Raw genomic sequence first — 71,332 nt, 5'->3', positions numbered from 1 at the left:
AAGTCCTTGGATTTTGTTTAGCCTTTGGGTATTTTTTTAGGTGATAGTAATTGTTACATTGATGGACTAAATATCACCATACCTAGTGACTTTGTTCAAAATTTTCTGGTCATCACTCTCTCTTCTAACGTGTTAAGGTTTCGTTTAAATTTGCAGTGAGGGGAGCAGTATTTGGTGTTTTGTATATTCTTCTGGGTAAGCGCATGTGGTTTTTCCCCAATATTCTCGCGGAGGAAGCAACTTTGCGAGAATTATTCCGGTTTTGGCCGAACAAAGATGAAGAAGAGAAACCAAAATGGACAACAAGACTTTTCTATGCAATGGTGGCTGTACTGATCATATTACTCATGAGGCATCATGCTCCTGATGAGGCTGCCAGAGCAAGGTTAGTGCACGCCTTTCTAAACTCGCATACCACTAAAGATATGTCTGAGAAGTCTAGAAATTTGTGGATTATGTTTGAGATCTCATTAGATCTAATTCTTCTTTATGGGGATCGGTCACTAAGGCCAGACATCATTATTTTGGATTGGAGTCTTTTTCTTTAGGGGTTCTTTCTTGTTGGGCGTTTTTGTATGCCCTTCCTGTTTTTGTATCAAGTGTTTTTTCTTATAAAAAAAAAAAAGATATGTCTGAGAAGTCTATGTATGATAATTCACTGCTGCTCTTTTTGAAGCACCCAAATTTGAAGAGCAGTTTAGAATGGGACAAGTTACACTTTGGTGTAGCTGAAAAAATACGACGAGCAGTTTAGAATGGGACAAGTTACACTTTGGTGTAGCTGAAAAAATACGACCTTACTTGTACCTAATCTATTTCCAATAGGCGGGACAACTGTGTCCTTGAGTTGAGGAAATATTCAGTACAAAAGTAATTTGAAAATTGTTGTGTAGCGCGTTTATCATATGATACGAATAATCGGCATTGTCCAACCTTGAATGTCGAAGAAAGTCGTGATACCATGTTCAATTACCTACTGTTAACTGACTTGAATTTTTATTTCTTAGGGGCATCTGTCCCATTTCCCACCTGAGAAGATGTAAATATATGAACAAATACTATCTTTCTGGTTTTGGTCATGAACTGATTTTGCTCTTGCAGATATCAAAAGCGTGTGTCGAATATCATCGACGATGTTCTCGAATGGTCTCCAAGACTTGCTCTTTCTGGGATGATGGAGAAGCAGCAAACAGTGGTGAATGCCACAAATCCAGACCCCGAAATGGCAGAGAACCAAACAGTTGACAGTACAGGTTCGGATTCTATCCCAGAACAACCTGAGCCAGAAATTGTAGACGATGTAGTGGACTCTGATCAATATAATCGCGACAGTGACCATACACATCAGTAGAGGTCTGTTTCAATGTTTTGTGGAAGAGGAGAACCATGATAAATGTGTTCTTATATCAGCTTTGTTTTTTGTTTTTTCTATTTTTGTTAAAACAGTTGGTTTTTGTTACCTATAACCTTTTTAGGAGTCACTGAAGTTGGTTTATATCCAAACTAAAGTGAGCTTTTTTACTGAGTTCTTTATGATTCACACCACAAATCATCTGTGACATGTACATGTAAACTCTCTCTCTTTAAAATGTTGCAAATACTCGTTGATTGATTTTGCTGACATTTGAAGTTGCTTTAATCTCCTGTTTCTATTGTCGAATCGTCATCCATTGCCCGAGTCTCTCTTCTGTGAACCTGTCTCTCCAATTTGCTTTAGTAGTAACTTTAGAGGGAAGAAGCTTTCAACAATCTGGTAGATGAAGCTGGTTGAAGTAATTTCCCTGCTATGAACTTACTTCTTTTGTTTTTCTTTCCCAATAATTGAACTGATTAAAGTTGACTGTTTGAAAAAGGTTGATTGAACTACTCATTGACCAAACCAACCAAAACTTGTGTTTTGGATGGTCTTGGAAGAAGGTTTTATTAACTAAAACCTGTTCAGAACTTTGTGAAACAAAATTTCAGTCAATGGGGTGGGTTTTAACGAGTACTCGATTTAGTTTACGCAGTTCGTTTTGACAACGATTTTATTTTTAAAAACTATGTTTTTCATAACTTTTTTTGTGAATCGAGTAAGCTCTCCTTGCATGCAACAATGCGGTGCTTAACAAATATGGAGCTCCAATTTGTTCTCGAGCCTTGTACTCAATTGCTTCTCGACTCCTATCCAATTCCACTCGGGTTAACGAAATATGTAGGGCACTAGAAAATCTCTCCCTCGTCTAATGGTTTAGATACTATAGGAAGATTATTCCAGGAATTCTTTTTTAATACACTTTAAAAGTAGTTTTTAAATTTTAGAAAAAAAATATGTTTTTTTCCAAAGAAGAAAAAGTAAATGTTATTAATAATAAAGAGAGACTTTCAATTTCTCCATGTTTCAACCAAATAAATGATTTATGACGGTGATACAATGCATATGAACATAGTTAAAATAATTATCAAGGATTAATAAAAAAAAATATTTGCAATGATCTCTGTAAAACTCAAAAGGGCTTCAAGCATTCTCACGTACGCAAGAAGAATCTTTCAGATTGCTCCTACCATTTCTACTTTACACTCATTATTACTCTTACAAGATAAACACTTTATAACTTTTTTCCTCATGATTTAAATTGTTCTATTCCACAATATCATAGATCAAAATATTATAAACTAAATACAGATATACAATGGCCATCAAAGCTGAAGCAAAACTTGTAAACTCCACCCAGTTTTTTATCTGAAAATTATAATTTGAACCAGTAATCTGTCCACCTTAGATTAAAAAATCTAAAAACATTTCAAGAGTAAGCTTTGTGAATCACAAACCATATCCATCCTAAGCCTTATGATCCATTTAGTTTCACTCTGCTATATAATACATGAGGTCAAACTCCCCACTCCCTTCAGTCCCCAGTCATCATAATAAACTCTGTACAAAAAGCCACAAAAAAACAGGAGAATGGAATGAAGGAGAGATCCCAAAGACTTATAAAGAAGCCTTTCAAGCCATGAGATCCTGCAAGTCATATGTCATTCCACATTCGATCTTTTTTCAGAACAGAACAAAGCCAAGAATGATTTGCCGCCTAGCGTGCTCGCCGGGAATGCAGTACCACTTACTTTAACAGCCAAGCAATCGATCCCCCCTAACCGAATTGGGTCGTCGTCGTCTTGGTATTCGCCACTGGTGGTTGGTGCAAGTTGCTACTGAGAGGCCTTGTTCATCGATGAACTTCCATTTCGCTGTTCGGAACCGTCGTTTAGGCAGTAACCACTCTCGTTTGCTTTGTCAGAATGCATCTCGTTTTCATTAGCTTCGTCTTTCTTGGCAAAACGCCCTCCACTACCCCTCGTCCTTCTTATGGCATGCTGGTGTCTAGATTCATGGAGGTATGGCTGTTGAATGAGAAAAGTGAGCAACATAGCCAAAAAGGGAATTCATTTGTATATAGTAAGAGAGTGAGAGTAAATATAATTAATAAGCAAAAGTATTTTGTTGAAATAACTCATTGGTATCAGTACTTAGAATTCAAGGATACAGTTGTACAACCTATAGAGCAGATCCTGTTCAAGAAAAGTCGTTTAATTATACTACTAACCAAAAACATTGTCTATCAGAGAATATAAATCTTGATTAGATGGGTGTTATTATTAAACAGCTTTAGATTGTTCAGTTGTTTCTTTACCCTTTTTCTTTTCTAACCTGCTTTAAGTTCTAAATCGCCAGACCATAAGAAACATTTTGTTATGAAGAATATATTTTCAAACTTCAAGGCACTACCAGATTCTAAGATTTGAAGATGATAACAGAGTACATGAAAGGTTACTCATCAAAATTCAGAAAGTAACCCCCCTAAAACAAAAAAAGAGAGAAAAAACAAAATCCAGTCCACCAAAACTATACAAAATCCACCTTTCTGGCTTTTATCAACTTCTTCTCAGCCTCAGCTTTTGCACGTGCTTGCCTTCGCCTCAAAATTCCTTGGTACTGCTTAGCATTCACAAAAACGGGGTCTTGTGCTATCTCAATGGGCAATGGCATTCTAGCATGCGGTGCTCCAACCATAGGATATCCCTGTCCATTACAAACATTTACAAAAAGAAGCATGAAAAATATTTCCCACTGGAGATTTGTGCAATGAAAACATCAGCTCTCTTTGCATTAGAAAATAATTACAAAATACAACAAATTATGGTAGTCTAACAAACAACTTTGAGAAAATATAAATATCATAAGCATTTTTCTCTGAGTTAAACATGGTACGAAGAGTTTTTTTTTGGAAATGACAAAAGACTGACTCAAAAGAGTGTTACGTGTTAAAAAATATTGGTCCTAGTCCAGATCCATCAGCATTGATCTCCCAACAGTCACATTATTTCATGAAACATCAACGGAATGGACCCGAAAGTAAAAGCAAAATTTTAATTGATATATGATCAACAAACGAATTGAATTCCACAGATTTGGAAGCACAATCCCCATTTTTCATGAACTTGGACCAAGAGCCTTCTGCACTGGAAGCTGAACTTCCATTCTTTACAACAGTCAAAAACCCTATTGGTGTCCTTTGGAGGTGTCATTTGACTTCTGATTTCAACAATTATGGTATTGAGCACAGGCTACTAAAGAAAAAAAAGATGAAAGTGACACCACTCTCTCATTTCTATGAGGTTGAGATAATAACATACCAAGGGCTGGTGACCATAAAAAGCCATCATTCCTCCATAATATGGGTCCTGATATGGATTTGATGCACATGCCTGGCAAGAAACACAGGAAGTTATTCAGTTATAAATTGTACAATCATAACTTTGGCCCACTTCGTAATGGAATCTAGAATCTGGAAATATAAGCACAGCCAAAGAAATAAACAAGATAAATCATTCTCGACTGAAAAGGAACGGAACTTACAATAGAGTGGCCAACAAGTTCGAGTTGTGTAGACTGCGTCGGACATTCACCGTGCATAGCTGGCAGAGTGGATGAAACATGCTGCATCTTTTGAGCATCCAGTCTGTAGCTTCCAGCTGAAATCATGAGAAGCTATTGTTATAAAGTCAGATATAGTTTAGAAAAATTATTTCTCATTGCTAGTGTCATGAGTTTAAACAACTAAACGAAATTTTCAATGTTGCACATTTTCTCTATTGCTTTTCTTTTTAGGAATTTAAATCACTATGTAGTATAGTAAAACTGTACAACTAATTTTCATCATCATGAATTAATGGTTACTTAAGAAACAAGAACATTTGAAGACAACACAAATTTGGTCTATTGCTAATTTTGGTCTTCTTAAGATAGTTTTCAGAAATTATCCTACCAGATTTAACTTTTGACTCAGAAAGTTGTTCTCTACTTATTACTTACTTTTTTATTTTTTTGTTATGACAAGCCTCTCATTACAATAAGCTTCAAATAAGATAAGATTCTATATTGTCAAGCACAAATAGAAAATCCAAAGATGTGAAGAGCTTATTTGAGAGGAAACTTGCTGTAAGAACTAGAAATCAATTAAAGACATACCAGAATGTGGGGATCCAGTAGCTTGCACTTCTTTGGTAACATCATCTTCTTCATCGTTTAAATCATTATTAGACACAGACTGACCATCATTTGACTCTGAACCACCATTAGGGAATTCAAGAGAAGTTGAACTGGAAACATTTCCCCCTACCACAGGCAAGGGAATAGGATTGTACCCAATACCACGCCACCAGGGTTCGTAATAGAGACTTGTGGACGGCGCACCATTTGGATCAGATTCGAGCTGATTATTGGTTTCAGACTTTGACTGCATACCTTCAAACCCTTTGAAACAAACAAAAGAGCCGTGAGTTCTCAATTGCCACTAAAGTAAAGACTTTAATAGTCAGTAATTCCAAAAAGTATCCTTTCCTATTTCCAGTTAGAAAGTATCATTTAATGTCAATAGTAATGGTAATGGATTCCCCTATTATCTGTTATTTAAGGAGTTTTAATTTATGATCATAGTAAGTTGAAAGCTACACAGATCCTTGTAATGGTCCAAATTAGTAGTCCTATCTGACCTAATTACACAGACAGTTAAGGAACTCTTAGACTATTCAGTCTCTTTTTTTATGGAAAATCTTTCTTCTCCCTCTACTTTAGCCAGGGTGAGGAGTAAAGAATAACTGCAGCAGACAAAAAGCATATCAAATAAATGTTTTCATGATTCAATCCTGTACTATTCCATCTTTTTGGTACCTTTTGCCTAAATTGTTATCTCCATTTCTTTTTCTTTATGTAATATGTGTGACTAAATTTAGTTTTCCTGGATGGCTACACTTCCACTTTTTTTTTCTTCTATAGTAATGAGTTTATGGAACCCTCACATCACTCTATAAGTTTAGGGTTAAATTCTATGCATAACACCTTAATCTAAGAAGACAAAAAGGCACGACAAATATGAAAAAATGCGGCTCAACAAAATACTATCAACCGGTTCATATCAAACTCTAACAAGAATTTGCACCAAACGCCAATGCTCCACAAATAAAGGCAAACCAAACTAAGCTAAACTAAAAACAATTCCAAGTTAAAGCCTAAATTAACCAACAAAACCAACGAGACTGATATTGATCCTATTCTTGCAATCAGTTGATACCAAATAAACTAACAACTAAACCTGAAAACTATATACCCCTAGAAAATCACTATAGCTTTGTTTCTCTTTTAACCAATTGGAGAGATTTCTTGTAACTCCCTTGGTTTGGGATCTTCCCCTTTTGTATTCCTTTTCCATTTCATTACATTAATGAAATCTGTTTCTTTTCCAAAAAAATATATATATATACCCCTAGAAAATTAATAAAGTCTCACCTTGAAATTAATAAAAACTATATCCCCAAAACAGTTTCTTTCCACCACCCTAGCTTCCTTTCAAGATCCAACAGAGCATAGTACCAGGTCATACACACTTGGTGCATGATTAAATTTAACATAAGGAGTTACCCAAAGCAGAAGAAGAACTAATCTTAGGTAATTACACTTCAGTTCTAGACCCCTTCCCCATCCCCTTTAAGCTAAAAAATGTAGAAATTAAGTAGAAAAACATTCATCCACTGGTTTCCATAAAGTTGCATCCACTAAATTCCTATCAACAGAAAATCAAGTTTGATAAGTTAACCTCCGAATTCACCCACAAGCTACGTGTTTCTTGGCACCCAAATGATCACAAAAGTAGACTGGCAATAATTTATCCAGTTTCAAAGCTGTGATCATGTGACACACAAACCATCAAGTAACCTCCGACAAGCATAAAAAATCCCCAATCCGAGAAAAGCAAAAAAACGGAGCACGAACAGGAATTCTCTGCCAACACATCACCCAATTACTCAAACTCTCCCAACAACCAATCGCAGAAAGAACCCAAAAGCGAACAAGGGCACAGAAATTCCCAAAAGAAAAAGTGAATTGGGGGAATACCCTAGAAGCCAAACACCAGATACCCAGCAATAGAAATAAAAAAACCCAACAAAAATCGCTTACCGGCGGAAGAAACAATCGTCCAGACTCCAAAGGGAGAAAGGGGAAAGCAAAGACGAGAGAGAAGGGGAAAAAAAAGGAAAAAAAAAAAAGGGGAAATCGAAACGGTGGAGAGAATTGAGAAGATTGAAGGAATTAAAAAAATCCCTCCCGAATTCAGAATACGATTATGAGAAAGAATTGTGTTCTCTCTCAGTAGGAATTGGAAGACTCTTTTTTTTTTTCAGGTTTCAACTTTTGGGGCATTTAAATCTCAAAGCTATGGATATGATAATCTCACCTACTGTGGGACCCACCAGAGCTTTTTTCACTTTCCACTCACCCACGTGGCAGCTTCCCCTCTGTCTCTCCATTGCTTCATTTCATTTCCTCCTTTCTTATTATTATTATTATTTAACTTTAGGGAGAGAAAAAAACTTTTCTCCCCGGTGCTTAATTTAATTATGTATTTTTAAATTGATAATAATATAGGTTGTATTTGGTCGGTGATTAGATAATAGAAATTTGAAAATAATACAATAAAAAATAGAATTATATTTATCAAAGTTTCTATTGAATGTAATTTTGGATTTTAAATTTTAAATTTTAAATCTGAAAGCGTTAAAAACATATAAAAATGTTTTATGTTTGGATCACATGATGTGAAAATAGTTTTCAAAAACAAATATGTCAAACGCATAATCCAGATTGTCAATTAAATAGACTTTTGGTCTCTCAACTTCGATGAGTAACAACATATTCCAAGTAGTTAAAATTTGTAATGATATAATACTTATCGTAAAAAATTTCATCATGATTTTTATTATGTAATGATTTACTCTTTTTAAAAACTCTCATTAAATTTTAATGTAATTTTTTACGACAATGACTAAATTATTTTAAACTCTAAATTACATGGGACTAAATTGTTAAATACTAAAACACAGTGAGTAATTTGTTATAAAATTTAAAAATACATGGACTAAATCGTTACAAACTAAAATTATTTACTAAATTGTTACTCAAAGTATAAAGTCCATGATAATTCTTTTTTTTTTTTAACTTTTAAATTGTATTTGATAGAGATTTTAAGTCATACTTTTAAATCCAATACTAGCTAGACTTACCTATAGGACTCTAAAACACAAATTTATGGAATATTCTTACTCAAATCTAGCAACTATCACAATTAATTAATAAATATCAAATTCGAATGAATGAATAAGATATTTATTGCTATTTTGAAAGTAAATGCTCCGATATCTAGCTATCTAAGATATTTATTGCTATTTTGAAAGTAAATGCTCCGATATCTAGCTATCTATATAATCGTTAAACTACAAAAGAAAAAAAAAAGGTCATGCAGGAACGATTGAAAGTATAATAAATATGAAAAATCATAAGATTCAATCCCAATAGTTCTTTTCATGAATATAGAAATCCTAAGATTTACGTTTTTTTTTTCCTCAAAGGACTAAGATATTGGGTCATTTAAATTTCGGTGTAATGGATGTTTTTTAAAATATAAAATACGAAATATAATAGTTATGAATTGAGACTTCAAAAATTTGAATTTATAAACAATATTTTCATCAAATGTGTTATTTATTTTGTAATCTAATTTAAAATTTTAAAACTAAACAAAATAAGTTGGTTAAATATTTTGTTTTTGGTTTTCTGTTTTTTTAAATTAAGCTTATAAAAAATATTACTTCTAAATTTTATATGTAATTATTTTACACTTTACGTAATTATTTGTTTTGCTATCTATTTTTTTTAAAATATTTTCATAATCTAGTAAAACTTTGAAAAATAAAAGAAATAATTTTAAAATATTTCCAATCTAATTCTTATGGTCAAAAATATTGTTAAGATTTAAGAATGATTATTTAAGAATGTTAGATCAATCAATTAACGAGATACCAAATGTGTTTATAAAAGATTAGGAGGACCTAAATTATTATAGGGTTTATATTAGTAGGACCCTAAATTATTATAAAATTTACATTTTGGAGACTACATCGTTAAATACTAAATTTGAAAAACTAAATTGTTAGGTATTTAAAAATACTAAGAGAAAAAACGAAACAAAATAAAGGATTGTGAGGTGGGTGAGGGTGATTATATCAGTCCCACTTTGGAGAAAAATCGAGAGATTGGAAGCCACGTAATGCGGTGTTGACTTGACTGTACCAATTCTCCCAACACGTGGCGCCAAAGCCTGGACCACTTCAGCAAACAACTCACGCCACTGATCGCCACGTGTCCCTACTTTATTTTCTTTTCTTATTAAATTCAATTATGCTCCAACCTTTTTTCTTTCTCGTTTTTCCCCTTTTGATAAAACTATGCTTTCACACGACCAACAATTTATAATTTAAAGTCTAAAATATTGATTTTTATTATGAATATTATCCAAAATCAGATGTCCAGGTATCAAAATATGAATGTCTAAATAACCCTAACCTATGTATCAATTGTATCAATTTCTTTAATTTGTTTAGTATCTTCAAGTGACGAGTTGACCCTTAACCATGTATATCTATATTAGTATCCAGATATAACACCTTATGGTTGTACAAATTATCTCTAAATATTGGCAAATCATAGTGGAAAAATTTTTGAGTGGATTTTGGTGGAAATTTATGTAGATTCTAAAACTGTGTTTTTTTAATTTTCAAAATTCCAAATTTATATTTTAATTCTATATTTTGTTTAAATCTTGTATTTGTTAGTGACTCGTGATTCATTTTGCTCCATAATTTTACAAGAGTTTTAATCCTTTTGGGGGGTTTTTCTATAATTTAATTTCTAATGTTTAAAAAGTTTTTGATTAGAGAGGTATACGTCAATTATCGCTAAGCTATCATCGCTTAGACATGTTTAAAAAGTTTGAATATTATCTATTTTTTAGTTATATTATTTCTATGGACATGAGTTGATTATAAGATTATATGACATTATACGTGATAAAGTTGGTATAGATTTCCCAACTATTTAAACATAGTTCAACTAGTTAAAGTATCTATTTTTAACTAAGTGGCAAGAGTTCGGATCCATTTTACCAAAAGTACACTAATATCTTTTAACATTAGAGATTAGAGAGACTGAATTGAAAAAAATACTCAAATATTAAGGACTAAAAGATATATTTATCATAGGTTTGAATAATTCTATAGGAAAACATGAGTTTTGTGATTCAACTCTAAATTTGATTTTTTTTTTCTCGACTGGAACTCTAAATTTGAGTCAGTGGTTGAAACTAATATAATTGGGTTTTTTTTTTCTTATTAACATTTAAAGTTTGGACGTGATATCTATATGATCTTTAAGGTTTCTAAAGTGACTTTTTTTTTTATCTTGAGATATAGAAAATAGTTGCAAATGGTCCTGAGTTTTTATTGTTAGTTGAAATTTGAAAAATCAAGTGACACTCCTGAAAATAGATATCAATTATTTCCACGTTTCTTTAATTTTAGGATTGAATACGATGAAATTGAAAGTTTATAAATATGAGAAAAGTATTTTTCTTCATTTTTCAAATAAATTAAGTTGACACAATATATTTTAATAATTAATACCAATACCTAATAAGATGACTTAGAAAGGAAGGTCTCTAACTGTCATTTTAGTTGAGTAACTTCATCGTAAGAATTGAAGTATCAACTTTTTGTTATATATATCTTATCTAAGGACACCTCGAAGTGATATCAGATCTTAGACAAGACTTTGTTAGAGACCTTAATATATTAAGATTTTCGCAGCATCAATAATTCTTATTAATACTTTATTTCAATGTTTTTTTCTTTATTAATTAATTCTTGAATACCATTGTCAATTGTTTTATTTTCTAATAATCTAATTTGTAAGTCAACTCAAGCATTCATATGAAATGTATTCATTTCTAGATTCATGACTTCTATGTCAATTATAACTCATTTTATCTCCTAATTGACTTGTATTAGATTTAATACCAAATAATTTACAACAAAAATAATAAATTTTATCAAAATCAAGATACCCGAGTATCTCAGGAATGAAGATTTGAAAATGAAGATTTGAAAAATGTCTGATGAATATTTGAAAAATGTCTCATTTTCATCTTTTTGAAAAATTGAATAACTTTGTGATCATTTTCTACCAATAAATCAATTAAATTAGAAGCGAATTTTTCCATCTTCCTTGATCATATGTGTTATAATCGGAATGCATCAGTAAACCTAAGTAAAACTTTCATACATATTACAATTTACATTCAATTTTTCTATTCTTCTTTTTTTTCTTAAGTTTTTCCTACCTAGATTCATATTTTCTTTTAGACATATTGATATTCTAAGTAAGTAAAATCTAAACAAATCTAAAATATTAAGGTATTGAACAATCAATAATATATGAAATAAAATTTTTAAAAAAAGTAAAAGAATTTGAATGAAAAAACCTGAAACTTTAAAGCTGCAATTAATAATGATTTCTACTCTAGCAATTAATAATCACAGGAGTTCCGAGATTTCGTAGAAGATAAAACATGAAGAGTTGAGATTTGAGAGAGCAAGTTAAAGTTAAAATTAGTCCAACCTACCTAATATATATTTATTGAGTTTTTTTTTCTTTTTTTTAAGAAACTTGAACGGTTTTAATGGTAAAAAATAAATAAATAGATAAGGAACCCCACTCTGAATTTGGGAGAGTCGAAGGTTTTAATGGTAAAAAATAAATAAAAAGATAAAGAAGGTAGAAGGTCTCCCATCTGAATTTGGGAGAGTTGAAGTTATATCAATGGTTTAGATTTTAAAGGAAATTTGAATGGAATTATTAAGGAAAAAAAGAAGATAAAAAGTTAACCAATTTGAAATAATATCTAATTAAAATTGAGAAAAAATTTATGAGCTCATCCTAAGATAATTATATACATTTTTAGTTTGTATTTTTAATATTATAATAAAATTTATAATTATTTTTATATTTTAATTTAGTTTAAATTGGTCCTGATCTTATCTCTTATCTACTAAGTTATGTTTGAACAAACATGTAATATATTATTAATTAACTATATATTTCAACTTAAATTATTTAGTGAGGTTAATAATATCTTATTAGTAATAAGACAATAATACTTTTATTTTTCATTTGAAAAAGAAAAAAAAAGGAAGAAAATAAAACTTCCCTTCAATTTATCTTTTCAGTATCACAACTCACAAGTGTTTTCATAAAAAGAAATTAATAATAATTTTAGCGGTCTTAATTAGTTTCTTTGATTTCCATTATTAGATATCTAATATATGAATTAAATTTACCCAATCCAATATTAACAAGCCAACCCAATCCAATTGGTCATATGGGCAATGCCTAGGTGGAATGAGGCAAGGGAATTGAGCGCATCCTTATTTTTGCTCCTACTTTGAGCACTAACGGCTGAATACTACACCGATACTAGATCTTTATGTGTAGGTTCAACTTGAGCTAGAAGACAATGACGTACATGTGGCACTCACGTGACACTCGCCAAAAATCGACATCAATAATAATATGTATTTTAAAATATCATTACTTCTTATTTTTTTCGAATATAATATAAATATGACTTTTGTTATTGACTTTTATATATATTACATCTAATTTAAGTTTGATCTGGAACTATGCTATTTTTATAAAACTTCAAAACTTTTGCTATATTTAATAATATTTATTTATTTATTTTATCTTATTCAGGTAAATATATTTTAAAATTATGATCCAACTAGTCAAAGCCATTTGATCCAACCGACTAGGTATCGAGGATGACCAAAGACATTGTAATTTTCCAAGTCTTTGGGTCAACTTTGACTCAATAAGTCAATTTTTATTCATCAAGTTTTCCATTTTTCAAAATTACTTTCTATTTTGGATACAACAAAAAAAAAGTAATAATTAATATAGCAACTTTTTCTTTTATTTGCAGATATAGCAAAAATCAGAAGCTCGACTCAAATGAAAAAAATGAAAAATTATCTATACTTTTTACAATATATATCTAATATCAAATATATTTGTGGTATATTTTATATATTAGATATTTAGCCAAATAGATTAGTATACTTTAAAATAAAATATATATATATATATATATGAATCTAACTTTAATCAACAAACCAAACATATGACTTGCCCATACGTTTAGTTTGCAGAGGTTGGATGGCCCGATCAAGACTCAAATAATCACTTTAATCTATGGTTTTGAACGAGAGAAATAAGCGAAGAATTCTATTTTCAACTCTGACTCACACTTTAGCCCTTTTTTTTTTCTATTACTTTGAAAGTAGCTGCTTAACTTCAACCACTCGAATTTTCGATATTTCTTTTTATCTTTTTCATCAAACAAATGACTGCTTTTGAAATCCTTAGTTATTCTCATGATGTTGTTTGAGCCAATGCATTTTAAATCGGCCTAATCTATGCGTGGGATTATTTACCTTAACAATGAAAATAAAAATCTACCACCAAGGGAAAAAAAAAGTGTGAGTGCAGAATTGAATGCAAGTCATGGTCTAAAGAAAGACAAAGCAATTCTTTTTCCCTATAATTGTTACTTTGTAAATCAAATCCTAAACAAAGTTAGACATATCAAAAGCCTCTTGCAACCATTTTTTCCAACCATCTAATGCCAAACTAAAGCTGACACACATACATATATTTTCTCAATTTCTCTTTTATGATCAATTTTATTTTCTTGGTCTTTTGGAATTTGAAGATAAAGCAAGGAAGATACCTTAAGCTTTGAAAAAAAAATAATAATAATAAAGAGAGAGTATTTGAGATTCATAACTTCGACGGGAAAATTATTTTCACTAATATAATGAGTCATTTTTTATTCCTGAATTTTCATCTGAAATTTTTTAAACTTGTTTTTTAAAATTTTTAGGACTAATTCGAACCTTTTAAAAATTTAGAGATCAAAGTGACCTATTAGTAAAAATGCATGTAGGGAGTAATAAAGTATTTTTATCTTTATAATTGAATCGCTCCATAAATTCTATATTAATATTAAAGATTTTGACGATAATATATTGTAATAATGTGTTGATTAGATTTATTGAAAGAATAGTCTAAATAAGTTTGAGGGGAAGTGCAACTTTGTTTTTGTAATTTTGTTAAGATTATCATAACAAAAATTTAATAAAAAAAGGTCTATTAAATAATCTTATCTTTCAGATATATTTGATTATATTGGCAATAAGAGGAGTAGTCGATGCTCATTTGAGCTTTTGGTTCTATATCATATTAATATTCATGGGTTCCATTTGAAAATCAATTGGTAATGAAATGTATCTATTATAAACCGTTATTAGGTCACATCTCTTTTTAATGTGAGATCCTTAACAATTAGCACCTGCTTCTGATAATGAAGTCACGAGTTCCAATCCTCTCGGCACACTTGTTGTACTAGAAAAGGAACCTATAGTTGTATTTTATAATTTGCGTCCCTCTTTAGTTGATAAAAAAGACTAGTTACAAATTTTTTTAGCAAGTTAGAAAATAATATATATAATATTTTGTGTTAGACGTTGCATAAATAATTTTATTAAAATCTTATAAATAATTAATTGATTGACTAATAAATGAACTAAAATTCATTGCAAAATTTTATATTTCGGTAAAAAAAAATAAAACTGCAGTATTAAAATCCTATAAATGAGAGAGATTTTACTAAATAACATAAATTTAATATTTATTTTTAAAAATTGTTACAAATATTTTTTTCTTTCAAAGTATAGTATAACTGTGACATTTTTTGTTTTTTGTCTTTTACATTTGAATAATAAAGTTTTTAATAAAATTTCTAACTTTCTACTATATTTAAAAACACATATCCTACCCCATAATATTTATGTAAATATCTCTAAAAACACTATTCAATCACAATTTCCTACCAAAAGAGTAATTCTATGAGTCCTATTTTTAAAGAATATATATACCACATAAATACAGGTACAGATAATTCAAACATGTGTCTTTTTAGAGAAGACAGGCATATTTCAACTACTAAATCATGTCTGAGAGGTACTAACAACATATGTGCCAATGTCAATAAAAATAAAAATTGAAACTTCTAATTTTTTCACATAATGACTCAATCAATTGAGTTATGTTCCAGTCTATCGTAAAGTGAATGCGGGTCGTTTACGGGCTTAAAATTCTACCTATTTTGTTGAAGAGGCCGGCCCACCACATGGAGAAGAAAGACAGGTAGGGCACAAAGACAACCTAAATTTAATATTGTATATACTTTTTTGTTTGTTTATTTTCTTCTTTAAACAAAGCTTAGGATCCTCCATTTGATTCTTTTAATACACCAAAAACTTTTTAACCACCACCACTAAAACACACTACCACCTCACCTCTCTTCTTTTTCCACTCACAAGGAAAAAAAAAGGGAACCTCCATTTTTTCTTAATTTAAAATCATTTCTATCAACCAATTAATTATCATTGAATTGGGTTTAATAAGTCATATAGTACATTCACTTTTGAATTACCACAATAATAATTTATGTATAACTCTAATTTGATATGACTTGCAATATCATTTGAAAAAGATGTGTTATTTAACATTCAAAACGCGTTTCGAACACGTAAAGAGTATTTACAATTCACAAATTAAACTTGTGTAAGTGGAATTTTATAAAGGGAGTCTAAATTTAGTATGTGATGATCCGTTTGTTTAATTATCTATAATTGTAGGACTTTTTAATTGTATATAACCATAGATTGGTGGAAGCTTACTTTTACACCGTATATATATCGAGATTTTTATAAAATAATAAACCTACGAGTTAAGGTTCAAGTTACACATTTAAAGTTTTGTAATCTATTATGATTTTTGTATAACTCAAATAAAATTCAAGGTTTTCAACTTTCCACCTTTATACCATCACAAGCGTTAATTAAAGCTATGAGTCAAACATTTTCAGTAGCGACTAGTTTTATAACTTTCAACAAACCTAAATTTTATATAAGCGTTAATTAAAACTATGAGTCAAACATTTTCAGTAGCGACTAATTTTATAACTTTCAGCCAACCTAAATTTTAGAGTTTATATGTATAAAAGAGGCTTTTTGAATTTTATTTATATATAAAGTGATTTTTGAGATTTTTTACTTTAGATTTTATATATGAAATATTGAATTTTCAATTATATACATACACATATACATACACACTGGTGGTACCTATCAATCAATTTTTAAAATTCTCTTTAAACTTGTATTCACTTTTTTTTTTTTTTGGTTCTTTAACATTTAAAATCTCAATTAAAAACTGAATTATCTGAACCACCTAAAACAAATTAGAAAGAAAAATAGTTGTATTAGGCATAATATCTTTGGCTAGAAGAAAAACAAAAACAAAGTTTGACCCAAGAGATAAAAACAAATGCATAAGATAATCATAAAACCACAAGGCAAGCAAAGCCAAAATTTTCCCAAGCAAAAGTTTGACCAAAAGGACAAAGAAGGGCTCAATATATTTGGGTTTGGGAAAACAAATTTTTGGAGGGTAATTAACCTAGGATTCTATGAAAGTTTTAATCATCCCCATGTTATGTTTATATAATGTTTTAAAAGGGCAAAGGAAAAAAAATGTACTTTATTTCAATCACCAAAGCAAAAGTTGATTGCTTTGCTCTTCATGACATGGTTTCATTGTTGGAATATTGAAAAAGGAATCTCTCTTCTCCTCCTCCTCCTCCACTTCAAGAGAGAGAACACACACACAAACTCCCATCCACATGCATATAGATAAGAGTAAATCAAAGGTTTAAATCTCGGTTACAGCCCGTTTGTTTTATTTTGATCTCTAAATTTTTAAAATTCTTATTTTAGTCTTTAAATTTTTAGAATATCTATTTTAATTTCTTTTAGTACAACATGTAGGAGTGGGGATCGAATTCAACACCTCTTGATTTGAGATATATGTCAATTACCACTATACTCGCTTTGATAGAATATCTATTTTAGTTTTTGAACTTTTAAAAAATAACTATTTTAGTCCTTGTATATTGTTTCGCCGCCTAAGATCCACGTATCTAATATTTGCCTCCTATTTATGTGACTTTTTTTAGTACAATAAATTGGGAGTGTGTAAATTTGAATCTTCGACCTCGGAAGGAGGGATAAATGCCAATTATCGGTAAACTATACTCATGTTGGCTCCAATTTATATGATTTGAATACGTATTCATATTAACACATTAAAACACAGTAAATGTAAAGATCCAAAATAGAATAATGTTAAAGCGGAAGGACCCTAAACAGAACTTAAACAATAAATAATAAATATCAATCCCCAAACCCTAAATATAGTTAAAGAACAATTCAAACCCATAGTGTCTTAGTTTTTCCTCATTCCAATGTTGTTGTCTCTCTCCTATCTCTTTCTCTCTCTAGAGTACAAAGAGACAATATGTTGTTAAATCAATTTGAAAAGGGAGGCCAAATTGTTTAATAAAAGTTGTTTCACACGGATTAACTTGGAGAGTGTTTTGAGTTTTAAACTTAGCTTAAATTGAATTTAAAAGAAAGTTTGCATCTTTAATATATTTTAATAATAATATTGCAATTATGGAAATCTCTTAGTTGTTTAGCATTCAGATTTGTTGCCTTCATGGGATCTTGTTTTTTTGTTTGATGCTCTTTCTAGGTGGGTTTTTTTTTAGGATATATAAAATAATTTTTAATTTTTTTTTTTAAATGTAGGTTTTATAGAGAGATTGGTGACTTGTTTAAAGGGATGATATAAAAATGGCTACTTCCTCATGGTCCAAAAAATCGATCATTCTTTTGTAATTATGATATTTTCACCGTCTCTAAATTTGAGTACTTTTATCTAACTAGCCTCCTAATCTGTTTGTATATTTCTCACATACCTTTTGAATGAATGGTGTGTCGTTTTTAAAAAAAAAAATTTTTTACTCAATCCTAAATCTTAATCCTAACACCTCCTTTTAAATATAGAATATTATTTCAGGAAGATGTAAGATAAAAAAAAAATGTCTCACATATATATTCAATATGGTAATAGATTGTTGTAGGGACAATTTACGAGAGGCTTGACTGCCAAAGCGTAGTAATTGACATATTTCTCCAACCAAGAGGTTGTGAGTTCGATCCCCACCTCCACATTAAGAACCAAGTCCAGAACCACATATCAAATTTAAATTAATTTCAAACCATATAGGAACGGAAAAAGTGAAACTAATAAATACAACTCATAAGAACCAAATTCAAACAAATTGATAACATTTTTTTTAGTATAACAATGTAAGGAGGGAAGATTGAACTTTTTGACTTCTAGAGAAGAAGGTCAATATTTTAACGGTTGAACAATGCTCATGTTGGCAAATGAATTAGTAACTTAATGTCAAAGATAACTCTCAAACACATATCATATGAATTCCTATGTATTTCCCGACACCAAATATTGTAACGTCAAGCGATTGTCCGTTAAATTAATCATGGATCTACCTGTATGTAATTGCCAGTGTTAGCAATTTCTTAGTATCCAAATTCAACAAAAATAGAGACAGAAAATCATCAATAGATTAAAAACCTCACTAATGAAATCAAAACCTTAATAACGACGCAAACCCAAAAAGAAAAAATGTAAAATTATAATTGAAAATTATGATGCTCATTTTGTTCTCACAAGAACCAAATTTTGATCATTGGAATCTCTCGTCCATGAAAAAAAAAGAGGAAAATGATGAGAGAATTTTAAAAATTTTGTTTGAGAGATTCCCCAAATTTGACAATGAAAATGATTCAGAAGCCGCACGAGTCGTTTCATAGGATTCTCTTGTCTTCTGATCAGACACCAACTGATCACCCAAAACCCTAAAAATCCAAACAATTATTTTTTTATGCATAAAATCAAAACCCTCTGCTCTTCCTGTCCCCTTTTTCTTCTCTTTCAAACCCTAATTCATGTCTTTTTTTCCAACTTAACTTTACACTTTTTCTCTCTCTTTTTTTTTTCTTTTCTTTTTAACTTTATTCTCAGAAATATTGAGAAAACATCCTCCAATACTATGTTGTCCGCTTTAGACATAACCCTCGTATCTCTCCTTTTGGTTTTACTCAAAAGATCTTATATCAAAGGAGATAATTGTTCTTACTTATATACTCATGATCTTCTTTTACTTTTGAGTTTTTTCTTTTTCTTAGTTCCTAAAACTTTGAAAAATGAGAAGAAAAAGTTTTTTCATCTGTAATGTTCATATACTTAAAACTCGCCTCGACCAATCTATACAACTCTTATACGAGCTCAATATTAGCATATTCATACACATTCAAAGACGCGTTATCCAAAAGAGAGAAGTAACAGTAAAAATCAAACGATTATTTTTACAAGTTTAGATACTAAATAGACAAGTTAAAAGTCTAGAGAACAAAATATAACTCATTTTAGGACCAAAATGGGTACGATTTTGAAAGCTCAGAAGACCAAAATGAAATAATCTTAAAATTTCATGGACCGAAATGAAATTTAAACCTTGTATGTAATATAATCGTTAGAGATGCAAACATAATTCCACATCGGTTAAAAGTTAGGCAAATCTTAAGTAGTATACAAGTAAGGACAACATTTTTATTGGTATAAAGTCTTTTGAGTTGAAACTAAACCAACCAAGCGGGTTAAGTGGGTAGTATCGTCATTCGAGAACCCAAAATAAGATAAATTTAAAAGAAAAAATCTCACACCAAAGAAAGCACTTCTCAAAAGTAGGATGGTGTTGTATAAGAAACCTTTTCATGGAAGTCTTTTATATACTGCAGGTTCTTGAAGCACCAAGAACAAGAACAGTTTTTTTCTTTCTTTTTTAATTCACAACCTTGATCAGTGTGAAAGGGAAGATCTTTTAATCTCAAGGACCACATAAAATGATCCAATTTTCTTTTTGCATTTTGGATTAATTTGCATTAGATCAAATAAAAAAACCCAAAGGGTGTTAACTTCATCACAAAACATTCATTAAAAACAATTAAATTAATTAAAATTTGGTCCTTTAACTATACTATTTTTTTAATACAATAAATTAGAAATATGGAGGTTCAATTATCGCTGAGCTAAGTTCATGTTGACAATGATTTAGTACATTTTTAAAGTTTTATTGTAATGTAGACACATGAAAATAAACCGTGGTTGTTAGCTTCATCTATGTAAGTTGTTTTCTAATAAATTTAAATTTTAACTCAATGACTTAGATTGTTATAAGTCTTTTTTTCTTTTTTTTTTTTTTGTTAAGTAAAATACTCGTAGGAATAGACAATCGAACTTTCAAATTTAAGAAGGGTAATGGTGTCTTATGCACTAAATTATACACTTAGATTTGCTTTCATGTTTTATTATTATTATTATTATTATTATTATTATTTTGGAATGGTAGATGAACGAGAAATGAGTCAAATATATAGAATTTATGGAGGAGAGAGCTTTTTACACAAATTCTAAAAGAGAGCCAATCAAGTCTTTGGCTCTTTAGCTTTCTCAGGTTGACTAATTATTCAAAAGCTGATATATCATAAACACAAACCCAAAACCACACACTTACATTCCACTCATTAAAACAATACCAAAAAGGGAAAAAAGAGTCAGAAATAATATTACATTAAACTAACTCGAAAAAAAAAAAAAAAAAAAAAAAAAACCCTCCATGGCCATTGCCACTTCCTATAGCCATGGCCATGAAATTACATATAGAAACCAGCCCCATGGTAAAATTCAAAGCTGAATTTTCTGATGATCAATATCCAAAAAGAAAAATTAGCTAGCAACAACTAAGAATCACTCATCAATTCTGAAACTTCTCCTTCTGTTTTCTATATACTCTCTATCAACATTTTTCTCTTTTTTTCTTTTCCTATGAATTTGATCAACAATCCAGAAGCTAAAATTTGAGCACAAGCAATAAAATTAGTGTCATTGTGAGGAGGAGAAGAAGAAGAAGAGCTCTATATCTGGAGAAGCAAAGAAGGCAATTGGAGAAGGTCTCTGTAAATTAGAACAATTGGAGAAAATCCTCTGTTTTTTTGGAGCTGGAGGGCAGATTTTGATCTCTGGGATTCTGAATCTCTCTGCTTTTGGAGTGCAGCACTCTTCCAAATCACTGCTCATGCTCTCATTTTCCGCCATGGCTGCTGAGCTTGAAGCTAATTCGACTGCGGTTTCGGTTTCGGTTTCCTGATTCTTTGGAGGAGGAGAAGGAGGAGGAGGATTTCTCTTCTTCATCCTCTGTGGGCTCTTCTTCTTGATCTTCTTGCTCATCTTCATCTTTGTTCTTGCTATTCCTCCTTTGGAAGCCATGGATTGGTGGAAAAGAAAGGATTTTGGATGGAATTTGTTCAGATACAGAGAGTTTTGGAGAGACCCATTTCAGAAAATTGGGTTTTGAGAGATGGGTTCAGTTGGGAAACGCCATTGGAGGGTGGGTTGAAGCTCTGAAGAAGGAGGAGGAGAAGGGCTGAAAGAGGGAAGGGTTTGGAATTTGGAATTTGGATTTCTATTATAGTGAAGGAGGGAAAACAAGGCACATGTCTACTTTATGTCATATTTTGAAATGTGTTATCATAGTCTTTTACTAATGTTTTTTTTTTTTTCTCCAATGAGGGGATAGTAATTGTCTTTCTTTTTTAAAAAAGGAAAAAATTGTTATCATAGTTCTAATTTTTTAAAAAAATAAATATGGGTAAAAGAGTGGCTTTTATGTAAAAAAGAAAAAGAAAAATTATACATTTTTATATTGTCCTTGTGTTAAGGTTAAGTTTGCCATATTTACCTTCGTGTCAAGGGTAAATTTGTCATATTCACTGATTAGCCAGTCTAAGTACTATCTATTTATAATTAAAAGATTATAACTTCGAATCTCCACTCTGGATATTGTACTCAATATCAGAAAATTATTTTTTCCTCTAATGTTCTAATAGGCTAACTCATAGTGGTTAAGTATTTCTCGTGGTCCAACTCTATTATTAGAATTGTGTCAGTTTATATTTATGAACTTTAGAAAATGAACTTTAGAAAGTTTTAATATCATCCTGAACTTTTAATTTGTTTTATGTATAATAAATTATTATTTTTTTTGTTCAAATTAATATTTACCTAACATGTTTATTGTTTTCTTAATACAACAAATGTGGGGTGAATTATTTAAATCTCCGACCTCAAGAGAACTAGTAGATCTTATTTACTACTAGACATATTCATGTTGGACATGTTTATTGTATTAATCAAAACTTACATAATACGCGACAACCAAATCGCTAACTAATTTTAAGCATGCAAATTTAAACTTCAATTCTTTAAACGTCTAACTCAACCTAAACTAAAGTCTTTTTAGAAAAGTAAAAGAAGGAAAAAAAGAAAAAATAGCAACACGTGAAACAGAAATTGTAACCATGATTTTAAAATATTATAATACAAGTTGTTTTTTTTATATAAATAATAATACAAGTTAATTAATAGCTATTAGAATCCTTTGCAAAAAAAAATTAGTTATTAGAATCATCTCTATCAATATCAAAGTAAATGAATGATTACTATATGAAGGTGAATTGATTAATATTATAAAGTTAATAGGTGATTAATAGGATTTCTAAAAATGATATAGTATTATTTGTAAGTATTTTTATAAAAATATTATTAATTTACAAATATTTAAAAAGAACAAAAGAAAACAAAAATGTAAAGGTATCCAATGAAAATTTATTAAATATATAATATAAGGCACTGTGGGCGGTTTGGCAGGTAGCCATTATCCACAAACATACACAAATAAAGCAATTTGATGGTTAAAATAATTAATGCTCCTTAACATTAATACCAATCTCTAAAAAAATGTGAAGTTTATTATTAAATTAAAATTCCTAATTAAGGCCTATTATTCTAACATCATTATTTTAATCCCCAGGAGCCTTCATTTTCATAGGTAGATTCATGTATTTATTTTAATTTCTTTTTCTACTCTATAATCAATTTGTTAACTTAATAGTTTGATTATCATTTTAGTCCCTATATTCTATTTTAATCTTTGAACATTTTAGGAGTTTATTTTAGATCTTAAGTATTTTGGTCTTCGTCGTTATTTTTGTAGTAAATTAATAAATGGATAGCAAGATGATCTTAAAGATGTATATTAATGTGCTGATATAGATATCTATGGAAGCTACATACATTTGAAGTACTAAATAGATGGATATTAGGTAATATAATGATAGTAATAATCAAAATAGTTATTTTTTGAAAGTTCAACGATTAAAACAGACATTTTGAAAGTTTAAGAACCAAAATGTAATAAATCTAAAAGTTTAGCCTCCGTTTGATAATGATTTTGTTTTTTTATTTTACTTTTAAGAGTTATGTTTTGCTTTCTCAAAAGTTTTTTGGTACGTCTATCAGTTTTTTTAAACACACAAGCAAGCCTTAGAAAACTACTTTTTTATTTATATTTTGAAAATGTTTTTAAGCCTTAATTTTAAAAAACAGAGAACGATTTAGGGAGTAAAATGAAATTTACAGTTAATTTAATTCAATTTATAAATTTTATTACTATTGGTCAACGCAAAATCGTATTAATTTAATTTAATTTATAAATTAAATTAAATTATAAATTACTATTGTTGTTATTGGGTTGGGCTGAAATACTCAAAATTCATTTGAAGATGGGCCACCTAAAGACATCTAGTTGTAGGACCTCCTCGGTTGTATGATACTACAAAATTGTAATTGATTTTAGATTTTTTGTTTTTGTTTTTTTTTTTGGTATGAAATATACTACTAAATCGATTATTAGTAATTGATTTAAAGTAATTGACTAATATATTCACAAAGATTATCCTTTTTTTTATATTTTATAAATTAAGGTACCAAATGAATCTAAGATGTTATTAATGGTTATACCAAATTATTCAAACCACTCAACGTAATTAATTTATACAACTAAGGTGTGTTTTGGAGAGAGTATTTTTTTTTTGTTTTTTTAATAAGTACTCCATTCAAAGAAGTACGTAAAAGGCAACTACACTAGAGATGATGAAAATCATGAAATATTAGACTCCACATTTTAAACAAGCTAGATTAGAGGGACAAGGCGTCTTGAAAGACTTCCTAGTAAGAAGATGAGCAATCTCACTTGATTATCTATAGAGATTCAAATCGTCATGAAGAACAACATCGACTGTAGTATGTCTTCTTTATTGGTTGCAAATTGCATCAGAATTTATTTATATTAACCAACATGAGGTTTCAAACCCGTTGTGCAGTGCAAGGTAATTTTTCCTGACATAAAATACTTATTTTTCCCTAATCTAATGTTTATCCATGATGGAAAACCATTATGTGAGCATATAGGTCGTCCTTTTAGCAACTAATTAGAAGATTTCTTCTTGAGACAAAGATAATTACTCCCAATCTTGCAAAGTTCAAAAAATGCAACCTAAATCATCATATAGTATCTCAAAGAGACGAAGAAACCTAATTTGTCTTTGAACAATTTGAATCTTCATCCACGGGAGGTCGCTTTACGAGGATTAAAGCGATGCATCTATATTTTCTACGTAACTTGTGATCCAATTTAATATACATATCCTTCTTTATTTGACTGTGTGAAAAAAAATTCTCCTCAATCAAATCGTCAGTAGATATGATAAGTAAATTGAAAACATATCAAGGATCTTTCATAGTTGATTAGAGATTTCTACTTCCTTACATCAATAAAATGACTTAGTAAGACTAACCGTGGAGAGATAGTAGATATCTTATTAGAACAATAGTTATCTACTTCGGTTAATTCTTAATTTTTGTCTCTCTTGTTTTATTGCTCGATTGTATCTAATTTATGTAAAAATAAATTAAGATATTATTTAAGATTTCTTACAGTGGGAAGTTCGAAAGATTGATTGGTGCAAAGTAGTTTTACGTACTTTGCCAAATTGTTAGTGAGGTAAAAAGATCTATTTTTTATCACTCGACTTAGAAAACCCACCAAATTCAAGAAACCGTCCAGGTGAATTCGAGCATCAAAACCAAAATATCTAATGTTCAACCTGTTTTTTTCCTCAGAAAGGAATGAATTTTTCGTCCTAAATTCTGAAAAAGCTTTTGGGTTGGAGAATTTTGGACCTCACCAAATTGTCTGGTTAAGATTCATCCGACTTCAAATCTCCCACAGCTCTCACGTTGTGACAAGTTTCCTGCTCAAGACTTCATTGCCCAAGAACACTCTCCAATTTCCCTAATCTCCAAATTTCTCCAATACCCATTTCAAATCTCTGGCGGTAAATTTAAGGGTTCCATCTCGTTCTTCAAATCGACTCGCAACGAACGACGGGTCGAACTTTGATCGGCGTATTTCCTCTCGTTTAGCTTTTGAAAAGTATGGTGGGAGCTTTGTCTGTTGTGGGTTCTTCAGTGGTGGACTCGCATACTTCCCCTTGCTTGTGTTTGGATGCTTTGCCCACAACGAGTATCAATCTCAAAAGTAGCGGAGATTTTGTAATGAAAAAGAGTTCAATGAGTCGGAACCGTTTGCCGAAACCGAAGCACTTGGATTTGAGCAGCTCGTTCGTCGATACTGGCCGAGAGTGGCTGCTCTCGGTGGATATGATAAATCGGAGTTCAAGGAAGCAGCACAAGAACAGAAGAAGACTTGTGGTTGTTGATGAACTTGGAGGGCAGTATGAAGATAGCTTTGAGGATGTTAAAACGGTAAGAATGTGTTACTTAAAGATAGATAGGCAAATAAGCATGTTTTGGTAGTTTCTTAGGAGACATTGTTGCTATGTCTTTTAGGAGATGAATTTTGCATGGTTAAGGAGAAGCACTGCGACTGATATGTTACTGAATTTTGACAAGAATTCCCTTGTATCTAAATGAATGTTTGACTCTAATTCAAAAGTGATTTGAGTGTGTGGTTCCAGCTTCTTCCTCAAAATGTTACAATTTGTGTTGTATTCAAATTTTCTTTCGTGGTTTTTTCCTCAAACTTTCAACTTTAGAGATGGCGAAAGGTATCTTATCTACTAAGTTATGCTCGTACTGACTACTTGTTACGAAGATAATAGTTCTTGGAAGGCCTTGTTTTTTGTGCAAATCACGTATGCTAAGAAGTCTTTGAAATTCATGTTTCTTTCCAGTTACTTGATTATTACCATGTTGATAAACATTAGTAATATAGGACAACAAATAGATTCTTGTCCTAACGATGCAATTCAGATGTTGGTGGGGCTTTAAGCATGGAACAATGATGGGAAAACTGTGAAAATCCTTTCTTCCAAATGATCATGTGAAGATTTTTTAGAGAGCTAAGGAAGTTGGCCTTTATACTTAAAACTCTAAAGGCATACTAAGTCTATAGCAACAGCGTTAGAACATCTGTTCTCTTGCTTGTTAGTGCTTTCGAAATATTTTGGGGGCATTTATGCGTGACTATATAGTAAAAGCTAGAAAGGACTTCTTCAACTTACCTGCTGTATTCTGGAGATTGGTTGCACATTACAAATGGTATTAGAGCCAAAAGTTTGGTTATACCATGGCTAATGGGAATTTCTTCCTAAAGTAACATTGGGAACTGCACTAACATAAATCATAAGAATTAAGAAGAGGTAATAAAGAAGTGTGCAAGGTAACAAAAGTGTGTAAACTATAAAAGATTGTCCCACAGTAGCTCTCCCACATAATAACTCTACCAAATAATAGCTTTCATTGCACCTATTACAATTTTGACTACCAAACAATCAATTTGGTCCCAAGATATAGAGGATGCGGTCAATACAGCCAAACCACACTCTTAACTCAAGTCAATTCATGAGCTTTTTTAAGGCTACCAATAAGGTACACAAGAAGTACAAAAGCCAGTAGGATGCAGAGAGGAAACTGGAAATTTTCTTCTTAATGCTTATGAGATGCTTCGGACTTAAGTTTTCCATTGATGTGAATGATTACATCTTCTCCCTTTACTTTTGTGTTTTCCAGTTTCTTGAGCTTTATCCTTCTCCCACCCTTTGTATGATCATTTGCGGTTGCCTACAAGTTAACAATTGAACTGACTGATATTTCTCTGCCTGCAGCAAATACTTAATTATTTTACATACAAGGCTGTGAGGACTGTTATGAACCAGCTTTATGAAATGAACCCCCCACAGTACAGGTGGCTTTACGAGTAAGTGTGTTCTTTATTACTATGATTTAGTCGTATTCAAGATGAATGTGAATCTCTTAAACGAAAACTTGGGCATAATTTTGACTTTATGCTTAACTATCCGTTAGATCAAGATTTATATGTCCTCTATTCAATATACCTTTTTTTTAGTTTAATGATTTGGGAGTGAGAACTCGAACCTCTAACCTTTAGTACAAATGTGTAGTATCTTAATTATTTAAGTCATGCTAAGATTGACTCCTCCATCCAATATTTGACTTTCTTATAATAATGGTATAAAGAATATGTACAAACGTGATGCCTGTTTTGAACATTTTAATTGGAATTTTGGGGGAGGGAGAAGAAGAATGTAAGATTTGGAACCTACAACTTAACATATTTTTTCACTATTTTAAACCTACAGCTTGATGTAGTTTTGTATGATCTCGAACCTACAACTTAACATATCCTTTCACGATTTTAAACCTCAAACTTGACGTATTTTTTAACTTTGAGATTAGCCATTTTTTCTATGTGATACAATAAATGGGATCAGTTCACAATACTGGTTTCCAATGTAAATGCATCAAATAGTTGCAGCATCTTATGTCAAGCGAGCTCAATTTTAGCTGTCAAGTTATAGGCTTTTAGTGCGGGTCTGCTCTTAAATTTTGATACAGTTATTTCTGTCAACAGTTTCGTCTTAACTCACAAACCAGCTGAAGGAAAACGTTTCATCCGCACACTCGTAAAGGTACTTACAATCCATACGTACTTCATGACTTAGATACTACTAAGTAACATGGAGAAGCAAAACCTCCACTAATCAATGCTTAGTACATGTTTTTCTCTACTGGTTTTGTACTCTTCCTGTGACTTGTTCTAGGGATCTCATGTTTAACATGGCTTTATTTCAAGCATTTGGCTATCTCAGGAAAAATGTACATCCTAGTGTAGTGGTAGCACGCAGATGTTACAAAATATGATATGTTGCAATAGTTTTAAAATTTTAGTTTCAGTGTAGTCCACTCCTAAAAGTTTTGTTACAGTCTATCTTTTGCTTAAAGGTTATCAGATGTCTATTATTACCAAGTTATTGGCAATTGCACTTGAAAAGTAGTTATAGGAATGTAATGGATCTTATTAGTAGTACTATAAAATAACATTAACTCATCTTTTCAATCAAAATAATGTTTTAAAATCTCAAGCAATGTGGCCCCAAGAGCCAACCCAGTGGTCATATTGGTTTAGAGGTCTCAAGTTCGAACCTTCTAGTGAGCTTAACACTAAAAATCCTTGATGTATAGGGAAGCAAAGCATCCGGATCTTGGGACGGGCGTGAGTGCCCATGGGTATAGGGGTGCAAAGCTCTGACTCCCTATTGTCAAAAAAAAAAAAACGAAAAAAATCCTCACTCCTGAATGACCTCTTTCTGAATCCGAAACAATTTAATTGGCACCCCTTGTAAAATAGGGTCTTGTTGCACCTGAATCATTGTTTTCCTAACTGGCAGGAAAGGCAAGATCTTGCTGAAAGAGTAATGGTCACACGTCTTCACCTGTATGGCAAATGGGTGAAGGTATTGCTACTATTATAATATTCCTTCAATACAATATTTTCTATTTGTTATGGTATGATCACCAAATCATCACAAGTGTGCAAATAAGTGTTTCTTCTGTGGTGTAGAAATGTAACCATGCCGAAATATACCAAGAGATCTTGGATGAGAACGTGGAAGTAATGCGAGAACGGCTTATGGAGACTGTTATATGGCCATCAGATGACACAAACACAGAGAAGATTGGCTAAAGAATATGAGTAGCTTTGAGTTCTCTCTCCCTTGTCAATTCTTCTTGCCTTGCATCCTTCATTCGTAATTAGTTTGATTGTCGAGTTGCCGATCTTATTCTCACCCATCGACGAATGGTTCAGTGATGCAGTCTTTTTTTGTTGGTAAGTTCATTGATGCAGTCAGTCATTATATTATGTAAGATGTATATATATTTAGCCTCCATTTTAGTTCAATATGGACTAATGTAGAGCTGGGATTTTCTCAGAACTTATGCTTCTATTTTATATTGGGATGGGAGGCTGCCAGAATGAGCCTCAATGTGCAAGTTACTGATTCTTTCCTTATTTTTCCCACCTTGGATAATTTTTTGGCTCTAATTGTTTGCACAACTTGAAAAAGATTGGCCTTGAAAATGTTACATTTTTACTTGATTGTGCTTGAGTTCAACAAATATGGAGACGATTGATCGAACCTTCAACACCTAAAAAAAATAGTAAAATGCCTTAATCATTGAGCCAAGTTCATGCAAATATGCTTGAATTGTCACTCTTTTGTAATGTAGAGTTATAGTTATTAAATAAATGTATATGGAATTAGTTAGAAATAAGAAAAGATATTCTAGTAATTGTCATACGACTTGCACCTTCAAGTGCTAGCGCAGCGGCAAGCGGTTTGAGTGTTGACACTCAAGATCCAGGTTCAAGTCTTGTGTTCAAAAGTCACAAAAAAAAATTGTCATACGAAGAAAATTTAGTAAATAGCATCAAGTTTTTAAGTTCAATTTCAAAATATTTGTGATAAATACATATTTAGAGATATAATTGATTTTCCAAAATCATCATCCAAATGGTTCCTTAAGAATCAATCTAAAGTTATTTTAAACTTTCTTAAAATCAATTTTCTAATTTGTCGACATAATCTAATTTGAAATCACTCTCAAACACAGCCTTTGCACCCTTTGTAGAACAAAATTTACCAACATTTCTTGAGATCTCTAGTTTCCGAGAAAGCAGGAAAGTCATTCCAAGAAGATTGATAACAGAAAAGATCGGATGGCACTTATGAGTGCAAGCCCTGTTCTACTTGCACCCAAAATCAAAGCTGTATACACTCACAAATATGTTTCAAATATGACATTAGACTGCAAAATAGAGTCCAGTGTATTATTTCAACTATCCGACGCTTCAAACAAACCATTCAGAGGTTCCAACCATGGAAAGGGACTGTTCTTCATTATCTCTGATGAAAAGAGCTTATGTTCCACCGATCAACACCATAATCTAGTTTAAACATCTTAAATTCTGCTACATCATCAACGTTTCATTTCTATCCTAAGTAACAAAAAACTGGAAAATAAGTAAGATCTGGACCATCAACATATACAGGAGCATCCCTTTTCCTCCTGCATCACAGAAAAATGATGGTTCTGCTGATAAATATGGACTGCACCACAATAGACACTCCAAAGCTTTGTCCATTTATACACCTGTTCTAAAATAACAGCTATAAATCTCAGCTCAAAGGACTATTCAGATTATTCACTCAATTTGTTTATACAAATGGCCCTGCTACAACTTATATTATATTAATCAACTATAACCAAATCTAAATTAGTTAAATCGGAAACAAGACAATGAAGAGGAAGAGATAACTAAGTAGAGTGGTAGATTTGGACCATGTCATTACACCAACTACTTATTTTGCCTCTGGTTTGAAGGAGAGGAAACGTCTGGCATAAATTGAATTACCTGTGGAAGCTTGCATAATATAAGCTGTCCCTGAAAAGGTACAACTTAGCCAAACAATCATTCACGTGGTTTTCAGTGTTTTTCCTTCACAAAACTTTAGAATATATTTCTCGGAGCATGAAAGTGACAATTTGTTGCCTATATACCGAACCCTCCAAACAGAACAGCAATTTATATCACCTGATGAATAATGAATTTTTTATAGGCAATATTTACGAGTCTTATATTACACTTTCAAGCCAAACTAACCACATGATCATTTGATAACAAACAGAAGAAAAAGAAATTTTTGAGAGAGAGAGAGAGATGCAAAACTCCCACCAACAGAGACTGGTATGCATCCAAAAATTAAGATTTTTATGAGTAACCTGTAAGGTCAAGAGCAGCCCGTGGGATTTACTGGAAACCCAGAAAAGGCTTCTATGTTCCTGCAAAAGGCAAGCAAGACGGCATAAGCAGAGTATGCTAGGTTAGAGGCTGGAGCTCGGGTTACATTTCTTTATTCAGAAAACGTTTGACAGCAAATGAAGATCTGCCCAAGTTCCACAAATCTCTTTGAACAGAGAGATAGAACCGTAAATGTAAATCCATCAAAATTCACAAAAACATTTAGAAAATAATAGACTAAAAGGTTCGCCTATAAATTAACATGCACAGTAGGCACTAAATTGCATTTTTTTAAGAGAAAAAATTGCTTATTTCAAAGATACTGTTTTTTATAACCACCTGCCATTTTTAAAAATTAAAGCAACACATGACATATTGGTTGATATATATTTCACAAGTACACCATCTGTGACAGCCTCCTAAATGTAATAACGAGAAGCCTTTAGTTTGATTGGACAACTGGGAAGGAAAAACAGAAGTAAACTAATAAGATTGAAACATACCAAATTGATCAAAACCGCCAATGAAAAAGCTCAACAATATCCTACAGAAAAGGTTGATAAAAAACAAAATTGCAAGCAGCCTCTTCTTCTCTTGGGTGGTTTCAAGGATGGGAAAATTTATAATGTAATACCGTCACCAAAAGCTATTAGCTGCCCAAGCACTGTTCTCACGCGGAGCTGTGAAGGAGAAAAGATATTAAGATAAAATATGAAGAGGAAGGGGGAGGGGAAAGTGAGGTTTAAATAGTAAATAGATGACCTTTACATCCAGGCACGCATCATTGACCATATTCTTTATCTGAGAAACAATACCAGCTTTTCGAAGCTTTGTAACCCGATCTAGTGCACATGGACTTGAAGGCAAAGTAAGATTTATAATGGTCCAGACAGCAGCAATCCGAAGCTGACTGTTGCCACTCTGCAGAAACTTCACTACAAATGACTGGATCGCGTCATCTCCTAAGGGAAATAGTTGTTTCATTACCCCTTCCTTATGAAACTCATTTCCACTTGCAACATTGCAAAGTACATACATTCCCTGCATCCGTCATACTTTAATAGTTATTCAACTAGATGAAGCTTATCATTTGCTGCTCTAACCCCTCTTCTCCATTCCAATATGGTTTCTTTTTTTATCAAATATGGTTTACTTAGTAGTTGATAGATATATTCAATACCACAGCAACATGCCATGATTTTATAGTGTCATATAAAATTCCTAAAGTATGCTAACAATTTCAAATCTTTATCAAGGTTTACATACACTAATGATAAGTGCCACGTGCTAATATGAGAATCCTTTGATACTGTTTGAAAATGAATATGCTGATAATTATTCAATAGACAGACAAATGTCAGCTTTTATGGTAAGAGTAAGATAGACATGTAATAAAAAGGAATTGTAGACAAATGCCACAAAACAAGTGAGGAAGGGTAAATGAAACTCCAACAGGAAGGAGAAAATTTTTCATTTGGCAAGTCTTCCCAAGGTTATTTGCTCAACCAATTACCAGAAATCAGAAGATTATGGGTTTCCATCTAAAGAGACACCCAATTATGATACGGGGCTACAGGCTTACAGCACAAGCAAGAAAAGATGTCAGTTCCTTTATCCTTTCTTCACTCAAAGTGATACTTCGAGTAGAGAGTCAGAGACTAGCTTAAAGGTCCTTGTGACCTTAAAAATAGATATCTTACTACTTTGTCAGTCTTGATGTAAAATAGTAAGCAGAGTGTCAGACGTATTTATGAGCTCTACCAAGGAGGGAAAATGTAAATGTCTCAATGTAGAATGTTTAATCAATTTGTGTGCCTATTGTGTTGGGTTAACATGGCTACAAAAAAAATAATTATTTCATAGCTTTTGAGCTTACAAAATAAACTTTTCTTTTGAGCTTACATCATTAAAACAAAACTGAACGAACCTGCACTCCAATTTCATCTCTTGAAATACTTTGCAATTGCCGGCCAATAGCATTCAATATAATACCATCTTCAGCGAACACATACTCAATTGAGTCCACACATCCATCAATAAGATTGCGCACAAGGGCCATAGCATTCTCCTGTACGGAAGGCTCAGAATCTGAAACATAAACATATGCAGCAAAATTGATTAAACACAAAATAAAATCAACCAGTTTAAGAGATGGACAGACAGAGGTCAATAGTACCACAGACAAGGCTGGCTAACAAGGAAGCTGTTAACTCCATGAAGATCACTTCTTTACACATGTTGTTCGCGAGGAACATTAAGTTCCTCAGAGCCCACAATGCATTAGGCCGTGTAGCCAAATCCATAGACTTTGATAATCGGACCAGCTCTTTCACACCTCCACACTCTATAAAAATTGTTCTCTTTGTAGAAAAGTCGACAACTATGTTGCTTATAGCACCAAGTGCTGCAACCTGGTTAAAGAGTACAAAATTATGATTATTGCGAAAAACTAAAAATTACTCAACAGTTTTCCAAACAACTCCTTTCTATCTGAAAATTAAATGGCTAAAAGAATAGGAAGTTTCCCACTCCTTGGAAACTTGATTTGGTGAGAATGAGATAAAGATGCATACCTGAACATCATTAGAAGAATCGTGTAAAAGCCGAACTAAGGGAAGGACAACTGCTTCGTTCAGAAAGTATCCTGCACTTAGATTCTGAATAGGATGACATTAAAAATAAGGGGAAACGGAGAAGAACATTGTATGTAATCAGAATAGCTAATATTAATATAGCATACCTTGATTGATCGAGAGACGCTTCTCAAGCAAGTGCAAGCTGCAGTGCGTATGTCACTACAGTCATGTTTTAGGGCATCCATCACTATGTTCATTACCTAGGTCATGATTGTAAATAAATAAGTGAAATCTATACAATACACGCAAGTTCAATTCAATCAAATTTCCGATTTGTTAACCTCTGTCAGTTGGCAGCTTAATAAAATTACAAAAAGGTAAAATAAAGAAAAAAAAATTTTGAGTACCCACTACAACTATTTTTCTTCAACAAATGTGTTTTTTCTTCATGTTCTTTTTCATCCTCTTCTTTTTTTTTCTTTTTTCTTTTTTTTTTTTTTCCTTCAACTGGAATGGACCAGCTGATATAATTTTTAAAACCACATAACACTTTTTTCCTTGGAAGAAGTTTAAAGGATCAGAAAACAGATAACAAATACACCTTTGTCAAAGCAAAGGAGATTTTTTTTTTAAATCTTTATAATCAGGATCAGATCAACTCAGGGGTGAAATAACCATTGACAAAAATTCAAATAGACAAGCAAACAATTTTAGATATCAATTTAGGTACCTAGCCATGTTGACTTAGTGAAAAACATGACTAACCTCTGGACTAGGAAAACTGCACAAGTTAAATACATCGTAATTGATAAATGTTAACAAAAACCAATAAAGTTGACTTGAAAAGGAAGTTAATGCAATCAGACTAAGAAACAAACCTGCAATGAGAGAAACCTTGACCTACAGCTCTCCACGTTTGAGCATAGATGAGCAAAAGCCAGCAATATTCCTTCAAAACGTCTAGGACTTAACTGATCCTTTTGCAAGTGATTGTAAAACTTATCGATGGCATTTGCCTCAAAAGCTAGTCTCTGTAGCTCCTCCTTCTCTGCAATTAAAGTTGAAAAGACGAAGGAAGCTTCATCTCCAACATGACCTGGATTGTCAAGAAGCTCAAGCAAACTATGGATCAATTTCATTTTGATTCCTATATCTTGCAGATAACAAGGTGATGAATTCCTTATAACAATCAAGCATACGCAGGCTAGCAATCTGGTCTTAGGATTTCTATCCTTCATCAATTCAATTATATAACTCAAACAGTCTTCTCTACCAGGTTGCATGAACTTTGCTATGGCTTCAACATTGTTCTTAAATATTGTGGCAATAGACTCTAAACTAGCATCCCTTTGACTTAGAGAACCATCAAGAAGGCCAATAAGCTTTTCTAGAACTCCACCATGATATAGTGCCTTCTGCTCTGCAATTGTCTCACAGGAGTGAACAATGATACTTGCCCCAAGTCCAGTCACATTTTCATTTTGACTATTCAATAATGAAAGAAGAAATTTGGTGTTTTCCTGCTGTAGGAAATCATATTTAGGAGCCAACTTTGATTGATAAACCATTCTTAGTGAACGAGCTCCTGCATCCACAACCTTAAAACAGAAAAATATATATTAAACAAAATTCACATTATGCATGAAAAGTAAAGTTGAAAAAATTTGCAAATAAAAAACGAAGAAGACAACAGATAAAGGTTGCATTATGTACATTACAAGTTCTTGTTAAAAAAAAAAAAAAGGAATCGTGTATAAAGAAAAGTCAAAATGGATACAAAGTAGTTATATCTTCGGTTAATTGACAAAACAAATTGTCTGGAGCTGGGGACTTTTCTTGATAGTCCCGATTTAAGCACTTTACAAGCAGGCAACTATCATTCTAGAAGACTATTCCAATAAGATTTTGGAAGGAAAAATCTAAGAGAGCTAAATTTTTCCGATGGATGCTTTTAAGGTATCAATACATGTGAGAGAATTCAAAAAGGCACCCAAAGCTTCCCGTCTAATTTCTTGACCATATTTCCCTTCGTTTCCCATTCTCATGTTTTTGTTAATGGCAAATCTTCAACATCTTTGGTGTCTCTTGGTGTGATCCACGCAGATTCTGTGTCATAATCTTTTTGCTGTGAAAAGAGGATTCTTTGGCTTAATGCTACAACAAGGTTCTTTATAAGAGGATTTGGCTTGAAAAAATAAATTTAGGAATTTTGAGGAACTGAAAGGAACTTGTATGACTTTCGAAGAATTACTGGTTTGGTCACTTTCAATTGGAACACATTTTTTTTTTCTTTTTGAAAACTGGGAGTAGGAGCTTTGCTGAATTGGAACACTTTGGATAAAACATTTTGTAGTTATTCTATTTTTCTTCGTAATATCAACTGGAAAGGGTTTTTTCCCCCTTTGTGGATTTATCTCCCTTGGTTTTAGGTTGGGGGAAACTATATCCTCTTTATTCTGTTGTATTCATTTCCATCTTAATATGGATAACAATTTGTCAGCATCCAAAATCAATAGCCCCTCTCTCTTGATTATTAATAGACATAGAAAGAGTTCAAAATCCAACACTATCCCCACAAATAAATTCCATCAAATCAAAGGATAGTGGGTGAAACTTGAACGAAAAGAGAGTAGGGGGGGGAGTTTGTTATCGTGATTATCATCCCTTAATAATAAATGGCCATAGAAACAACGCATTCGAAAAATTCCCAGTAAGAAAAATATATCAAACGATGGTCCTGCCACTTCTACTTTCCAATTATTCCCTTTTTGTAGTGGTAGTCAACTGAACGTCTATAACACAACTAAACAACCTCGCAAGCAAGAGCACCCAGTTGAGATAATTCAGACACCGTGTTTAGAGAAATCAGAAGGAGAACGAAGCTTTTTAAAATCTTAATTTACCACCTAGAATACATCTGAGCATTTGTTAGTTAAATTTAGTGATGGGATTTTTCAATAAATGCAATCTTCAATTCCGAGCAAATTCAGAGAAACAAGAAGACCGGCACCTTAGGATCGGGATTGGAGAGCAATTGGAGGAGGTGAGGGAAGGCTCCGGCATCGAGAAGGGCGGAGACACCGGCGTCGACGCCGCAAGCGAAGCTGCCAAGAACAGCAGCGGACTGGACGAGAATGTTGGGGTCGGAAGTGGAGGAGAGAACAGCAGCAACGTGAGGGACAAGGCCGAGCTTGATGAAGGAGAGCTTCTTGGTGCGGTTTCCGATGATCTGGTTCTTGATGTCTCTCAATGCCTTGAGCTTGACGGCGGCGTCGGCGGCGGTCAATCGAACGACGAGGTCGGAGGAGGGCTTGGGAGTGGTGGAGGAAGCAGAGGTAGGCATCGTCCCAGTACTGAGTGCTACTGGGAAGAGAATGGCATCGAGGCCACAGCAGACTGCAGAGAGAACACCTCAAGACTCAAGAGCTTCAGAGCAACAAGAGGACCTCCAATGGAGTTTTTTTTGAGGGGAAAACAAAAATTCTCTCTCTCTCTTTTGGGGATTTTTTTATCTTTCAATAATTTTGACGGTGCAAAAACAATCAATTTTTTTTTATAATGTGTATTTGCACGAAAATAATTCTAAATATTGTGTTCTTTCAAAAGTAAGGGACAAAAAATGCAAATATGGTATTTTTACACAAATCATTGATCATGGATTGACTTTGATTTTTTTTATCGGGTATAGAGATTTGAATTTTCTACTCAGGAAAATTAGATTAACGTAGATCTATACTCATTTTGACGATTGACTTTGATTATTGATAGTTAGAGAATTACGTATCATAGTTTTTAGAATGGTGTTTATTATGTTGGTGTAGTTATTTTATATATTGTTCAATATTCATATTTGTGCAACTATTTGACCAGACAGTGTTCGTTCTAACTTCCAACTATTGATACGATCAATCTATTTGAGATTTATTTTTATAAATGAGTTGTTATGTTTTGTCTCATTTATAAAGTATGTGGTATTTATTTTATTGTCGTGTTTTTTGATAGGTCTTCTTGTTTCGTTTTTTTTTTCAATATATGTATAGTATCCACAAGTATGTGGAGTACTTCGAACTTACTTCTTATAAAAGATTTATATGAATTAGTGGTTTAACTACGTTGATGCTAGTTTAAAATATGAGTGTTGTATTTAATAGAGGCTCATGAAATAAGTTAAATTACAATTTTAGTTCATAACATTCATGTTTGTGTCCAATATTTTAAGTCGTGTCTAAATTTACCATTTATGTTGAATATCTAGGTAAAACTTTAAAATGTTGTTAATAAATCTCAACCTTTCAAATTTGTGTCTAACAAGTCTTTTGACTTTCAATTTTGCTTCTAACGGTCCTTAACCTATTCGACTTTTTTTTTTTAATTCACATACTTATTAAGCATAAAATTATATTTCATCTAATATATATGTTGATTTTTAAAAACAATTAATAGATTAGGGATTTATTAGACACAAAATAAAAAGTTTAAAGACATAAAATATTTACAAAGTCTAAGAATTTTCTAGACCTAAAATTACAATTTTATAGATTTATTACATTTTTTAAAGTTAGATAAACCTATTAAACACAAAATAAGCATGTGAATTACCCTTACTAAAAAAGAAAAGCATATGAATAGTTACTTTTTTATTCCATTTGTCTCTAAGCTATAAAATTATGTGGTACGTTTGGACATTTATTATACATGAAATTGGAAATCTAAATACCTATATGTTTTTTAGTGTTTATAAACTATTAAGTATAAACAAATCATCCGTTTATAGTTAAATAGTATACACTGATTTCTCTAAAGGTTATAACTTACGTTTAAATCTCCATTATCCCATTCGTTGAAAAAAAAAATAAGAAAATTATTTAGTCAATTAATGAACGTTTTAAGAGGTTCAAAGCATGTGAATTAACATGCCAATATTCTCTCACGAAATCATATTCATCCACTTTTTTTATTATTTTTATTTTCTTAAAACGAGGTTTAGATGAGCTTTTAAATTACACATTGTAGTATAAATTTCATTTCAAAATTTAAGTACAAACTAGCTTTTCACTTTAATATCAAAATTTTTGTTTCATAGATTATATTATATTTAATCATTCGAATAGATTCAATAAAATAAAATTGACTTGAAGATGACATCTTATCCACTTGAATAAATGTACGATAGTGGATAAATACCAAATTTGAATAATGATAAATATATAAAAAGTTTAAAGTTTGACTCGATTGAACTCAAAAAAAAAATAATAATAATAATAAACTATAAGTATTATATTTATATTTATGTTGGTCGAATAACATTGATTCTTAAACAATTAGCGTTACTTACCATCTCACTAAACCTTAAACAACAAACATTATACTTATATTTAGTAGACTACAAATATAAATATTATTAAACAAAATATTAAAACAGTCTACTCCGTAAATAATATAGACTACATATTTCAATGGCAAATACTCAATCTTACATCTCTATGATTGTTGTATTAAAAATGAGACAATATTAAAAATATAACTCATTAGAAGAAAAATGAAGTAAACAAATAAAACCTTAATTTTGTTTTCCTTCTTTATCCATCACGTTGAATTCATGCACTCAACCTTTACTTTTTTTTCATTGACGAATTCTCCTATCTTTTTTTTAGTACAACATATAATGATGAAGATTGAATTCACGATTTATTAATTGTAAATAGGTGTCTTAACCATATGCTCAAGTTGGCAACAAATTATCATATCTCCCTCTAATTTATGTCACTATTTTCATTATATCATATATAAATTTAGGTGCTTAATTGGTCGTCGAGAAGAGTAGATTAAACTCTCCAATCAAGCGAGCAATAGTCAATTTTGAGCCTTAAAAGACCAACTATGTCGACTATAAGCTCATGGGCATTGATCTCGATTTTGATTTTTCTTTTTCTCAATATTTCAAATTAATCGGTAATATAACTTTAACATGTGTGTTCCAACTCTTCTAAATAACAAAAAAGAAGACAATAGTATATATATTTTGCACAAAATATTGTGGTTTTATTATAGTATAAATAACATATCCTAATTCTTTAAACATGTCATATCAGTCCACCTTCATTCTATCTCTCTTCTCATTCTATCTCTCTTCTCTAATGGATCAAAATTAAAAAAATTAAAAAAAGTTTAATTGTTTATAAGGGAAAGAAAGGAAATTATTTTTAAGATTTTTAAAAAGTTGTGAAATAGATGGTAAAAAATATCTTAAAAAATTATAAAAATATTCTATGCTGTTGTGTTGTATGCCGATGATAATTAAGGACAAGAGGAAAATTTCTTCAGGAAAAATAAATAAAATATTGCTAAGAATTTTTTATAATATTGTTAAGAATCCAACCAATTCCAAAAATAATACTACTTTCAAACTCATTCAAAAAATAATATTCAAATAGTTTTTGAAGTTTGTGGGACCCACAAAAATAGTTTTTTTTTTTTTAAATTTCGGACAGGTGGCAATCCATTCACCTCCCCTTCTCCTCCAATTGCTATTCCTCTCGTTCCGACTATTTTTATTTCAAATTCTTTCTTCGTTGGCGGCGGCGGCGGCGGCGGCAGTACCTTCGGGTCTTTCTTTGAGCAGCACGACTTCTTCATTGCCATCTACGTTTCTTCCGATTCCGTTTGGAATTTTCACTTTCGTTGTTTCTCTGCGATTAGCGTCCAACGCCCGTGAACCGATCAACATCTTTTTCTTTCATTTTTGTTGTTTGTCTCTGCTACTTGCGATTTGTTTGTTATTTGTTTATTTGTTGAATAGCTTTCAAAGGAATTCGAAATCTACAACCACGATGTTAAAGAAAATGGAATTAGATCAAAATCTGAAAGTCGAATCACTGGAAAATCGACCAAGCGGTAAGCACTTGTTTTCTCTGAATGGTTGAAGTTTCTAGAGAATTGTTTGAAACTACGAATCCAGAGTGATTGTTTTGAAACTACGAATTCAGAAATTACCTCCGAATATCTAGCAGCACTTAGAAATCCTAAAGTTGTGAGACGATTTGAAGGTAATTTCATTTTTTCGAGTCTCAATTGAATTATTGTGAAGCAGAAATTTTGAAAACGAAAGTTGGGGAAGAAATTAGGGCTTCGATGCAACAAATAAGTTCATTAATATTATACCAACCGTCGCCTTTCGTGATCTTCTCCTTCCGTAGAATTCACTCCTGCTCGAAGCAATTGCTGCTAGTTGTAATTATCTATTAATTATAGAATTAAGATCCAAAGCTGCCGCCGCGGGAGAAAGAATTTGAAATCGTCGGAACGAGAGGAGTAGCAATCGGAGGAGAAGGCGAGGTGAATGGATTGCCACCTATCCAAAGTTTCATAAGAAAAATATTTTTGTGGATCCCACAAACATTGTCAGTTCATTCAAAATTTAATTGAGCATCATTTTTTGAATTAGTTTAAAAGTGGTATTATTTTTCGAATTAGTAAAAATATTAAGGGAAAAAGAAAAGGGAAAACAATATTAAGTAAAAAATAGAGAAAAGCAAAATTACTAAGGGAGAAAAGGATAAAATGAAAATTATTAAGGGAAAAAAAGAAAATTTATTGAGGGAGAAAAAGAAAGAATAAAAATTATTAAGGGAAACAAAAAGAAAAAAGAAAAAATATCAAGGGAAAAAGAAAGAAGAAAAATTTATTAAGAGAAAAATAAAAAAATAAAAAATAAAACTTTTTGAGGGAAGAGAAAGAACCAGAAAAATTGTTAACAAACCAAAAAAAGGAAAAAAAATATTAAGGGAAAAAAGAACAAAAATATTAAGGGGAAAAAAGAGTATTAAGGGAAAAAGGAAAAAAAAAATAAGGGAAAGAAAAAGGAAAAAAAATAAGGGAAAATAAATCGGAAAAAAATAAGGGGAAAAAAAGGGAAATAAGGGAAAAGAACGAAAAAAAGAATATCACGGAAAAAAAACCGTCGCTTGAGAGATTCGAACTCTCGCGGGGAAACCCCATGTACTTAGCAGGCACACGCCTTAACCACTCGGCCAAAGCGACGAATTGTTGCTAGCTTTGAATTAAATACAAATATAAATAATTATTTATCCCTTTCTTATTGCACCCATTTTAAAGACGGACTGCCAACCCAAACCCTCGATTGTAAACAAAATGGTAAAAGCTCACTACTCTTGCTATTTTTTGAATTAAAAAAAAGTTTAAATAATTTAAAGCTTGTGTATAAAGAATAAAGATTGCATCAAATCACAGCAAGAGTCGATATTTTATAAATTAATACTATAAAGTTAGAATATGTTCGGGAGTGATTTTGACATACTGGAATTATTTTTACTATGCCAAAATCACTTTCATTTTAAAACATAATGTTTGATTAGGATTTATAAGTGATTTTGAAAAAAAGTAAAATCATTGGTAAATTACTTGAAGGGATATTTGACAAAAATTAATAAAAATTTAATTTTTTAAATGGTTATTGTTTTAGTTTTCAAAATTGTCTTTTTATTAATGTTATTTTCACCTTAAATTTTGATTTTTTCTCTTTTATAAATTTTTGGTACTCTCTAACTTTATATACCTTTAATTTTCTTTTATCTTCTCTAATTTTTTTTTCCTGTCATCTCTTTCTAAAAATTTAGTTCCCATATATTTGCTTCTAAGTTTTTTCTTCTTTCTACAAATTTTATCAATTACTCTTTAAATTTTCTCTCTAAGATTTTTTTCTCGGTCTAAATTTTTAAAAACTACTTTTTTTTTCTCAAAACTTGACTTATATTTTGAAAATATTTAAAAAATAAATAACAAACTAAAGAAAATATATTTAATTTTTAAAAAACATAAATTTAAAAATAAAACGATTATCAAATTATTCCTTATTAATTTAAAATAATTAAGAGCAACTTTTGAAGTTGGCTTTTCCAACAAGAATTTGATGTATTTACAATAAACTTATAAATTCTTAATTTTTTTTTAGTATAGATAGGTAGATATTCAGCCATCAATATCTTAATCAATTTGAACACAAATAAATTGGTTGGTTACTTTTACCTGTTTATTCAACCAATAAGTTTTTTTGTTGTTACTTATTTTGTAATTAAACTTTTTAAACATCTTGTTCTACGGCATTTTTTTTTCCTCTAACAATTGTTTTTCTTAATCTTTTATCAGACAATTCAAAATAAATAAATATAATTATCATTTAAATTATATAAAATTAAAACAATTATCTTACAAAAAAGAGAGGTTAACATATTGGATTTAGAAATTGAGAGCTTATTAGGATAGTAATATTAAAAAAAAAATCATCTTTTTTTCCTCTTCTTGAAATAAAAAAATCCTAAAGACTATTTGAATCAGTTTTTAGTTTATAATTTTATATAATGTTAGGATTTTGGGAGGTGAAAAGACTTTATTGACCTTAAAAAAAGCCTAAACCCACGCCCTTCTCTCGTCCTCCAACGACTCCTTCCATCTGCTTCCGGCGAGCGAGGCCACGGCGGCGAACTCTCAGGCGACGAACACAGCGAACGTCCGGCGGCCATTGCGAAATTTTCCAGGCGCGAACAACGGCGAAGCGAAAGGAATCAACGACGGCGAACTCCGGTGAGCTAGCTTCAAGCAACGACGCCGCACGCTGATTTGGTTCTTCTTTGGTAAGTCAGTTCTTCATCTTCGTTCTTCGCTTTAAGTTTCTTCTTCTTCTAAGTGTTCTCATCTTCGTTGCTTGAGTTCTCTTCTTCGTAGTTTGAGTTTTCTGGTTTGTTGCTTTGATTTTGGCCTTGCAAGAAATTGCGAGAAGTTGCAAGAAAAAAATCGAATGTAAAATTGCGATTTGACTTACATTTTTCTTTTCTTTTGATCTTGTTCTTTAATTGCAGTGAGTTGGAACATCTGTTGCTATAAAATTGCGTTGAACTTGTGTTTTTGTGGTTGGTAACATCTCAAGTGGTCAAGCATTAATGTTTCTTCCTATGGAGATCGTAGGTTCAAATTCCTTTTCCTTCTATTGCAATGTGGTATTCTAAAATAATAAAAAGCAACTTGAGAGCGCTACCTAGAGGCATTGCTAAGTTCATGCTTGCAGGCATACACAAGAAAAATGATAACATATTGGAAACATGGAAGTTCCTGAAACACTGACCGGACAAAAGCCAACTTCTAGCATTACTTTTTTGAAATGATATTTTGCATAGTAAACAGGAATAACAACTAAAAAAAAAACTGTAGTTTGAGCATTATTGGAGTCAGAATGCTACAATCGATTACAGTAAACAGCTTTGCATGAAAAATCACCATGGATGATCTAAAAACCCAACTCCTCAAGCCGTTTCTCCACACGATTAATATTCATTTCAGCAGGCCAAAACACGAACCTTTTCCCATCCCCTAATGATGTGTTGGTAGGACTATTACCAATATTCACAGCAAAGCTCATCCCATCAGTTGTTTTAAATTTACTACATTTTTGTTCCAATAATTTTGTTGCTATGCCTACAAAACTAGTACCATCTTGTTCTAATAATTTTTTTGCTATGCGTTGCATATTTTTGTTCTTTTGGTTTATTTGAAGCCATTTGGAACATATTGTTACTATTCAATGGTTTAGAGGTTGGGTTTTCATGGTTTGTTGTTCTATTTTGGCATTGCGAGAAGTTACGAGAAAGAAAATAGAATGTTAAATAGTCCTTGCCCTTGTATCTTCTTTTTTATTTTTTTTTATTTGAACTCTTTCAATGTATTGGAACATATTATTGTTATTCAATGCCTTCCAACTTGTACTTTCATGGTTTGTTGCTTGATTTTGGGAGTGCAAAGATATTGCGAGGAAAAAAAACAAAATGTTAAATAGTCATTGGTCTTGCATCTTTTTGTCTTCTTTTGATTCTTTGGTCTATTTCAAGGCAGTTGTAATATATTTGTGCTATCAATGCCTTCGATGGTCTGTTGCTTGATTTTGGCATTGGAAGACATTGCAAGATATTCCAAGAAAAAATAGAATGTTAAATAGTCATTTACCTTGCATTTTTTTTGTTTTCCTTTTGACTAATTTGGTTTATTTCAATGTCTTCCACCAAGTCTACTGGTGACCAAACTGCCCAATTCCATCCATTAAAAAAAGCATGTGAATCTTTAAAGGCAATTTCTTTTGCTTGAAGCTTGAAACTTGAAGCATTTCTTTTGCTTCCTTCTTTGCACAGGATTTTGATTCATAAGCTGAGCAGTGTGGACTTGACTTTTTTGACATACAAACAGAAGTTAGCATTCTGGATAAACATTTATAACTCCTCTATAATGCATGTACTGTTAGACCTGTAATACGCAGATGAATAACAGCTATGCTCCTATTTGAATACACTGTAATTAACAAAATTTCAGGCATTTCTCGAAGACGGGCGGCATTCACATCCTCTCTCTTCTTCAACTTGGACTATCTGTTAGTATTAGCCTTTTCCTCACCACTGTATCCCACTGCCTTGCCGCTTGTTGTCCCATTTGGATCCCTGCCTATTTGTCCTACTTTGATGGCGCCGATGTGAGGTCCATTGGCTCTGTCGATAGTACCCACCAGAAAGAACTGAATCGAACCAGTTTGGGTTTTAATAGTTGGTCGGTTCGATTCAGTCCTCTTCATCCACCAAACCTTTCCCTCCAATCTCACCTTCAGAACAATGTGTCTTGTTATGGGAATGGGAATAAACTAGCTACTCTCCCTCTCTTTAGCCACCCCCTCTAATGTATCTATTGCGAATGTGATCTTGTTTCCCATGTGAAATCTAACCATTTGACTCAAAGATGTCTCGGAGATCGACTAGATTAGTGGAAAAAGCAACGGTACATTTAGAGAAGACCACCAGCAGTGAAATTGCAAAATCACTCAAGTTAAAGAGATGTGGTGGAACTGGGAAAATCCAGAATTCTTCCAGACGAAGGCAGAATTTGAAGCGGAAGAGTGGAAGTGATTCGAATGAAGTTCTGTTCTCTTCTGAGCAATTGGAGGGGAAGAAGAGGAAAACTTGTAGTCAGAGAGCAGTGGTCACAAGAGCAAGTGCTTCAAAGAATTTTGAGTATGAGGGGATCCACAAAGGGGGTGGGAGACCCAGGAAGAGGGTGTATTATCAGAAAGTGGTTTTTGATGGTGGTGAATTTGAGGTTGGGGAGGATGTTTATTTGAAGAGGAGAGAAGATGCGAGCTCCGACGACGAAGACCCTGAAGTTGAGGAGTGTAGAGTGTGTTTTAAGTCTGGAAAGGCTATAATGATCGAGTGTGATGATTGTCTTGGTGGCTTCCATTTGAAGTGTTTGAAGCCATCATTAAAGGAAGTTCCTGAGGGGGACTGGATATGTGGATTTTGTGAGGCTAATAAAATGGGCAAACAGGTTCAATTGCCGAAGCCTCCAGAGGGTAAAAAACGGGTTAGGACAATGAGGGAGAAGCTTCTGGCGGGTGACTTGTGGGCTGCTCACATTGAAAGGTGGATTTCTTTTCCTCTACTTTTTTATTAAATTTTTGAATGTTTATAAATGTCAGCTTAATTTTAGTATGTTCAACTAGTTTACTTGACTAATTGAAATGTGCAGTTTATGGAAAGATGTAGATGGTAACTATCGGTGTAAGGTTAGATGGTATATAATTCCAGAAGAGACAGCAGTTGGAAGACAACCGCATAACTTGAAGAGAGAGCTTTATTTAACTAATGATTATGCAGATATTGAGGTAACTAATTGGTTTTTATAGATGGTAGCTGTTAATATCTCCTTACTTCAGTGATCATCGTTATATTAATTTATACATATGTGAGATACTTCTCTTTTCTTTTCTGTTCTTGTTTTATCTATATTTCTCTTTATATTTGCTAGTTTTATCTATTGAAAGGTCATGTATGCAACTGAAACCCCATGGCATTTATATGCAATTATGCAAAAAAAATGTTGCGGCATCTTTAAAGAACAAGGTTATATGTGAATGAAACTAATCATATCATTCTTGAAATCATAGCCGCGAAACTTGTTTGTTCATGCTCATAATTTTTCTTTTTCTGATTGAAGAAAGACTGATTTCCATCATGGTTCTACATTAAGGAGAACACACGTCAATTCAACTGAGCCCTAAGGAGATCCCTATAGTTTGTAAGTGCATAGTAACAAGCAGAAAGACTCTTTAAGACGAATCCTTGCATTCAAAATGATCAGTAAACTAGGACAAAGGAGTTACTGTTTCCAATTGGAATTTTTTATAAAAAGAAAAGAAAAGAAAATCCATGTGCATTTCAGCCTCATGTCAGAGTAACATGTGGCAAAATGTGCAGCAAATGTGGGAGAGTTATGGATTTCTTTTTAGCCATTGGTAAAACATAAGGCCAAAGTCTTTCTACTTCAATTTGAAGTTATTTCTAATGAAAATTAAATAGTCCTTGTGCATTCTATTAGAATAGTCGATAACATGTGGTTAAATATGCAGTAAATGTGGGGGAGTCCAGAGTTTTTCTTTAGCTGGTGGTATAATATAAGGTTAAATTATTTCTACAATTTGAACTTATGTGGGCTGGATATGAGAAGTTGCAAAAAGACCATGTGCATTCTAGTTCTTGTGAAAATAATGTGTGACAGAACTGATTGTAAGAAATAAGAATTTGCATAGGTTAATATTGGGTCTATGCAGGTTGGGTCCTTAAGTGGAAAATATTGTGGTAAAGATGAATGTTGTGGGGGTTAGAAGATTTCATCGTTATGATTGACTTAAGGTCTTTATAGCTATTCAATAAACCATTAATAAATAGAACAAAACTAATGAATATTGAGAGTAAAATACAATGAACTTATTTTTTTAAGCATATAAATGCATAAGCTTGTTAAATTTAGATTTCCTTCTAATATATATCTTAAAAATGTATATTCTAGTAAATGTGGCCTTACCATGTCCTTATCCTATATTTTTAGAAAATAATGTCATTGCGATCGTGCCGTATTGTGTTTATTCTTCGTTGAAACCATTGATCCTAATAAAGCTCTTTTGAGGTGTCTTAGCATTTAGCATTAGCAACGACCAAGTTGGATTCTTGTAAGAAGATTAGATTACATCCAAAGACTTCTTATCTTAAATTTGAAGCTGGGAAGAATCTTTGCTATTCCTGCATATGTGCGGGATGAAAGAAATATTTAAGTTTGAGTAAGGTTCACTAGATTGAAGTTTCTGTTTGTATTTCGTGATGGAAAGAGAGTTGGTACCAGAAATGATTAATTATGCTAGCTCTTCTCTTTTACTGCTTTTAGTTATATTTTAAAGCTCTAATATTATCTCATATGCAAGGAGAGATCCTTTCGATCATTGTCAAAGTTTCTATATAATCTTTGCAGATGGAATCCATTCTTAGATTGTGTCAAGTCATGAATCCTAAAGACTATTATAATGCTAAGGAAGGGGATGATATCTTTCTATGTGAGTATGAATACGATGTTCGTTGGCATAGTTTCAAACGGTTAGCTGAAATTGATAAAGAAGAGGTAAGCCTTCGAAAGTAGAATTAGCATTGGGCTGTTTTTTCCCGACTTTTGTGAATAAAAGGTTTCTGTATTTCACTGTTTCATATATATATTTAAAATTTTATTTGTATGTTCTACATTGGTAGGATGCTGAAGCCGTTGATAGCGACAAAGACTGGAAGTTGGACCAAGATGCAGAATCTGATTCAGATGGAGATGTGGAATATGATGAAGAGAGAGCACAAAGTTTACAATCTAGAATCTACTCAAGCTCGACCCATGAATTGGCTGCCGTATGAATCTTTTTTTTTCTTATTATGAATTTATTATGACTTTGATCATGCAAACTACTCCTATTGAGAGCTGCAATGCATGGGCAGAATTCAAAAAAAGGACAATTTCGTGGACTACAAAAGATAGGAGCAAAAAAGATCCCAGAGCATATAAGATGCCACAAACAGACTGAATTGGAAAGAGCAAAGGCAACCCTCATGTTGGCGTCATTACCCAAGTCTCTACCTTGTAGAAATAAGTAAGTGGAAATTTTATAACTCATTTTCTTGATGGGTTATTTTCTCATGTTTGACAAAACATATCTGTTAATTTAGAGAAATTGAGGAGATAACTACATTTATAGAAAGTGCTATATGTGATGATCAATGTTTGGGGCGTTGCTTGTACATCCATGGTGTTCCAGGAACAGGCAAGGTAGTATCTACTTCTTTTAGACAGTGACTGATTATGGCTATAGTGTTCCTTGGATTATTTACAAGTGGTACTTTTGATACTTAAACCAAACTTGCCTTTTCCTTTTGCCTTTAGAAAAATATATATTATAACAACGTTCTAACTTTTTCTTGAATCTAGACAATGAGTGTAATGTCAGTAATGAGGAACTTGCGGGCTAAAGTTGATGCAGGAAATATAAGACCTCATTGCTTTGTGGAGGTTAATGGTCTAAAGCTGGCATCACCAGAAAATATATACAAGGTAATGATGGTGTTGACTCGACTTGATTGCAACCGTGATTATTGTTTATGATGCTTTATATTCTTTCAGGTAATATATGAAGCATTAACTGGGCATAAGATTAATTGGAAGAAGGCTCTTCAGTTGTTGACTAAACGGTTTTCGGATGTAAATAGTTGCAAAGAGGATGCCCGTCCTTGTATTCTGCTCATTGATGAACTTGATCTTCTTGTAACAAGAAATCAGTCAGTAAGTATTGCACTTTCTGATGCTTGTTAAAAATAAGAGCTACTTCATTCCAAATCTTGAAATTGTTATTTGCCGATGCTTGTCTGATAGCAGCTACTTGATTTCTAATCTCTTTTTGTTATACTTTTACAGGTTCTATACAACATTCTTGATTGGCCTACAAAGCCACAAGCCAAATTGATTGTGATAGGTACTCATTGATAGTGCTCTTTGCTTGGTCTGCTCTCGTCTCCTATCATCACTTTATCTTCTTTTCACTGTAATGTAAGTTCTTTTTAGAAAATTAAGTTCTCAAGCATTAAAAGATGGCAATAGGTTTAACCTTTAAGATCGTTCAGATTAAAAAGATGCATTTTCACTATTCTTTAGACGACACATTCAGAGAAATAGGTTCTTGTTGTGTGAGTATGTGATCATAGACCTTTCCGAAACCTATTTTGTAAACAGTGTCCTAATTCATTAGCTATTGGAGCTTCATCAGGATCTCTATCTACCCTCACAAAAGTCCCTTCAGAACATGAGATAGTGCTCGATAAAGCCTTTAGAGGATAATGATGGTTGAATAGGAGTGAGTTCAGTAACTTTTCTCTAATCGAGATTAATACAGGAATTGCAAACACCATGGACCTTCCTGAGAAGTTGCTTCCTCGAATTTCAAGCCGAATGGGTATTGAAAGGCTTTGCTTTGGCCCCTATAACTATCAGCAACTTCAAGAAATCATTTTGAGCCGCCTTGAAGGAAACAATGCATTTGAAAAACAAGCTATTGAATTTGCATCGAGAAAGGTAGTTGTTTTCTTATATATTTATTTTAAGTAATTAATAAAATGAATTATGTACCATATAATTCAAATAATTAGTTTCATTTATGAGCATAATATATATTGTACTCATAATTTGGATTGTTATTTACTTGATCATCATATGGTGTAAATCATTTTAGGTAGCTGCTATTTCAGGAGACGCACGTCGTGCTCTAGAGATATGTAGGCGTGCAGCTGAAATTACTGATTACCATATAAAGTCACTGAGTTCGAGTCCCAACACTGATATGACTGGTATAAATTCTTATGTAGTCAAGTTTGGTATTGCAAGATATTTTGAACCAAATGTAGTGCCCTTAAACAATGAAAGCCTAATTTAACGTACCAGATATTTGTTGCCTTTACATTGTATCCTTTTGCGATTTTTTTGCGTTGGATGCAGTTAGGGCAATATTAGGTCTTGGCTACTGTTCCTAAATTTTCGTCTCTTCCATGTAAGAGAGAAAACTAATAGTAGTTTTACTAACAGGAAGTAGGAGCTACCCAAATCCTTTTATGTAATGTAGTGTAGAGTCTCACAACTATGTAGTCTTTGCTCCATCCCTTGTCCAGAAGGATACTTTGCTGGTCACCTAGCTGATTCTGAAACTGAATTGAGAAGTACATCTCTTAGGAAAAAGAAAAAGAAAAGAGAGAAAGTTTAGAAGGATTACTAGAAGATTTTCACACTGCTGCTAGAAATCTTATTGCTGAGAAGCTTGATATTTCACATGAAAATGGAATTCCACCAATGGAAAAACTTCCTGTTAACCATTGCCAATCTGCTTAATTTTTGTTTTTTGAAATCGTCATAGACACAAGTCCCGGATCTTGTTCTGATTGTTTTTGAGAAATCGGTTGGCATTTTGGTGTATTCTGTATTTGAATTTAAAGCAGTTGGTTGTCCTAGAGGTTAATGCATTTGATGCACTTTTGGTTCTTTATACCACTGTCACCTTCCTTTCTGTTTCCTTTTTTATGTTTAAATTCAATTCTAAAATTTGTTTGTATCACCACTATCCAGTCAATGAAGTTATCCTTTGATAGCTAAGTGGGAGTAATTAGTAGAAGATATTTCATGCATTGAGGAACTTGAAATTTGATTATTCTGTGAAAAAAATGCAGCTTGAGTTTCTTCTTGAGTGTTCCAAAAGACACTATGAATGGAGATTGGGTTTTGGGGAGCTTCCTCCAGTTATGCTTTTGTGACACAAAGGTGTAAATCTAAAATTGTATAGATGTTTAAACTTTAGATATAAGAACGCTCAAACATGTATATTGTATGATAGAGTAACGCAAAGGTTGCAACCTCCTACTTCTAGCAACAAGCATTTAGAATAATAACATCTGAAATTTTATGTGCAAAGTAATGTATCTCTGAAATTTACTCACGATTTGGTCTTTGGCCATTTGAACTCACATTTCTACATCTCAGCAAAAACACATGTAGGAATAACTGAGGTAGAAGCAGCGATTCGAGAAATGTTTCAAGCACCTCATATTCAAGTAAGTTAATTCAGTTTCTTAAGTCTATCAAAGCAATATTCTGCTAGAGTATGAATTTTTGGTGCATGGGTAAATAATATTGGAAAATTATGTTTAGCATTTATCTGCAATACACGTTTAATCATTGCTTCAACAAATATTTAGAGTTTTTATATGTCGGGAAGCTTCAATTTAAAAAAAATTATTAATTAATAATTTCAGTTGTTTGCCACTTGATATTCATCTTTTAGTTGTCGGCTACAGTGTTCACTTGCTCTCTCCTGTGTAGGTGATGAAGAATTGTCCTAAGCATAGTAAGATCTTCTTGACTGCTATGGTGCACGAACTTTATAAAACTGGAACGGGTGAAACTACCTTTGAAAAGGTCCATAACTCAAGTTTTCTATATTTCTTACTTTCTTCTCCTCATCTCTAGTGAATATCAATTAAAGCTCCAAAAATCTTGATCTTTAATTCACAGTAAGGCATTGAATTCAATTGGTGTACATGGGAATCTTTTATGTCATAAACTTTTTCCGTTTCAGTACATGCTTAATTGGAATGTTAGGTCGACAATGGGAGAGTTCAATGCCCACTGTCTACCAAAACTTGTTTTCTGTGAACTTTAGGACATTATCTGATTTTGAAAATGAACTTGTTATTTCGGAGAGAAAAGTTTGATATTATAAATACATTCATTGTTTTCTGTTTGTGCTACAGCTTGCCATGGCTGTCTCGTGTCTTTGTACAAGCAATGGAGAGGAATTTCCAGGATATGATGCTCTCTTGAAAGTTGGGTAAGAGATTCCATTGTACTTCATACATTATTATTATTATTATGCATTTGTTTAAAATTATCTTTGTAATAAGAAACCTAATTTTGTTGTGAGAGAGATGAAGGTGGCCTAATAAAAACCAGGACAAAATGGGCTAATAAAACTGTACAGAGGACCCCAAAAAGACTAGTTACAACAGGGTTGATGATATGGGATGGGTGGAGGCAGGACAACAATATTAAAATGACGACTAAATATTTTAGGATTAGATATTTGTCTTTTAATGTTAGTCAGGTGTGTCTTAGCGTGTCTAAAAATATTCAAAGGATATGAAAAGGGAAAAGAATATCTAATCTAGCAGAGTAGAAACTATTAGAGAATATTTTGGGTGGGTAACTTTTTTTGATATCTGTGAGTGTCTGGACCAGTTTGCGCACACGTCGATTAATCTCAAGGGGTAGCTGGATGTGTAGTATTTATTATGAAATCATTCACTTGCATTGCTTTGGCACTCTGTATTAACTAACTGAGCGCTCCTTTCTTTCTCGTGATTTCTTAATTTTGCAGCTGTAGGCTTGGTGAATGCAGAATTATTTTATGTGAATCAGGAGCCAAACATCGATTACAAAAATTGCAACTTAATTTTCCAAGGTTGGTCTCATTACCTCTAACTTCTACATCCAGCTAAACGTAGTTGACCTTGTTGCTGTTCAAAACTCACAGTTGGATTGCTAATTACAAAGATGATTCCAACTAATAGCTCAATAATTACAATTGTGTGATTTAACTTAATTGCGTTCTGACTGTAATGCAGCGATGATGTATCATTTGCACTGAAAGGCAGCAAGGATCTACCATGGTTGGACAAGTATCTATGAATCAATTTGTAAGAAACAAGTTTGTTTGATCATATAGAATATCATTTTAATTTTGTACATATGAAACATTTAGTTCCCAAAATATTTATAAAAAGCAATTAGACCTTCTTTTTTTTGCCTTGTCATTTCTTTAGAAGTTATTTTAATTTGTTCTTATCACAGGCTTGTTTATAGAATAACTAAAGTTGATCGTCCTTCAAAAATTATGTACTTACGAACAATGATTTCTATTGTATACTAACTTCGACCATTACAAGCCACTTGATTACAACTATGAAATATTTGTTAAAAGTTATTATGCAAATAAACTGTCAAGCACCTCCCGAATGACTCTTGGTTTTTAAGAGGTCTAAGTCGAGAGGTCGATGCTATTATTGACTTACAGTTCTCTTTGTAAGCTGTAGTCTTCTTAAAAAGTTGTCATTGTTTGCTGCTGCTGCATTATGTTTCATTTTACCTGAATCCACGCCAAAGAATGAAATACTAAATGCACATCTTAACCACATACTCAAACTGGATTTATGTCACAGAACAATTCAAATTACAAGTTCCCATTTGATCCATGGGATTACCAAATTTGAAACTGCATGTATAGGAATAAGCATAAAAGGAAATAATGTACCAAAACCCATATCAATAAATAAAATAAATAGAAACTTCTGTTCAATCATTCTCGACTAAAATTAGGGAGGTTCATTTTCCCTATGGGATGGAACAGTAGGGATCCGCTTAACGAGTGGGGATGGAGATGGGGAAGGGGATGGTTCCCCGTCCTATCTCACTTTGTATATCACTAAAAAATCTTATTATTCTCTCGAGTAAAAAAATTTATAAGTAATTAATTTCCATTGGGGAATCTCCTCCAGATCCCTTTCGTGGGATGTGGAATGAAATGGGGGGCATGGATGGCTTCCCCGTCCCTGCCCATGAACATTCCTAGCTAAAATGTTAGGGAGAGACCCAAAATTGAAGGAGTCGATTTGATGAACTCATAAATGTTTCTTAAGTTGAACATGTTGATGTACCTTGCCAATCTTTGGATTATACAAGAGTAAATCGAGTCCAATAGGGTCAGGATGATGAGTTTCTGGTTTGAAAATTACAAATACTTTTCTCAAATCTTGTTTTTCCATCTTCCACACATGGTATATTCTTTGGATTTATAGTCTTTGGTTTAAAAATCCAAGATGGAAAGAGTTAGATTAGAGGGCCTGCCAATGTTGGGGAAGAAATTTGTCAGAATTCCCCATCTTCTATATCCAAACGGCATATGACTTGGGTATAAGTGAGTGTAGGTGATGGTGACGTGCAATTCAATAGAGGCCTCCATTGAAGTAAGCATTAAGAGTCCATTCGCCAGTAGCATTGTCAAATGCAAAAATTTCCACCAAGGTACCACCAGATTTAGATTTATTATCACGTACAAAGAGTGTCTTGCTAATTTGAACAGCTTTGTTTTAGGGTTAAATCCCAATTCGCAAAAATAATGTCTTTGAATATCCGTATCAACACGAGGTAAACCGGTGAGGAGAAGGAAGAAAACTACTCCATCATCCCCTAGACACTAATGGATATCTTAAACAAATATCTACTTTTTAATATATAATGTATAATAATATTTATTTTTTCCTTAAAAATCCAAGTCATTTTGTCGTCCGTTGAAGAAATGACCGTGAAATGCGTTCCAACACATTTGTAAAATTTCTTTTTATAAATTTTTTTATTTATAAATATTATAGTCTAATTAGTTACAGTGGTTAGCCTAAGTTATTCTAATTTTAGTGGTTTTAGTTACAGTAGTTTCGTTGAATCGTTATTCTGTTACTTATTGTATTTAGCATCAATGAATAAGATTTGAAGGAATGTATTTATGATATTCTTGTGCCTTTTCTGTGTTGGTATCAGAGCCATAGTCAAACGACTAGCTCTTTATCGTTGCAATAATGGCATCAGTCACTTCAATTGGAAATCCAGAAAATTCAAGCATGGTTCAAACAACAAAGACGATCAATCCTGGGAGCAAAAACCACAGTTGTGAAATTGGATGATGACAACTACTTAGTTATGGAAGTTTCAAGTTCTTACAGCAATTCAAGGGCATGGTTTGGAACAGTATATTGATTTAGATACAGAACCACCTTCACCATTTATTCAAAATGGTGATGGAGTTACTTCGTCGACTTCTGAACAATCGAATCTGAAGTATTTTCACTGGATTAAGCAAGACAAACTTATTTCTTCATAGTTGTTTGGATCAATGAGTGAAGAAATTTTGTCGCAAATGTTGGATTGTCGAACGATCAAAGAAATCTGGACGTTGTTATAGTGTATGTTTGCATCTCGAAAATTTGGCTCGAGTAATGCAACTCAAATCGAATCTGGAAAATATGAAGAAAAGAAGTATGAATCTCAAGGATTATTTTCTCAAAATAAAAAATCTTGTAGATTCTCTAGCTGCTGCAGGGAAGAGACTTCTGGCAGATGATCATATTATGCACATATTAGTCGGATTAGGACCTGAATTCGATTCCATAGTGTCTGCCATCTCTGCTCGAAAGTCTCCTCAGACGATTCAAGAGGTTTGTTAACTTTTACTTCAACAAGAAGGTCGGAATGAGAGAAGTCTTGTCAATTTGGATGGATTAATTCCTTCTATTAACCTTGCTCTTAGTGAATTGACCAAGAAGAATAGCCCTAATTCTTCTAATTCAAATCAAGGACAGGGGAATAACAATAACAAATTCTCCAATCGGCGATTTTGGAATGGGAATAACAAACCTCAATGTCAAATATGTGGTAAATTTGACCATACGACACTTCGCTGCTATATGAGATTTGAACGATCGTATCATGGACCAAATGTTAATAATAATGGTCAGCCCTCTTCGAATGGTTTCTCCCATGGATTTCCTCCACAAGTTCAGTCTTCCACTAGTTTTTCATCCTCATCTACACATGCTCAAAGTAATTTTAGTGTTTTTGGAGGCTTCACTCCACAAATGCAAGCCATGATGGTTGCTAATGATTTCAATCGGGATGTTACTTGGTATACGAATTCCGACGCTACAAACCACGTGACGAATGACTTTGGGAACTTCTCTCTTGGATCTGAGTATCATGGTAATGGTAAGATTCAAATAGGTAAGGGAAAAATTTGAGCATTTCTCACACTGGTGCTGCACTCTTACAGTCTATTTCCGCTTCCAATTCTTATCAACCTGTCTTTCACTTACAAAATTTACTTCATGTTCCTCAAATAGCAAAAAATCTAATTAGTGTTAGTCAGTTTGCAAAAGATAATCATGTATTTTTTGAGTTCATCCTTCTACTTGTTTTGTGAAGGATCTCACAACTAGACAACTCCTCATTCAAGGGACGGTTCATGACGGCCTTTATCAATTTGAGCTGCGTAAAGCTTCGTCCCAGAATCCTCTTTCAGTGTCTTCCACCAATAATAATTCTCCAACTATTTTCAATTCAGTTCTTCAGTACTCTAATTCACCTATGTTACATGCTCCAATTACTTCTAATGCTTATGTACTGGATATATGACATAGGCATCTTGGCCATTCTTCTTTGCCTATTGTTCAAACTGTTATGAGATCTTGTAATATTGTTGTTCCTCGTAATAAATTGCTACTTTGTGTCATGCGTGTGCCATTGGCAAAGCTCATAATCTTCATTTTCCCACTTCTCAAACTGTATATACTTCTCCCTTTCAATGGGGTGTTGCAGATTTGTGGGGCCTGCTTATGTTTCTTCTCGAAATGGTTTTCGCTACTTTCTTAGTTTTGTTGATGCCTATTCGCGTCACACTTGGATTTATTTTCTGCACAATAAATCTGAAGCCTTTCAAGCATTCTTACTGTTTAAGTCTTTCGTTGAGAAATCGTTGAATTGTTCAATCATCCGTCTTCAAACTGATGGTGGTGGTGAGTTTCGGTCTTTTGTTCCTTTTCTCCGAACTCATGGAATTGAACACCGCCTATCGTGTCCCCATACTTCTCAACAAAATGGTCTTGTAGAGCGAAAACACCGTCAAATTGTTGATATGGGTCTCATACTTCTTTCACAAGCTTCTATTCCATTACTCTTCTGGGATGATGCGTTCTCTACAGCAGCTTACTTGATAAATCGTCTTCCAACTACTACTTTACATGGACTTTCTTTGTTTGAGAAGTTGTTTAGTAGGCCTCCTGACTGTTCTTTTCTTAAAGTATTTGGTTGCTTATGTTTTCCATCCTTGCGAGCACATAATAATCATAAAATTCAATCTCGTTCTATACCGTGCTTGTTTCTTGGTTATAGTCTTCAACATAAAGGGTATAAATGTCTAGCTTCCACTGGCCATTTATACATTTTGAGACACGTTCTTTTTGATGAACACTGTTTTCCCTTCTCTACCTTATTTCCTTCATTAAATTCCGCTCCACAGCCATCTGTTTCTTCGTCTATTCCTGTGTTACCGTTTTCTTTGCCTCCTTCCTGTGTCGTTGTTCCCTCTGATTTACCTCATTTGCATTCTACCTCACCTACTGTTGCTTCTCCTACGACAACTTCTTCTACTTTGATAGTATCTTCTCTTTCGAATGGTCCCTCTTTTCCTTTGGCACCATCAACTATCACCTCTTCTCCCATTGATCCTGCTTTAACCCCATCCTCTCTTCTCCCATTGATCCTGCTTTAACCCCATCCTCTCTAGTGATTGTTCTACCTACTAATACTCATCCTATGGTAACTAGCTCAAAGAATGGTATTTCTAAACCCAAAGCTTTCTTTACAAATTATCTTGAGATTGAGCCTCCAACAGTCAAAGCAGCCTTACAGTGTCCTCATTGGGTTAAAGCTATGAATGAGGAGTATGATGTTCTTTTACGTAACAAAACGTGGTCTTTAGTTCCTCAACCGCAGGATAAAAAGATTGTCGGGTGAAAGTGGGTCTTCAAGATTAAAAGGAATTCCGATGGGTCAATTGCTCGCTATAAGGCCCGCCTTGTTGCTAAAGGATTTCATCAGATGACAGATATGATTATACTGAAACTTTTAGCCCCGTGGTTAAACCTACTACCATTCGAGTTTTGCTAACACTTTCTCTTGCTCATGGATGGTCACTCCGACGAGTTGATGTCAATAATGCATTTTTACATGGATTTCTTTCTGAAGAAGTTCTTATGACCCAGCCACCTGATTTGGAAGTTCGTGGTAGTCAGATTCCTCTTGTTTGTAAGTTACATAAAACCATTTATGGCTTAAAATAGGCTCTTCTTGTATTCTTTGGGGTTCTCTAATTCTCGAGCTGATTCTTCTTTGCTGTTTTGGCACTCTTGCTCTTCTCACTGCTACATTTTAGTGTATGTAGATGATATGGTAATCACAGGAAGTTCACAATCTGAGATTGATAACTTGGTGGTGGCTTGACATACTAAGTTTTCACTTAAACACATTGGTGTTCTCAACTATTTTTTGGGAATTGAAGTGTCTTATCCTTTTATGGGTGGCCTATTTTTGTCTCGATCGAAGTATATTTTTGCTTTGTTGCATAAGACTACAATGCATGAGTCTAATCCTATTGCTACACCTATGATAAGTGGCGCAGTGTTTTTGCCTTTAAGGGTGAGCCGTTTTCTGATCCTCACTTGTTTCGTAGCACTGTTGGCGCCTTGCAGTATGTTACTATCATGTGCCTTGAGTTGGCTTATTCAGTGAACAAAATGTGTCAGTTCATGCATGCCTCTACTATAGTTCATTGGCAAGCTGTTAAACACATTCTTCGATACCTCAAGGGCATTTTTGCTCATGGTTTGTATCTTAGAAAACCAGTTGATTTTACTCTTAAGGGATTTGCCAATTCGGACCGGGCTTCGGATCCTGACAATCGCCGCTCTACTTCCAGTTTTTGTGTTTATCTTGGTGGTAATCTTATTACATGGTCTTCTAAGAAATAGAGTATTATTTCGAGGTCAAGTACGAAGGTGGAGTTTCAGAGTTTGGCTCATGTTGCTACTGATATGATTTGGGTGCCGTCTCTGTTTTCTGACTTGCATATTATTCTCTCTCAGCCTCCTATACTTTGGTGCGATAACTTGGGAGTGGTCCACCTTAGTGCAAACCCGATTTTACATTCTCGCACTAAACATGTTGAGTTGGATATATACTTTGTGTAGGATTTGGTGGTCTAGAAGAAGCTTTCTGTTTGTCATCTACTCAAATTGCAGATTTGTTCACCAAACCACTCTCCGCTACCCGATTTCTGCCTCTTACAGCCAAGTTCAATGTGGTTTCTCCATCCACTATTGGCTTGAGGGGGTATTGAGACTGCTCATTAGTGTGATTAGTTACAGTGGTTAGCCTAAGTTATTCTATTTTTAGTTATTCTAATTTGATTGGTTTTAGTTAGAATAGTTTCGTTGAGAAGTTGTTCTGTTACTTATTGTATTCAGCAGCAACAGTCATATATATGGTTATGCTCTTTTTAATTTGGAAGAAGTATTTATGATCATTCTTGTGCCTACTCAGAAACAGAGTAGGCACAAGAATGATCATAAATACTTCCTCCAACGAGGGAGAGGCTGGGTTGGACCACCTATACCATTGCACCAAAACTGAGACTCTAATCTTAAAGTTGTACTAATGGAAGAACAGAATTGAATAACTAAACGATTCATCAGATCATAGGGTAAGAAATGGGAAGAATGGAAACTTCAAGTACTATTATGCTGAAATAAACTTTAGAAGTATCAACAAACAAAGTAAATCAGAAAATCAAGGATTAGTAGAACAACAAAAAGAAGAATGGAAGTTGGAAGAATGCAATTGAATAACTTCATAAATGACTCATCAGATCATAGGTTAGAAATTGGAAGAAAAAACCGAAGTTCCCTAAAGATTCGAGTATTATCCTTCTGAAATTAACTTAAAAAGAATCCCGAAACAAAGTAAATCAGAAAATTAAAGATGATTAGAATAAGAAGAAGAATTAGAAGTTGGAAGTACGCAATCGACTAACTTCAGATTATGGGTAAGCAATTGGAAGAACAAATTGAAGTTCCCTAAATATTCTGAAATTAACTTAAAAAGAATCAAGAAACAAAGTATATCCGTAAATTAAAGAGGAGTAGAACGAAAAGAAAAACCGATTAATTAATTAATTACCTAAAAAAAATTAAAAACGAATTGAAAGAAAAAATTGACCTGAATTCGATTTATCTTAACAATTACAATCTCAAACGACATTGAAAACGGATCGAGGTTCAACAGAGGAGATCGATGGAGATTAACGCCAAAAAAACAATAGATATTATATTCAACAACCAAATCAATTACATGCACAAAAAAGATCGACAGAGAAATGCGAATATAGTCTGTCGCAACATGCTCGCGACGCGGAGCAGCTGACGTCGAGTCTCAAAATAAAACGATTTGAAGTCGCCACCAACCATGTTGAGGGTGTGATTGGTCAGCCAATTAGAATAAAATAAAGAAAATTAGTATGCGTAAATTAGATTGAGTTCGGGAGTCATTAGTGTTAGCACCCTACAATACCTCATGAAAATGATTACCAGTATTTTATTTTTTATTATCTAATTTATTAAATTATTGAAGGTCCACAAAAATTTATTTTATTTTATTTTTAAATGTTCCACGTTTATTAATCCATATTTTAGAAATAAGATATGAATTAATTATTACGGGTGACATAAATGTTATTCAATATATTAAAATTTATTTTTAGGAGAAATTTCATGTATTTAAAGAATTTAATAAATTTCAAAAAAGAACCCTACTCAATCTCACTTTTTTTATTTTTTTTTTATTTTTATAATTGTGAGTAGTTTTTTAAACTCATTTTAATTGTTGTATGAAAAGAAGTTTTAAATTATTAAAATTCATTTTAAAAGGAATTTAATAAATTTAAAAAATGAAAACTCTACCCAATCCCCCTTTTGTTTTTTTAGAAAAATTGTGAGTAGTTTTTGAAATTCATTTTAATTGTTTTATGAAAAGAAGCTGTTTTAAATTATTAAAATTTATTTTAAAAGGAGAATTTCATGTATTTATGAAATTTATGAAAAAACCATAAAAAGACCACTACTTTATTCCCAAAAATTATCATGTATTTGTGAGTTTTAGAAAAATTCACAAAGTAAACACTCCTAGTTCTCAAATCGGATTTTTTTATTTGTGAAAACAAAAAGAATTTTTTTTTTATTTAAAAACCAACTTGATGAATAAATTCTCCTATTTATGATATTTTAAAAGGGAGAAACAAAGCTATATAGAGAACATTGCTGCAATCTCAAAATTTTTATTATTTAGATTTTTTTTAAGCTAGCCTCGCTTTGACTGTTTTTAAGATTTGTAATCTTGTTTTTTCCTTCGTAAATTAGCTTTATTTATTTATTTTGGTTTTGGTTTTTGTTTTTTTCACAATAAACTTGCCATTGGTCGGAGGATTTAGCTTCAGTTTTTTTTTCCTTTAATTTTTAATTGTTGAATAGGGCTTCAAACCTACTTCTCACAAAAATTATATATGAATTAATTATTAAACTATCCTAAATTAAAAATAAAATCAAATTACAAATTTAGTCTCTAAACTGTCTAATAAATTTACCAATTTTAAAAATTACATAATAGGTCATTCAACTTATAATTTATATCCAATAAGTACCTAAACCTTAAAATTTTTCTAATAAATTCTTAAACTTTTAATTTTTGATCTAATAAATCTTTGAAACCTTTCAATTTTATGTTTAATAGTCATCGACCTATTTGACATTTTTTTAAATTCACGTACTTATTAAGTACAAAATTAAAAGTTTAGTATTTTATTAGACTCAAAAATTATAACTCCCGTCTAATATATTTGTTAACTTTTAAAAATAGTGAATATGTTATGATCTTTTAAACACAAAATGAAAAATTATTTTTAAAGTCCAAGAATTTTTAAATGCGAAATTAAAAGTTTATGAATTTATCACACTTTTTAAAGTTCATTAACTTTTATTAAACACAAAATATAAGAGTTTATTGACTATAACCTTACAATTGAATAGTTAATCTTTTGTTGAGTTTGTCCCTAAACTATAAGATTGTATGATACGTTAGGCAACTATTCTACACAAAATTGAAATTCAATTCATGTACCAATTTGACACTAATAATTCAATAGCATATAGTATCCCTCATCTCGAGGTTGTATGTTAAGTTCAAATTTCCATACTATTGTAAAGAAAAAAAAATGGTCATAAAAAATTGTGGATATTTAGTCCATTCATGAATCTCTCAACCATACCATATGGATAAATGGGTGAATATTCGATTTCAAAAAAAAAAAGTGAATATTCTCATAAAATTTAAGCATATATTCATTCATTTTTCTATTAGTTTCTCATTTTCTAAAAGGAGCTTTTGAATTGCACATATTTTAGTACAAATTTCATTTCAATTTTTTTAGTACAAATATAACTTTCATTTTTTATATACAATATATATATAAAATAATAATAATAATAAATAATAAATTATTTCATAGATTATTATATTATATTTAATAATTCAAATACATTCAATTAAATAAAATAGACTTGCTAAAGTGAGCATAACTCAGCGGTAATTTGACATATATCTCCAACTAAGAGGTTGTGAGTTTGATCATCCATCCGCATATGTTGTACTAATAAAAAAGACTTGAAAGTGACATGTCATCCACTCAAATGAATACACAAGATAGTAGATAAATACCAATTTTTTTTAGTACAACATGTAGGGGTGGAAGATCGAACTCACAACCTCTTGATTAGAGATATATGCCAATTATCACTGAGTTATACCCACTTTAACTAATTAAGACTTATTCTAAATCAAAAGTTCGGAAGTTCAAGTCTACATCTCTAGATGTTGTTGAACTTAAAAAATAAAACCAAATCAAAGGAGTTATCGATGCATGTTTATATTTGTCAAATAACATTGACTCTGAAATGATACGAGTAGTATTTATAATCTCACTAATATAATTCTTAACCTACAAACATTATATTTATGTTTGAGGAAATCACAAATATAAATATTATTAAACAAACTATTACACCACATGCTCAATAAAATAAGATATTGATTATCTTTTCTCGAAGATCGAAATTCAATCTCACACCCTATATTTGTCGTACTAAATGAATAACAATATTGGAAATATAAACCCATTCGAAGAAAAATTAAACAAATAAAAAAAGACATTAATTTGTTTCCATTTTTACCTGTCCCGTTGAATTCATGCCTCTACACCATATGCCTTCACTTTTTTCATTAACAAATTCTCTCTTATCTTTCTCTCTAACTTATGTCACAATTTCATTATATCATATATAAATTTAGGTGCTTTATTTGGAGAGAAGAGTAGATTAAACTCCCTAATCAATCGGGCAATAGTCGGGTTTGAGCCATAAAAAACAAACTATCAACCATCAGTTAATGAGCATCAACCGATATTGATTTTGGTTTTTTAATTTCTCTCTCTCAATTTTTCTATTTCATTGGTTATATAAGTTTAATCCTTGTGTTTCAGCCCTTCTAAAATACAATAGAGAAGACCATAGACTAAATATTTTGGACAAAATATTACATTAACATATGGATTACAAAAAGTATTATAAAAATTCAGAAAAAATTCTCTCATGCGGATGATAATAAGGGAAAAAGAGAAAAAAAAAAGAAAAGAAAAAATGAAGATATCGTCGCCTGAGAGATTCGAACTCTCGCGGGGAAACCCCATGTACTTAGCAGGCACACGCCTTAACCACTCGGCCAAAGCGACAAATTGTTGATAGAATTGTAAAATAATAAAACTTCATGCATACATTTCTCTATACTTTTCTTACGGTTGCAATGATTTTAAAGATGGACGGCCAACCCAAACCAAACAAAATGGTAAAAGGTTCTTTTGAAGGTAGCTCAAATAGAAAATATACCTAGGTTGGCAGTCCAATCTCCTACTCTTGCTACTTGTTGAACTAAAAAAAAGGTAAAAAAATTTTAAACTCATATATTTTGATCGCATCAAATCACAGTGAGAGTCAAGAAGATGTGAACATAATAACAAAATATTCATTGAATTACTTTTTCTTAATCTCTTATACAAACTTACCATCATATTTATAATAAGATAATTCCTAATCATAATAGGAATAAGACACATGAATCAAAATAAAATCTAAAAATGTAATTCTAATTTGTTATACGAAACTTAAATCCTATCAGATCCCAAATCATATCAATTATAAATTAATACCATAGAGTTAGAGCTTGTTTGGAAGTGATTTTAGCATTGCAGAATCACTTTTACTCATGCCAAAATCACTTTCATTTTCAAATAGAATATTTGACAAGGATTTATAAGCAATTTTGAAAAAACTCAAAACCAGTTTAATAATTCTTGGTCAATCACTTGGACAGGGATTATCCGAGTGTTTTTGACAAAAAAAAAAGAAAAAATTAGTTTTTTTTAAAGGGTTATTGTTTTGATTTTCAAAATTATCTTTTTATTTTTATTTTTATTTATAATTCATAATCGATGTTGTGTGCTTTCGCCAATTGGTCCCTATAATTGGGGATGTCGACAGCCACCCAACACTGTAATTGACGTTGCGGGACTCATCCTTTGAATAGGAGAAGGGGAAAGTCCCGACTACGCATCTCGCAAGCTCGAACAGAGAAGGGGGTATCCTGATTCGGCCATAAATCCACTACGCCACACCACCCACCAGTGGTATTTTCACCTTAAAATTTGAGATTTTTTTTTTGCCTTTTCTAAAATTTTTGACATACATTCTAGCTTCGTCTGTTCTAACATTTTCTCCAGGACTATCATTAAAATCCTTCTTTGTACTCGTGTCCATTTGATGTGACGAAACCTAGTCAAACGCCACATCTCGAGAAACAATGATTTCTCTTGTATTCAGATCCATACATCTCCATCATTTCTTGTGAGTATCATATTCAACAAAAATATAACGTCTTGCCTTTGGGTCAAGTTTAGTACGCTTACTCTTTGAAACATGAACATAACAAATTGACCCAAAAACTCGAAGATAACTCACATTGGGTTTGCGATGATAAAGTACCTCAAATAGAGATTGATCCAACCCCAACCATGAAGGTAGGCAATTTATAACATGACAAGCTGTCTAAATAGCTACTGCTCAAAGCTCTTTTGGAAGGTTCTTTGCATGCAGCCAAGACAAGCACATAGATGTAAGATGTGCTAATTTATGTTCAACAATCCTATTCTGCTGTGGAGTATTAGGACACGTCATTTGGTGCTGAATGCCATGCTCATTGCAATACTTTTGAAATTCATCGGACATATATTCTCCCCCATTATCAGTGGACAAACACTTTATTGACAGCATAGATTCCTTTTCCACCTGCTTCTTAAATTGAATAAATGTGGAGAAAATCTCACTTTTAGCCTCCAAGAAATACACCCAAGTGAACCGAGAAAAATCGTCCACACAATAAGCATTACATAACAACCATCATAATAACTTGGTGTTGATCTAGTTGACCCCATCAAGTCTGAACAAACTAACTGCAATGCAACAATAGCTCTATTGTCTGAATTTGGGAAAGAGAGACGATGTGATTTTCCAAATTGACAACTAGGATGAACCACATCAAGGTGAATTTCTTTGAGTAGAGGAATACCGCCCCAAAAGCTTCTTTGTCAAAATTCGCTGTAACTGTTGATAACAAACATATGACCCAACTAAGCATGCCAAAGTGCTGCACTATCATTCTGACCCATTTTTTCAACATATGAATGCATCACTTGCAGATAAAACATACATAGAGGGAATCTTTTCTCTTTCCAGTTAACAGAATATCAGCTCAAAATTGCTTAATATTTGAAACAATTTTCACATCATTTAGACCAACAAAAAAATATACCTCCCAGAGTCGGTAATCTGAGAGACCGTAACCAGATTCTTCTTCAAACTTGGAACATGATAAACATCTTCAAGAGAAACACCACCAACATTTGGAGCACCATTCTCAACATTAACATGTCTTTCTTCAACAACAAGATGTAAGGAATTATCGGCCGTTGCAACGACTCTTCTTCCATGATGTGTACGTACCTCAGAGAGAAGAGAAACATTTCCAGTAGCATGATGAGAACAACCGGAATCAATAATCCAATCCTTATTATAATCTATAGAAGCATTGACATGCATATTAATGGGTTGATCAACAGCTTCAATTGACAAACATTGATCCCATGTAGGTTGTCCAGGTTTGTTACTTTCCCGTATAACATTTGCTTATGCTTCTTTGAGATTCACCCAACAATGTGGTCTTATATGACCTAACCTCCCACAATGACGACACACCACATTTGCTCGACAATCACGTTTTATGTGTCCCAACTTGCCACACTTAAAACATCTTTTTATATTACCTTTGGACTGCCCTTCAATCTTAGAATGCTTACTGTCATCTGAAGAACGCTTGGAATAAGAATTGTCTTTTCCTTTGTCTTTTGCATAAAGAAAGTCTTCCACCTGTTCAGTTTGCTTGTTGTTGCCAAGCATTTGCTTCACTAAGGCTTCTTGATTTGAAAGCAAGTGCTCCAACTCAATGATAGAAGGTTGATTTACCCAACCTTGTATCGAAGAAATAAATGACATAAATTCCTTTCGCAGTCCACGAATAAGATAACGACGCAAACTAGCATCACTAATGAGCTCCTTCTCGTCCAGTCCTGAAATTTCATAACACAGAGTTTTAATTTTTAGAAAGTATTCTGAAACCGACAAATTACCTTGCTATTTCATAGGATGACCAGACAACTCATTCTCAATCCTGAGTGAGTTATGGACTCATGCCCGTGAGGGCTCGTTCTTTGATCTGTATGGGTGAGAGTGACCCGAGTCGCCGACTCAACATTCCCACCATTTCGGGGACGAGACCGAGTATGGAGCTGTGAACATAACCACACAAGATGACATTCACTCCTCCCCGACTTCAGGGGAGTAGATGAGTGTTAGTGCTAACTCCGGGACTTGAACAAGGGGTCCCACCCTCTCACTGGCCCGAGGGGGACTTCCGGTTATTGGTCGAACCATAACCGAATTGTTCATTAGAGAATCAGCGGTACTTAAGGTACCAGATGTAACATAGGGATAAAACGGTAATTTGACCCATCTGTGGTTACAAGCACTCGTGAAGGATTGACTTGCCGTTAATGGTATATACCCGTGGACACAGAAATACTCTATAGTGAGAAGAGTTCAGCTGCGGGTTTTTAGTGGAGTAACCCGTAGTTAACGTATGTTGATTAAGGTAGTTAATGAGTTTACCCAATTAATCTCGTAATGTTGGATCAGAGCTTCTGAGCTATAGGTCTATTAGGTCCCCTTGCTAGCTTGTAAAGAGTAATTAAGAACATTAAATCTTGGAAGGAATTTGGATTGTTCAAATTTAATTAAAATGAATTTGAGTTAATTATGTATGAGACAATTTAATATAATGTATGATGAAACATTATAAAACTATATATTATGAGAGAATAATATGAATTAGATTCATATTAAAACTATAGGTTAAAGTTTAATGTGGATTAGATTCATATTAAATACTATAGGTTAAAATTTAATGTGAATTAGATTTATATTAAGTACTACAGGTTACGAGGGATACGTATATTTGAATATGATTCAAATATTAATTAATTTAATTAAATGTGATTTAATTAAATTATGTTTAATTAATTATTAATTTAATTAAAATAGGTTTTAATTTAATTTATTTATTAAATTAAATATAAATAAATAAATAAGAATATATATATATATATATATCATTTGTTAATTAGGTATTTACCAAATATAAAAAATAAGTGATTGAGAATTTACTGTTTAGATACAAAATTGAAAGTTTAAGGAATAATAGTGGATTTGGATCGGTTTGACCCGACCAACTGGAGTGTTTACACTACCTCTTTTGAGTCTTTCTAGTCTCTCTCTCTCTCGTGCTGTCCTATCCCTTGACAAGCGGCTGACCCGAAACGGCAATCAAGTTTAATTTTAATTTCCTTTCTCTCCAATTTGAGGACGGAAAAGGACGAAACAATTTCTTTGTTCAATTTCAATTCGAGGATGGAAAAGATTTGGTTCAATTATGGAATATTTTTTAGTTCAATTCAATGGAATCTCGTCTCTCTCCCTAATTTCAATCTCAATTGTGTTCAATTTCAATTTCAATTATGGACAGATTTTAGTGAATCTCACTCAATTTCAAGCAGAAATGTTGAAAATTAATTAAATCTATTTTTTCAAAATCATTAATTCTCATCCTCTTATCTCCTACTTAAATCTTTAAATGAGAAAAATTATAATAAGTTTCATGTATAAATATAGAAAGGAAAATTCAAAATGTAGAAAATAATAATACAAACATATGGAAAAGAAAATCCTAATTAAACATTGAAAAAAACCCTAACCTATCTGTTTGTTTTGGTTATAAATAGAAAAAGAAACCCTAATGAGTCGGCAACGTTTACGTTTCAAAAAACTTAATTTCAGATTTCTCCCATCGGTGAACAGAATCGGAAAAGTATGAATTCGAAGAAGAGGAAAATCAACCCAAATTCAGAGCTTCCACTTCCACCTGAGCGCCCAGTCGTCGGCTGGTGTGTAAAGCATGGAATAATTTGGTCTTAACTTGTAAGTTCCATCCTTCAATCTCAATTTCCAATGTGTTTTTTGCCAATATTTTTCCGTGCGATCCCAATCTCCATTGCGTAGACGTGAGAGGGATGAGCACTGTTGCCTCGTTTAGCTTCCATTCTAATTTTCCCTCTGCCAGTATCTCTATTGTCAATTCATGCAATGGACTCCTCTGATGTTATCTTGGCCATGGAAGAACCAAAACGCTACCTTGTAAAGCTTTCATATCCAAAATGCCACCCGGTGAAGCTTTCATATTAAATCCCATGACAAATGAGTACTTCAAACCGCCCATCTCGGATGCAGATAAGGATATATGGCAGTATTATTTTTATGGATTTGGGTTTAGTCCTAAGACAAAGCAGTACAAATTAGCAAGATTCTCCTTTGTTCGGGACAAACTTGCTACCTTGGTGGAGATTTTCACATTTGGCACAACTCACAAATGGACCTCTCTTGGCTTTCTGCCTCCATATGTGAGAATGGAAGAACATGGTGTTTACTTCAATGGAGGCCTCTATTGGGTTGGAACTCACTTACAACTACCTGTTACAAAGGTCATATACAGCTTGGATATAGAAGAGGAGAAATTCCAAGAAATTTCTTTTCCTCATCGTGTTTGTTATTGTTGTTTCATTGGAGTCTTTAATGGCGCTCTATGTCTGGTCTTGCTTGTCCTGGATTCCGTGTACAGTGTGTGGAAGATGGAAGAGGATTTTTCGTGGACCAAAGCTTTTGATGTTTTCATACCAAATCAATACTTACATCAAGGATGTGGACGACCATTTAACCTTCAACTTATTAGAGTCGGTGAAGATTGGAACATCTCATATTTTTGAATTCTATTTAGTCTCTTATAACCCTAAGACGGAGAGGATGAAGTTATTGACACAGGCCAAGACCTTAAAATAACTGCGTTACATTCCATTGACTCCTTCAATTTTGATTCTCTCCCTGCCATTTTAGCTTGAAGGAGGGTTTTTATTTAATTTGCTTTATTTTTATATATTTTTAAGATTGGATGAAATCTATAAGTTCTATGCAAATTATATATAGATATTCTCAGTGGAAGTTTGGTAAATTTTATGCAAATTTCTGTGATCCACATCTATACTTTTATTAATGCATTTTTGTAAATTAGAGTCGATTGGGTGTTCAAAATCCTAACCACATTTTTTTCTTCTCATTTCACATTTACCTCCGTTCTGTAAAAAGTAAATATGTATTTTTTTTAGAATGAAATATTAGGATTTGAACTTTCGACCTCTAGAAGAGTAGATTTGTCATTTATTATTTTTCACTGCCATTCATCGGCTAATATATGTCTTCTTTCATTTACATTATTGGTTATCTGTTCTTTTTTAGTCTAAACAAATTACTAAATTAATGGTATCAAGTTTTAAAAAACTTAATTAAATAACTTAAATTTAAGTTGGGATCAACAACGCAAAAGTTATAGTATTTGATCTAATACTACAAACTAGGTAATTGATTATTTTCTTAGCTCAATAATATTTTAGAGTGGAAATTTGGATGTTAAAGTTTTTGATTGAAGATATATACTATAACCGATAGTTATTAATCGATCCAAAATGACAATGATGACCAAAGCACCTTATTAATGTCAGAGATTGGCATTGCATATATTGGGAATCATAGTTGAATTCATATCCAACGACAATGAAGAAATTTGAGGAAATTTTTTTTCCCCAAAATGAGATTTAGAGAAGTAGTAGAATCGTGGCACGAGTTGTAACCAAACTTGAAATTGGTGTTGAAGTGATTAACAATGTTACTAAATTACATTACTAATGGCAATCGATGTAATGAT

The 71,332-nt window shown here is 32.5% G+C and overlaps 5 protein-coding genes, 3 non-coding genes and 1 pseudogene across 13 annotated transcripts in view; 4 read left to right on the top strand and 5 right to left on the bottom strand.

The window, feature by feature from the left end:
* Positions 1-1,623, top strand: part of LOC111021636 (translocation protein-like protein) — a 5,295-nt gene extending 3,672 nt beyond the window's left edge. Inside the window, exons 4-5 of the mRNA XM_022298659.2 lie at positions 157-385; positions 1,102-1,623. Of these exons, the coding sequence (XP_022154351.1) occupies positions 157-385; positions 1,102-1,351 (479 nt within the window). The 3' untranslated portion in view covers positions 1,352-1,623. The remainder of the gene's footprint in view (positions 1-156; positions 386-1,101) is intronic.
* Positions 1,624-2,686: 1,063 nt separating this feature from the next.
* On the bottom strand, positions 2,687-7,715 carry LOC111021642 (nuclear transcription factor Y subunit A-1). The gene is made up of 6 exons (XM_022298666.2): positions 7,496-7,715; positions 5,510-5,794; positions 4,898-5,013; positions 4,675-4,746; positions 3,899-4,060; positions 2,687-3,381 (listed from the first exon to the last, which is right to left on the bottom strand). Exons 2-6 carry the CDS (start codon positions 5,781-5,783, stop codon positions 3,190-3,192), a joined length of 816 nt encoding a protein of 271 aa, XP_022154358.1. The 5' UTR covers positions 5,784-5,794; positions 7,496-7,715; the 3' UTR covers positions 2,687-3,189.
* A 17,864-nt stretch (positions 7,716-25,579) lies between these two features.
* RBCX2 (Chaperonin-like RbcX protein) lies at positions 25,580-29,774 on the top strand. Its single transcript, XM_022298616.2, has 5 exons — positions 25,580-26,206; positions 27,568-27,659; positions 28,335-28,392; positions 29,152-29,217; positions 29,325-29,774. Exons 1-5 carry the CDS (start codon positions 25,877-25,879, stop codon positions 29,445-29,447), a joined length of 669 nt encoding a protein of 222 aa, XP_022154308.1. The 5' UTR covers positions 25,580-25,876; the 3' UTR covers positions 29,448-29,774.
* Positions 29,775-31,334: 1,560 nt separating this feature from the next.
* Positions 31,335-37,671, bottom strand: LOC111021637 (ARM repeat superfamily protein). Of its 2 annotated transcripts, XR_015791848.1 has the most exons (9): positions 37,152-37,671; positions 35,020-35,739; positions 34,306-34,401; positions 34,139-34,222; positions 33,742-33,976; positions 33,493-33,653; positions 32,328-32,606; positions 32,069-32,245; positions 31,335-31,606 (listed from the first exon to the last, which is right to left on the bottom strand). XR_015791848.1 is itself a non-coding variant. In XM_088125950.1 (8 exons), the coding sequence occupies exons 1-8, from the start codon at positions 37,482-37,484 to the stop codon at positions 32,186-32,188; spliced, it is 1,968 nt and encodes a 655-aa protein (XP_087982076.1). In that variant the 5' UTR covers positions 37,485-37,671; the 3' UTR covers positions 32,068-32,185. The 2 variants fall into 2 exon arrangements, 1 of the variants encoding a protein (XP_087982076.1); XM_088125950.1 differs by lacking the exon at positions 31,335-31,606 and having other exon boundaries at positions 32,068-32,245.
* A 4,428-nt stretch (positions 37,672-42,099) lies between these two features.
* Positions 42,100-42,181, bottom strand: TRNAS-GCU (transfer RNA serine (anticodon GCU)). The gene has a single exon. It is a non-coding gene; the product is annotated as a tRNA-Ser (tRNA).
* A 1,381-nt stretch (positions 42,182-43,562) lies between these two features.
* On the top strand, positions 43,563-53,891 carry LOC111021645 (origin of replication complex subunit 1). 5 transcript variants are annotated; one of them, XM_088125704.1, is made up of 18 exons: positions 43,564-43,791; positions 45,337-45,393; positions 45,515-46,611; positions 46,718-46,853; positions 48,494-48,640; positions 48,766-48,912; positions 49,000-49,151; positions 49,228-49,327; positions 49,487-49,609; positions 49,679-49,837; positions 49,970-50,027; positions 50,445-50,623; positions 50,781-50,895; positions 52,076-52,146; positions 52,415-52,510; positions 52,846-52,922; positions 53,469-53,552; positions 53,716-53,891. In XM_088125704.1, the coding sequence occupies exons 3-18, from the start codon at positions 45,932-45,934 to the stop codon at positions 53,777-53,779; spliced, it is 2,388 nt and encodes a 795-aa protein (XP_087981830.1). In that variant the 5' UTR covers positions 43,564-43,791; positions 45,337-45,393; positions 45,515-45,931; the 3' UTR covers positions 53,780-53,891. The 5 variants fall into 5 exon arrangements, with proteins under 5 accessions (XP_087981831.1, XP_087981830.1, XP_022154363.2 ...); XM_022298671.2 differs by lacking the exon at positions 45,337-45,393 and adding an exon at positions 44,017-44,118; XM_088125703.1 differs by lacking the exon at positions 45,337-45,393 and adding an exon at positions 44,017-44,122.
* LOC148210641 (small nucleolar RNA snoR28) lies at positions 48,551-48,628 on the top strand. The gene has a single exon (XR_015792063.1). It is a non-coding gene; the product is annotated as a small nucleolar RNA snoR28 (small nucleolar RNA).
* A 137-nt stretch (positions 53,892-54,028) lies between the features above and the next one.
* Positions 54,029-58,417, bottom strand: LOC148210640 (uncharacterized; annotated as a pseudogene).
* A 6,090-nt stretch (positions 58,418-64,507) lies between these two features.
* TRNAS-GCU (transfer RNA serine (anticodon GCU)) lies at positions 64,508-64,589 on the bottom strand. The gene has a single exon. It is a non-coding gene; the product is annotated as a tRNA-Ser (tRNA).
* Positions 64,590-71,332: the final 6,743 nt, after the last annotated feature.

The sequence above is a fragment of the Momordica charantia genome (genome assembly GCF_013281855.1).
Source record: "Momordica charantia cultivar OHB3-1 chromosome 6 unlocalized genomic scaffold, Mcharantia_2.0 BLBB01000006.1, whole genome shotgun sequence".
In the NCBI taxonomy this organism is placed as follows: domain Eukaryota; kingdom Viridiplantae; phylum Streptophyta; class Magnoliopsida; order Cucurbitales; family Cucurbitaceae; genus Momordica; species Momordica charantia.
The sequence above is the reverse complement of the archived record's forward strand: the minus strand, read 5'-3'. Positions and strand labels throughout refer to the sequence as shown.

Coding starts and splice junctions, on each gene's coding strand:
- LOC111021642 (XM_022298666.2), bottom strand. CDS start 5,783: ATGCAGTCAAAGTCTGAAACCAATAATCAGCTCGAATCTGATCCAAAT. Junction 5,014..5,509: donor TACTGGATCCCCACATTCTG/GTATGTCTTTAA, acceptor TCATGATTTCAG/CTGGAAGCTACAGACTGGAT. Junction 3,382..3,898: donor AGTTGATAAAAGCCAGAAAG/GTGGATTTTGTA, acceptor CTCATTCAACAG/CCATACCTCCATGAATCTAG.
- RBCX2 (XM_022298616.2), top strand. CDS start 25,877: ATGGTGGGAGCTTTGTCTGTTGTGGGTTCTTCAGTGGTGGACTCGCAT. Junction 26,207..27,567: donor GCTTTGAGGATGTTAAAACG/GTAAGAATGTGT, acceptor CTCTGCCTGCAG/CAAATACTTAATTATTTTAC. Junction 28,393..29,151: donor TCATCCGCACACTCGTAAAG/GTACTTACAATC, acceptor CCTAACTGGCAG/GAAAGGCAAGATCTTGCTGA.
- LOC111021645 (XM_022298670.2), top strand. CDS start 45,932: ATGTCTCGGAGATCGACTAGATTAGTGGAAAAAGCAACGGTACATTTA. Junction 46,854..48,493: donor ATGATTATGCAGATATTGAG/GTAACTAATTGG, acceptor TAATCTTTGCAG/ATGGAATCCATTCTTAGATT. Junction 50,028..50,444: donor AGCCAAATTGATTGTGATAG/GTACTCATTGAT, acceptor AGATTAATACAG/GAATTGCAAACACCATGGAC.
- LOC111021637 (XM_088125950.1), bottom strand. CDS start 37,484: ATGCCTACCTCTGCTTCCTCCACCACTCCCAAGCCCTCCTCCGACCTC. Junction 35,740..37,151: donor TCTCCAATCCCGATCCTAAG/GTGCCGGTCTTC, acceptor TTCTGTTTTAAG/GTTGTGGATGCAGGAGCTCG. Junction 34,223..34,305: donor GCGTCTCTCGATCAATCAAG/GTATGCTATATT, acceptor CATCCTATTCAG/AATCTAAGTGCAGGATACTT.